Raw genomic sequence first — 71,608 nt, 5'->3', positions numbered from 1 at the left:
GGTGAATAGGAAAATGAGAGAACAATACCAAGTTACGTTGAGCTTGGTTAGGAAATGTACTAAGTATCATCAATGTTACAGTCCTTGCTTACTGATGTGGACGTCAATACCATTGTGACACCTACAGCCCCTGCTGCTATACATACTGGACCAATAATAGAGCTACGCACGCCAATTGAATTACCAGGTACTTTTGTTTCTTGGTGAAAATTCTAATCTTCATGAGAATATAATGCTGCCTAAATTGGATACATTTGTGTTGATTACTAATGAAGGGCCTAGCATGGACAAGAGGGATGAACACTGGAGCAGGATCAAGCATGGAGATAAATGGTTGAGCAATGGGATCCAGAATGGCGTTTCTAGTGCATATTTGAGCACATTGAAGCCTCTGTGATGACCTACAAGGACATGGAATGTACAAGAAGCCACTTCTTAAACGGAGTACGCGAAGTTGCAGCTATGGAAGGCATCGTTTAGACTTTGGGTTTTGTTTAGATTAAAAGTTTTCCATAGCTGCAACTTCGCGTACTCCGTTTGTGTTCAACGACAAGACCAAGGCGTCACGAAACCCCACTTGATCAATAAATATTTCCTCTTTAATTCGCAATTTCCAGATTGCAATTTCAGTTCTTGCTTGTTCTTCGTTTGCTTGCAGGAAATAGACCCTCGTTGTCGTGGCTTTGTCATGGCAGATGTCCTTGTGAAAGGACTTAGGTGTGGAGCCATCACAACGTAGGTTAACTCAAAGGGGTTGAGTGGGTCAAAGGACACAAGAGTTTACCCAGGTTCGGCCCCTCACAACAAGGTAAAAGCCTACATCCTGCTTCTAGTTGTATTGCTTGTGTTTCGATTACAATGGAGCGATTACGCTTGACCTAGCTATCGATCAATTGTTTCTTGGGTAAACCCGCCGCTGGGTCTCACCTTTATATACACAGTTTGAGGCCCCGGGGCTTACAAGAGTCCGAGCCGGATCAGACAACGTGACCAGCTTTGTTTCTAAGTCACTTCACCTTACCAGGCAAGTCATCATTGGGCGGCTCATACTTCCGGGTCTTGGGCCATCACCAAGCCTGCCTCTTAGGCCGTCGCCTTCCTACTTCGTCTTCTTGGGCCGTCTTGGGCCTTCTTCACATTACGTCACCAACGGTGTAACCCATCCCCTCCTAGGCGGGTCACAACCCAACATTAGTCCCGAGATTGATTTGAACTTGTTCATGTCAATCTTCAGTGCTTCCGTTGGCGAATTGTCTTCCAAAGCTTATCCTGGAATAAACCACCGTAACCCGCCATGACGTCAGGCAAACTGAGTCATTGTAACCCACCATGATATCATGTATATCAAATCTACGAAAACTTGTGAGATCACAACAGATCTTTTGTATTAATTGGTCGTTCCGAGAATCACGGCGCCCGCACTGTTGAGATAATCATGTTGCCTCCTCGATTTCTGCACATGCCATTTTACCGTTTCATTATAAATAGGGACGGGGGGTGTCCTTTTTCATTGTTTACCCCCGCCTCCTTCTCTTCTTCTTCTTCCTCGCGACGACCGCCGCCGCCAGAGCTCCGCCGTCCTGTCATCTTTCTTCAATAGCTTCATCCTAGCCACTGCATCGACCTGACCTTAACCAGAGATCATGATGCCTCTCCGCTCTCCATCAGCATCACCAAGTACCCCATCTCTCCTTACTTCCAATCCACATTAGGTTACCCTAGTTCGTCGATGTTCATCGTTGTTCACCGGTGTTCACTTGTAGTTCATCCACCATGTTGTTTAGTTCGATCCAAAAGTAATTCTGGAGTCATGCGGTGATAGCTTTGGCGTCTGTTTCCAATCGTAGATTCATTATTTCCTTTTGAGATTCAATCTCCAGCACTCTAGTTCTTCCACGACCATGTTTTAGGTTTAGCAATTACCTTCTGTTTTTCGAACTGCCATAGATCCAAAATTATAGCCACGATCTGTGAAACTTGTTTGCCCAAAACTTAGCTAAATTCTGGTAACCTATCAACGTGTTGTCGGCTTAACCATAAATTTGTTACTCATCATGTTCGAACCAGCTCATTGCCATAGAACCATCACCATAATTACTTAGGCAGCTCACCACCTTGATTGTAATCCACCTTATTTTTGCCTCCATGCCGTTGCCTTTTAAACCACCAACCATGACCAAGACTCCCACTTCTTGCGATTGGGCCGCTTCTCAAGTTTCTAAACAGTCTCTCCAAGACTATGTGGATATGGGAGTGTTGCCATCGAAGGATACCGTTCACTGGCGAGTTCCAGGTGCTGAAACTAGACCTCAACCTAAGGAAGGTGAAGTCATCGTATTTGGCGATCACCTCCTCCGCGACTTCTCATCGCTCGGGTCAAAATCCTTTCGGGATGTTCTCCACTTTTACAATCTTCACCCTCAAGACATTGGACTCAACTCTGTTTCAACATCTGCAACTTTCAAGTCTTCTGTGAAGTGTATCTTCAACAAGAGCCGGAAGTTGATCTATTTAGAGAGTATTTCTATCTGAACCGCCAAACTGAAATGTCCGATGGTCCTAGTCTCGAGCTCGGTGGGATCTCCATTTCAGAGGCGGCGAGATGTTATTTTTCCTGCAGTTGTACTACCCAGTCACCTGAAAGATTGGAACAGTACATGGTTCTACTGCCAAGACACCTCCCCAGACGGTGAAAATCCTCTGTCGGGTTATCGCCCCTTCTGGCTCAGCCCCACACACGTGGTCCTAGATCGCATCTTTGCTGCCGAACGAGCCAAGTATTCTACCATCTTTTCAAAGATAAAATCTCAGGTGGCCAATGGCTTATCTGGAGTAGACCTGGTCCGCTGTTGGGTTTCATGGAGAATCTTGCCATTAAGTCGGCGCGGCGGCTTAATGTGTGAGTACGCAGGTGATAAGGACCCCAACGCTATAACAAGACACCCTTAACTGATGAGGAAGCCACTGCTATGGTTAAATCATTACTTGGGGAAACTATGGAAAATTGCCAGAGAGTAGGGGTGAACCCTTTCTGCTTGCTCAATGCACCTCCACCTGTATCTTCCATAAACTTCTGTCGTATTATCTTTGATACTTATAACTTTCAGTTTGCTTCAATTTACTGCTACTCGTTTGAAATATAGGTCGACTCTCCAATCTGGCGAAAGAAGCTTCAAGCCCCCCCCCCTCGGTCAAAAAGCTTAAGACCAACTGTCACAGCCCTAGAACTTGCTTGTCTCTAGTTGCATTAAGGCATTCACGTCATCATGTTAAATTTTCTCAGAAAGTTGAAATGGGGATGTCGGAAACCCCAGCACCACTTAAACCAACTAGGGTCACTAAATACTTTCTCAATGAACCCGAAATGCCCTTCTAAAATGTTCATCATCTTTGCTCTGGACTAGAACCTCTGACAAAAATGGTGCACAATTTTCTAGGACACATAAGGTCACTGAATTAAATCATATGTTATTTGCAATTGGGCATTTAAATGCTATATATTATTTCAAGTGCTCAATTAATTCTGAACTTAAGTGAGGGTTGTTAGGAATAATCCAAACAGAGCCCACAGTTATTTTTAGGATTTTTGAAAACGTTTTGGTATTTTTAATAAAGCTCAGAAGTTGCAGAAAAATAGAAAAAACATAAACAAATAAACGAAGAGAGAGAGAGACCCACCTGACTAACCTGGCGCCCACCTGGGCCTCACCTGTGATGGCCCAGCCCACCTGGCCTGGTGCCAGTCATCCCTAACCTCTGCCAGTAGGCAGAGGCGGGACAGCGCACGCGCGCGCGAGGCGCCACGCCTCCTCCTGCTTGCCGCCGAGCCTCTGGACGCGTGGGTGAATGCCCCGGCGTCGTCCCGATCCGCCCGACCTCTCTCACTCTCCCCCTGCTCTCTCCCTCGCCTCCGCACCTCGGACCCGAACACGTTCGCCGCCGCCGACGAGAACCACCGTGGCCACCGCGCTCCCCTCGCCCCTCCTCTTGGTCCACGAGCTCCGTTACGACACGAAGCTCCTCCACGCCGAAGCACATGAGCCCGGAAGCACTGGATGCCGCCAGCTCCACCGTTCCCCTCCTCGGCCACCGAGGATCGCCGCCGTCGATTTGCCACCGTCTCCGCCTCCCCGAGCTCGCTGAGACCGTCTCCGACCCCGCTGTGAGCTCCGCCATCTTCTCCCCTGCTCCCCGCGCTCATACGCACCCTCTAGCCGCCTCCTCTACCGGAGCCGAGCCGCTCCGCCGCACGAGCTCGACGCCGGCGTCACTCCGGTGACCTCTTGGTCACCGCTGGTGCCTAACGCACTCCCCGCACTCCGCAGCGCCTCGCTAGTGCCTCCGTTCGCCGGCTAGCACGCCGCAGCAGCAAAACGACCGACGCCCGAGCTCCGGCCGCCGCCCAGCTCGTCGCCGCCGCCGTTGCTCGCCATCCCAGCACACACCACAGCCACCATTAGATGCGCCGCATCGCAGGCTTTCGAACGCGCCCAGCCTCGCGTCCAGACGACGCCGGAGTTGGCCGGACGGGCATCGCCGCCACGCTCCGGTTATCGCCGGAGTTAATCCGGTGATGTTGTAGATTAGTTAGTGCTAATGACGCCCTAACTATCCCCCCTAGCTCACTGACACCTGGGGCCCACGCCCTAATTAACCTAGGTTCTATTTCTGTTTAGATTAAACTAACACCACGGACCCCACGGGTCAGGTTTGACCCTGGCCAGCCCGTTGACTCGCTGACGCAGTGATGACGTCAGGCTGACGCAGTATTACATTTTCTGGATTTATTTTTAATCAGGAAATTCCAGAAAATAGTATAAACTTCTAAAAATCATATAAAATCAACCGTAGCTCAGAATGAAATAATTTATATATGAAAAATGATCAGAAAAATGCAATCTATCCATCTGTATCATTTCCATGCATGTCAAACTAAGTTATACCTGCTGTATAGGTGAAAACATGATAATGCACTATTTGAATTCATAGTTTGAATTTGAATTTGAACCTTGAGTTCAAATCAACCCAAACCTTTCTGTTGCTAGTTACATTAGGCCAAATCACGTCATATTGCCATGTCATGATCATGCATCATATTGTGCATTGCATTGATTGTGTTCTTCTTTGTTTGCCGGTGATTGTCCCCTCTCGATAGCCGTGATTCCGACGATGAGTTCGATGACACCGATGAAGAACTATAATATCTTCAGAAGTGCCAGGCAAGCAAACCCCCCTGTTCATTCCGATACAATCCCATTCTCTCGCTCCTGCTCTCTTCTACTGCATTAGGACAACATCGATTCAACTGTTACATGTTGCGGTAGTTGAACCCCTTTTCCTCTGCATGACCTGTCATTGCCACAGTAAATAGATGAAACCCACTAGCATGAGTAGGAGTTGTTTGAGCCCTGATGTGCCTACTCATTCATGCTTGTTTGTCATGCCTGCTACTGCTTAGAGTTGAGTCGGGTCTGATTCATCGGGGATGAATTGGAATGGTGATGAACATGTCCTACTGTGTGTGAGCTAAGTGTGTGAACACGATTTGGTAAAGGTAGCGGTGAGAGGCCATGTAGGAGTACATGGTGGGTTGTCTCATTGAAGCCGTCCTTAGGAACTGAGTTCTGTGTTTGTGATCCATGATATAGTTACTACCACGCATTGGGCCCGAAACCAATGGACCCTCTCGGCTTCTTAATCACCCTTGTCCTCTGTCCAGGAGTTGCAAGTAGTTTCTGGTGTTTGTAGTATGCTGGAGGCCGTGGACAGCGCTGACCGAGGGGTGGGCTGTGATGCGGTAGGCACGTGGCACGGTGTACCGGGCGCCCGTTTGGTGTCTCGGGAACCCTGCACACATCGTTCGGGGCCGTATGTGGAAACCTCGGCCGGACTCCCTGCGGATGGAACCTGAATAGGCGATAAACCTGGACTAGAGACTTGAGTGTTTAGGTAGGCTGTGGCCGACTCCCTCGCCAGGCTTCCGCTTGAAGGTTGCCGAGGTACACGACGTGTACATGGTGGTAAGTGGCGAGAGCGTGTGTGACGAAGTACACCCCTGCAGGGTTAATATGATCTATTCGAATAGCCGTGTCCGCGGAAATGGACTTCTGGGTTGCCTATAACAGTTCATAGACAAGTGAAAGTGGATACTCTAAAATGCGCAAGATAAGCGTGAGTGCTATGGATGGCGTTCTCGTAGGGAGACGGGAGCGGATCCATAGTGGAGTATTGATATGGTGAATATGTGGACTCGTGTGCGCCCCCTCAAAAGAGTTGCTTGCAGTCATAGTTCAGGATAGCCACCGAGTCAAAGCTGGCTTGCTGCAGTTAAACTCCACCACTCCCTTTGTTGATACCGATGCATATGTAGATAGTTCTGATGTAAGTCTTGCTGGGTACATTTGTACTCACGTTTGCTTATTTTATGTTTTGCAGAGAGACGTCAGTCTCGCTAGTAGTTCCGTGGGGACTTCGACGTTTAGCTTGATACCTCAGCTACGATCTTGTGCCCTCGGCAGGATCTAGTAAATAGTCAGGCTTCTCAGCCTTTTTCATTTGTAGATGTCTGTACTCAGACATGTTAAGCTTCCGCATGTGCTTGACTTGTATGCTCTGAATGTTGGGTCATGAGACCCATGTTTGTAATATCTGGCTCTTCGGAGCCTAATGAATAAATACTCTGAGTCGTAGAGTCTTGTTGTGATGCCATGTTGTATTTGCACATATCGAGCATATTGTGTGTATGATTGAACTGCTTGGTATGTGTGGGATTCGACAATCTAGTTGTTTATCCTTAGCAGCCTCTCTTATGGGGAAATGTAGTCTAGTGCCTCCTTGAGCCATAGTAGTCCGCTACAGCCCGGTTCACCGGAGTCCTGCTAGCCCAGCACTACTGCTCTGGACACTTGACTGGCCGGCATGTGTTTCATATCGTTCCTGTGTCTGTCCCCTCGGGGAAATGTCACGCGGTGACATCCGGAGTCCTGCCTAGCCTGCTACAGCCCGGGTTCCCGGAGTCCTGTTAGCCCAGTGCTACAGCCCGGATTCTCACGCTGCTGACCGACACGTTCCATGTTGATTCACGTATGCCTGTCCCCATACGTTAGTGCCGCTTTGGGTTCACGACTAGCCATGTCGGCCCGGGTTCTCTGTCATATGGATGCTAGCGACATTGTCATATACGCGAGCCAAAAGGCGCAAACGGTCCCGGGCCATGGTATGGCGACACCCGTGGGAGTACCGTGCGTGAGGCCGCAAAGTGATATGAGGTGTTACAGGCTAGATCGGTGTGACTTGGAATCGGGGTCCCGACAGCGTTGGTATCAGAGCCAGGCTGCCTGTAGGTTTACCAAGCCAAACTGGTCGAAGTTGAGTCTAGAAATGCTTTAGTTATATAAGGGAATTGATTGTGGAAGGGAACGTAAGGCTCTTTTTACTCCTTTACCTTATGCCCTTCTGATCTGAGTCACCCTCTTCTCTTCTACGGGGATTAAGGACTAGGCCTTCTCATCTTTCTATCAGGATCACGTGTTACTAATCCGTAGACTCGTAGGATTGATGGTCTCAAGCCCCAGTTCAGTTTCTACTACTTCCGTGTGTTCATAGTTGGTCTCGGAACTTTGATATTGTGCTTCTAAGTGGTTATGCCACCATTCTTGCAGGATGTCTCAAATCCTTTGAGCATTTACAGCCGTTATGCTGTCCGAGTCATCCCAGGTTTCTAAACAGTCTGATGCATTTGCAAATCCCTTCCTTCCGTACCTGATCCTTTTGGGCCGGATTAAGCACACTAATTGGTCTGTTGAGGTACTCCGTTACCTCGTCGTGTATGTTGGAGTTATTATTATGACCCTAGGTGTCTTAGAGGACCACTTAGTAATCTAGCAATGCTTGCATCCCCAGTGTGATGATTCTGGCCACTATTCTCGAAAGCATCCCGTGATGCCATTTAGTTAGTAGGTATTCTATTCCCGGGTTTCTAAACTCGAGATTCACTCCACTTACTTCCTGTTGATAGTGTTTGCTCGTTCCTTTAGGATATTAGTAACCTTTGTGATAGTCCTCGAGGTTCATGGTATATCCTTCTTCCAAATATCATGAACTGCTTATGGAAGAAGTTCCTCGCGGAACCGAAAGATCACAACTAGAGTGCTCTTGAGGAGTACTCCATTCATATTGTGACTCTGCCAGTCCTACCTTTCTGCATGGGTTATCTAGAAGAAACTTGTTGGACTTGGTTCGACATACTAATCTATGCATCCACAACTCAGAAAAACATATGTTCCTTTGAGTTGTCTCTCTTTAGTTATTTTCTGGCCCTCGTCTATCAATTGATAGTCAGGAGTAATTGTGCATTTGTGTTATCGATGCCTATTATTCTTGTGGTATGTCAAGCCATTCTAATCCGGAATGACTAGGAGAAACAAACTCCAGTACCTCGTCCATCTCTGGGATTGGGTCAAAGTAGTTGTATTCCGCAGATCAAATGCCCAACCAGCTTTTGTTCTGTTCTACCTACGAGTATTACCCTCTTTATGTCAGGAATGTCATGAGGATTGCACCAACCCTTATGAATTCTTGTTGCAGTGATACTTCCGGCCATCGTTATTCATTCCTCGGTCTCCGTGTTATTATAACCGGAATACCGACAAGCGAGCTGTGATGTGTGAAATCTATACTCCTAGCAACTCCGTTGCTTGGTAGTTAATGGCAATACTCTCATTCCTATCGTGCTGGTTATTGAATCATCATCCTAAGATTGATCGTGCTACCAGTCCTTATTTCCGGTGCACTCTTCGATCAATGAGTTAGGATAGTGTCAGTCCTTGCTTATTCGGTCATATCGTCTTGCTCTGAAAAGCAAGATTGTTCTCGATCTTAATAACATGTCGGTGGATCGTGATTTTCCAAATATCTTCTTGGAAGTACCACCAGGTTGTCCCTGACCGATATGTTGAGTTCGTGATCAAGTTGGTTTTCCAATAAGCCACTCTTTCTCCAAGAATCTGTGTTGGATACCCCTGAGCCAGTTGGTTAAGCCAAACAACAACTTGGAGAGTTGGAAGATAAAAGCTTGCCAGCTTAGTTCATTTCAAGGGATATATTTCCGTGTGTTGAAGATAGATGATATCTTCATCGATTGGTCCCTATGACCAGTTGTTGGACCTATTGTCGTATCAAGACTTTGATTTGAGTATGGGCTATCATCAAATCAAATCAGAACCAACGATGTTCATGATGTTGTCTTACTCGTGGTTGATCCCTCGAGCATACACCATTATATCCTTTGGGTCTGACCAATGCTATCACTTGTTCACATAATTATGGAATTCCATCTCCATGGAAACCTGGATGAATTGTTGTTGAGCCCATCAGCAACACTGCTACCTTCTCCATGACTCGTGTTGAACATCCAGCTAGTATTGGAAACTTTATAAGCATTATCTTCGTGTTCCGTTCATGAAGCATATGTTTGGATGAAAGTAGTGACTTCCTCTAATTCACGTGCATCTGATGCAAGTTGCCGTCGTGGATTTGAGAAAGTCAATGTTGCTTCTTTTGGAATCATCCCAAAATCGGTCATGCATACGTGCGTAGTATTCTGTGGTTCGGAGACTTGCAACCTTCGTTCTATATGTGTTCCTAGCACACCAAGCCACTGACTGATTTGTTCCAGGAGAAGGAGTTCCTTTTAAGAGCTAACCCGGGCTTAATTGAGAACTTCATTACCTGCGATGATGGTTCCCCTCCTGAACTCGGTAGTGTTTTATTATAAGACTACCATGTGATCATGCTTGTCTGGGACAACGTGCTCACATGTTGTAGCAGAACCAGCTCATGTTTTGGGGCTTGCTATCGTAGTTCATCCCCTGAGAATCTCGCAACGTCATCTCGTCGATTTGTGTTGCAGACCTTCATTTTTCTTCCTAGACTCGATGAGTCTGGAATATTCTGACACCAACCAGATCTAAATCTCAGGCAGACATGATGGTTGGAACATTCTCCAAGAATTATAATATTGCCCTCTCGATAACCGGTAAAGTGGATGTCGTGGCCAACACATCCAGCCGGAAGGCCTATTATTGTAGTATCTTGATTGATAAAGTTGGCCACCTCCCCATAAGGATTTCGTAGGACTTACCTCCGTAGTTATTCCTTATGGATTCTTGTGCTCCCGAAGTCCGACCTACTACTTGATGTTCAAGATTCCAAGCCACATCTAATGGGTTACGCTAGAACATCAAGGAGAACATTAGAAGCGGAGTGCTAAATGTCTCTCGGTCGATCATCCAGATTCTGCTCCCTTGGCTTCGCTAAGGTCAAATCTGAGAAAGTGTTGTCCTCCTTTGCACCTGCATCCTCCATCACCATTCATCATGGTAGTATGATGTGTTGCCAGGATCCTCGACACGGATGTTGGTAAAACCTTGATGAATATGGAAATGCTCAAGCTCCTGAGAGCACGCACAAGCACTAGGTGTTATCATCAGCACTAACTAGAATTGCTCCCAGTTTCTTTCGGTTATGCTAAACCTTTCAAACAGTAGATTCACTCTCTACTGTTGAGCTTCTCCCCAGTTACTAGAATCATTCCTAGCATTTGCATTTTTGTCCCAGCTTGCACCGTCATTGTGCCATCCTACCTTGGATTACCCTTCCCAGTAATTACTGATAAGGACCATCTTCAAAAGTGGTCCCACCAGGGGTTCCGACCTTTTCCGGTGATAAGCAAATCACCCCTTGTGTTGTCTTCAACAAGGTAGTCCACATCGTCCATCCTAGCCCGAGTGTGTCGTTCTCCCGAACTCCCTCGAGCGATCGTTTGTGATTGCCTTAGGCTGGCATAAAGAGTTTCAATGATATTTATATCAAAAGTAATTCCTTTTGCCACTTAAGGGAATATTTCTACAAGTCACCTTCCCTAAGGTGCCTCTATGGAATCATGGCAATTATCTCCTCGCTACTTTGAAACCATGCACCGTCTTATTCAGCGTGGAATTGTGCTTATCAACTTGAATCTTCGTTCTCTGTTTCACTTCATCCCTCTCTCGATGTATGTGTTGAGTCTCAGCTCAAGAGATACTCAACGTCGCATTCCGTGAGTTGATCGTGAGTTGCTCGATCTTTAAGGAGATCGATTTCTATAGAGTTTCCCTTATCGTCATCGTGTCGGATGAAGATCTCGAAAGCAAAGACGTCAACGTTAATTGAAGCAACGGATCAACATCTTCGTGAAGGGCAGTTGGACCGAGAAGACTGTGATAGTTTTGTGACCCCTCTGTCTTCTTACTTCCCTTCCTGAATCTCGGGACGAGATTCTTGTTTAGTGGGGGTGAGTTGTCACAGCCCTAGAACTTGCTTGTCTCTAGTTGCATTAAGGCATTCACGTCATCATGTTAAATTTTCTCAGAAAGTTGAAATGGGGATGTCGGAAACCCCAGCACCACTTAAACCAACTAGGGTCACTAAATACTTTCTCAATGAACCCGAAATGCCCTTCTAAAATGTTCATCATCTTTGCTCTGGACTAGAACCTCTGACAAAAATGGTGCACAATTTTCTAGGACACATAAGGTCACTGAATTAAATCATATGTTATTTGCAATTGGGCATTTAAATGCTATATATTATTTCAAGTGCTCAATTAATTCTGAACTTAAGTGAGGGTTGTTAGGAATAATCCAAACAGAGCCCACAGTTATTTTTAGGATTTTTGAAAACGTTTTGGTATTTTTAATAAAGCTCAGAAGTTGCAGAAAAATAGAAAAAACATAAACAAATAAACGAAGAGAGAGAGAGACCCACCTGACTAACCTGGCGCCCACCTGGGCCTCACCTGTGATGGCCCAGCCCACCTGGCCTGGTGCCAGTCATCCCTAACCTCTGCCAGTAGGCAGAGGCGGGACAGCGCACGCGCGCGCGAGGCGCCACGCCTCCTCCTGCTTGCCGCCGAGCCTCTGGACGCGTGGGTGAATGCCCCGGCGTCGTCCCGATCCGCCCGACCTCTCTCACTCTCCCCCTGCTCTCTCCCTCGCCTCCGCACCTCGGACCCGAACACGTTCGCCGCCGCCGACGAGAACCACCGTGGCCACCGCGCTCCCCTCGCCCCTCCTCTTGGTCCACGAGCTCCGTTACGACACGAAGCTCCTCCACGCCGAAGCACACGAGCCCGGAAGCACTGGATGCCGCCAGCTCCACCGTTCCCCTCCTCGGCCACCGAGGATCGCCGCCGTCGATTTGCCGCCGTCTCCGCCTCCCCGAGCTCGCTGAGACCGTCTCCGACCCCGCTGTGAGCTCCGCCATCTTCTCCCCTGCTCCCCGCGCTCATACGCACCCTCTAGCCGCCTCCTCTACCGGAGCCGAGCCGCTCCGCCGCACGAGCTCGACGCCGGCGTCACTCCGGTGACCTCTTGGTCACCGCTGGTGCCTAACGCACTCCCCGCACTCTGCAGCGCCTCGCTTGTGCCTCCGTTCGCCGGCTAGCACGCCGCAGCAGCAAAACGACCGACGCCCGAGCTCCGGCCGCCGCCCAGCTCGTCGCCGCCGCCGTTGCGCGCCATCCCAGCACACACCACAGCCACCATTAGATGCGCCACATCGCAGGCTTTCGAACGCGCCCAGCCTCGCGTCCAGACGACGCCGGAGTTGGCCGGACGGGCATCGCCGCCACGCTCCGGTTATCGCCGGAGTTAATCCGATGATGTTGTAGATTAGTTAGTGCTAATGACGCCCTAACTATCCCCCCTAGCTCACTGACACCTGGGGCCCACGCCCTAATTAACCTAGGTTCTATTTCTGTTTAGATTAAACTAACACCACGGACCCCACGGGTCAGGTTTGACCCTGGCCAGCCCGTTGACTCGCTGACGCAGTGATGACGTCAGGCTGACGCAGTATTACATTTTCTGGATTTATTTTTAATCAGGAAATTCCAGAAAATAGTATAAACTTCTAAAAATCATATAAAATCAACCGTAGCTCAGAATGAAATAATTTATATATGAAAAATGATCAGAAAAATGCAATCTATCCATCTGTATCATTTCCATGCATGTCAAACTAAGTTATACCTGCTGTATAGGTGAAAACATGATAATGCACTATTTGAATTCATAGTTTGAATTTGAATTTGAACCTTGAGTTCAAATCAACCCAAACCTTTCTGTTGCTAGTTACATTAGGCCAAATCACGTCATATTGCCATGTCATGATCATGCATCATATTGTGCATTGCATTGATTGTGTTCTTCTTTGTTTGCCGGTGATTGTCCCCTCTCGATAGCCGTGATTCCGACGATGAGTTCGATGACACCGATGAAGAACTATAATATCTTCAGAAGTGCCAGGCAAGCAAACCCCCCTGTTCATTCCGATACAATCCCATTCTCTCGCTCCTGCTCTCTTCTACTGCATTAGGACAACATCGATTCAACTGTTACATGTTGCGGTAGTTGAACCCCTTTTCCTCTGCATGACCTGTCATTGCCACAGTAAATAGATGAAACCCACTAGCATGAGTAGGAGTTGTTTGAGCCCTGATGTGCCTACTCATTCATGCTTGTTTGTCATGCCTGCTACTGCTTAGAGTTGAGTCGGGTCTGATTCATCGGGGATGAATTGGAATGGTGATGAACATGTCCTACTGTGTGTGAACACGATTTGGTAAAGGTAGCGGTGAGAGGCCATGTAGGAGTACATGGTGGGTTGTCTCATTGAAGCCGTCCTTAGGAACTGAGTTCTGTGTTTGTGATCCATGATATAGTTACTACCACGCATTGGGCCCGAAACCAATGGACCCTCTCGGCTTCTTAATCACCCTTGTCCTCTGTCCAGGAGTTGCAAGTAGTTTCTGGTGTTTGTAGTATGCTGGAGGCCGTGGACAGCGCTGACCGAGGGGTGGGCTGTGATGCGGTAGGCACGTGGCACGGTGTACCGGGCGCCCGTTTGGTGTCTCGGGAACCCTGCACACATCGTTCGGGGCCGTATGTGGAAACCTCGGCCGGACTCCCTGCGGATGGAACCTGAATAGGCGATAAACCTGGACTAGAGACTTGAGTGTTTAGGTAGGCTGTGGCCGACTCCCTCGCCAGGCTTCCGCTTGAAGGTTGCCGAGGTACACGACGTGTACATGGTGGTAAGTGGCGAGAGCGTGTGTGACGAAGTACACCCCTGCAGGGTTAATATGATCTATTCGAATAGCCGTGTCCGCGGAAATGGACTTCTGGGTTGCCTATAACAGTTCATAGACAAGTGAAAGTGGATACTCTAAAATGCGCAAGATAAGCGTGAGTGCTATGGATGGCGTTCTCGTAGGGAGACGGGAGCGGATCCATAGTGGAGTATTGATATGGTGAATATGTGGACTCGTGTGCGCCCCCTCAAAAGAGTTGCTTGCAGTCATAGTTCAGGATAGCCACCGAGTCAAAGCTGGCTTGCTGCAGTTAAACTCCACCACTCCCTTTGTTGATACCGATGCATATGTAGATAGTTCTGATGTAAGTCTTGCTGGGTACATTTGTACTCACGTTTGCTTATTTTATGTTTTGCAGAGAGACGTCAGTCTCGCTAGTAGTTTCGTGGGGACTTCGACGTTTAGCTTGATACCTCAGCTACGATCTTGTGCCCTCGGCAGGATCTAGTAAATAGTCAGGCTTCTCAGCCTTTTTCATTTGTAGATGTCTGTACTCAGACATGTTAAGCTTCCGCATGTGCTTGACTTGTATGCTCTGAATGTTGGGTCATGAGACCCATGTTTGTAATATCTGGCTCTTCGGAGCCTAATGAATAAATACTCTGAGTCGTAGAGTCTTGTTGTGATGCCATGTTGTATTTGCACATATCGAGCATATTGTGTGTATGATTGAACTGCTTGGTATGTGTGGGATTCGACAATCTAGTTGTTTATCCTTAGCAGCCTCTCTTATGGGGAAATGTAGTCTAGTGCCTCCTTGAGCCATAGTAGTCCGCTACAGCCCGGTTCACCGGAGTCCTGCTAGCCCAGCACTACTGCTCTGGACACTTGACTGGCCGGCATGTGTTTCATATCGTTCCTGTGTCTGTCCCCTCGGGGAAATGTCACGCGGTGACATCCGGAGTCCTGCCTAGCCTGCTACAGCCCGGGTTCCCGGAGTCCTGTTAGCCCAGTGCTACAGCCCGGATTCTCACGCTGCTGACCGACACGTTCCATGTTGATTCACGTATGCCTGTCCCCATACGTTAGTGCCGCTTTGGGTTCACGACTAGCCATGTCGGCCCGGGTTCTCTGTCATATGGATGCTAGCGACATTGTCATATACGCGAGCCAAAAGGCGCAAACGGTCCCGGGCCATGGTATGGCGACACCCGTGGGAGTACCGTGCGTGAGGCCGCAAAGTGATATGAGGTGTTACAGGCTAGATCGGTGTGACTTGGAATCGGGGTCCCGACACCAACGCCGATGGCTCGGGTCGCCCTAAGAAATAAGCAGCAGAGGGTCTTCTCAAGCTTGATGACTCGGAGGTAGAACTTGACTCTCTTGGTCGACTTTTTATGCAACTTATTGACATCGACTTTTCTCAGGATGACGCAGAGACCAGTCAAGCCGATGCCACAGAGGTAATCCTTGTTTCCTCCGACTCAAAACCTTTGCCAAGAAAGAGAACTCGGCGGGTTGTTCGGAAGGTGAAATTTTCTTAGGCCAAAACTCTCGGCGCATAGTTTCTTCATCTTGGTCCAACTCATGTCGAAGGTCTTCGAAGGTGTACGAAGCCACCATGTCGACGCGTAGTCGTGGAAGGTACTTGAGGCGCACTTCACTTGGTCTTCGGAAGGGACTTGAAGTACCTTGAGGTAGTCGTCCATCTTGCGTTCCTACTTGAGATACTCCTCGGGATCTTGAGCCCCATAGAAAGGAAGCTCGTGGTCGGTGTCGAGGTCGTAGTAGCTCATGGAAGTCGCGGAGTTGAGCTTGGGGAGCTTCTCTTGAGTGTAGTCTTGAGGTGCTTGTTGGCAAAGATGTCAAATGTCCAAAGGCGAAGATTCCTTGAAGGCGCTTGGTGAAGATGCCAAGGTAGATGGTTAAGTCGTTGAGTGGTTGTTATTGTTGAGCTCTTGGCCTTCGTGTTCTTGTTGGTGATGGTGTCGATACCGATGTGACCTTGTCGGAGATGGTAGCTTGGAAGGATGTGCACTAGAGCGTCTTCTCGAAGATGAGGAAGATCTCTTGTAGGACATGATGAGGACCTTGAGCTCCTCCATTTGAGCATCCATCTTGGCGTCCAAATTGTTCTTCATGGCATCGAACTCGTCGTTGTCGTGGAAGACCAGAGATGAAATGCCTTGCCTATCCATCACAAGACTCGAGCAAATGTGAGTGGAAGAAAGGAAAGAACTAGACCAAATGTACCTTTCCAATGTTGAAGATGGATCAATGATCATGCAATAATGTATCAAGGAAATAGCACAATTGGTACCGGATCTTGTCAATTCTCACACCTACATAAGTAAGGCTTATGGTGGAGCTTGGTGAGGATAGTGGCTCAAAAATTTTGATGCAAAATGTTAGCAAGAGTCAATAATGTTGGAAAAGATTCACAAATTCGCAAGTGAAACAAGTAGACCAATAGCAATGGGTGGCACACGGAAACACACACACGTATAGATAAATGGGATCGTGCAACCAAGGAATGAGCACAAAATGTGGAATCCACGGAAAACGCTCGTGTTGCACAACTCTAGAGAGACGCTAGCATGATTGCTCAATAGGCAGGTACGACACTTATGCACAACCTATAAGATGCAAAATGTAGCAACTTTCTGTCCCAAGTATGCTATATATGTATGATGTTCCGATGTTTCGCATATGGTGATCCAAGATGATCAATATGGTAGGATGGTATGCAATGTGGCGATGCAATGGCTCTTGCTTACAAGCTTCTTTGCTCTCTTCTTTTTTCTTAAAAGCTTATTCCTTTTTCTTTTTTTGGTATGGCCACTTATGCGAAATGCACAAACCAAGATAGCAATTGTGTATATGCGAGAACAATTTTGTGAGACAAGGGATGATATGATGATACCAAGATGATACCAATATGATATGGTATGTATGCAATGGAAGGTACGGATCACTAATGTGCACAAGTAACGGTGCCGTCAATACTCAAATGGGTAGTCTTGATAGGAAAGTGACGCAAAATGGGCTAAGGGGTTAACAATGAAATGGCAAGAATGAATATACAATGGGATACCACGATACCAAGATGATATAGAGGTTACCGTTCTTGCTTACGGTTAGGTTGTCAAATTGGTGAACGTGCTTGATGTCGAATCCTTGTCGAAGTTGAGCGGCGGTTTTTTTGATGTCGAACCATTCATAGTTAGCCGAAACACCCTAGGAAACGAAAAAAACAGCAAACTCAAAATCTCAAAGGAAAATGTCAAAATGGTGGTAGTGGAATGCGTAGGTGGTTTCGGAATTAGCAATGCGGAAGTGGTGGTGGTGGTTGATGACAAAGCAACCGTCCCTAAGTAGAAAAAACACCTTAGGAGACTCAAGTCACCCCTCAAGCAGCCACAAATGCTATATCGAACTAAATGGGTTAGGTTGCAGAAAGCTATGGTGGTTTTGCGGATGATATGGTGGATGGTCTAGGCAAAGATGCCAAAATGCCAAAATTTTGATGTAGTAAAATGGTGTTGGAAACCTATCTAGATGGATGGGGGAGGTCAATAGCTACCCAACGAGCCAAAGAATGTCAAAATCGGACTCCGGGAGTGAAAGTTATGGCTGAAACGGTTTTTGTTGGTGGGCTGATTCGGGGGGGTGTGGGTGCCCGGGGGTCGGAGGTGCGGGCACCCGGGTGGTCAGCGGGGTTGGGCGGAAGAAGTGGCCCAGAGATAAGAGGTGCGGGCACCCGGGGTGGTCAGCGAGGATGGGCGGGGGGTCCGGGTGCCCGGGGGTCACGGAATTGGGCGGAAATTTGTGGAAAATTTTAAGAAAATGGTGGATTTCGTGGAGGGAAAGGTGGAGATGGATCGGGGGAAGGCTAGATCCACTTGAAACCAAGCAAATACATGGATCAAATCCAACAAAAACTCATCAAACCAACAAATCACAAAAAAATTGGCGCTATTTTTGGTGGGGAATTTTCGAAATTGGGGAAGAACACAAGAAATTAGGCTAGAGAACAAGAAGGGGGCTCCAATTTCGTGAGAAACCATGGCTTATGATACCAAGATGTTGTAGGGTGGAACCCTAGATTGAGATCTTTCACGAATTGGAGGGCAAATCCCCAAGAACACGAAGAACACAAGAGGGGAAACACTCAAATTGACTACATCTAATCACACATATGCTAGATCAAAGAACACACAAGAGGTCACAATGAGTCAAGGACAACAAAGGAAAGATACAAGGTAACTAGTTCATCCCAATCCTATGAGGAATGAGGTCTTGATGATAGTCATCCCCAAGAGTAGGTCTTGAATCCCAAGGGGGTCGTCTCCTAGGAGGTCATGATCTCCTAGAGGAGTGGGTACAAGGATCAAAGCTCTCAAATGTCTATCAACTACTTTGCTATCCCCTCTAATGAGCTAGGGCAGGAGTTTATATAGCCTGGGGACGACATGAGAGTGAAACAAGGGTACATGGGTAATTTATCCCGAAAAACGCATAGCCACGGTTGAGGGTCCGGGCACCCTGGGTCAAGGGGACCGGTCACCCGGGGGTCACGCCTGGGAGGGAGCCGGGCACCCGGGGTCGCGCCAGGCGGGAGGCCTGGCACCTGGTGGTGAGGGGGCCGGACCACCCAGGGAGGCCTGGGCTGGAGGAGCCGGGCACCTACGGGTGCGCCCAGGTGGGTGGGGCACCCGGGGTGTCCAGAGGGTTTGCCCTCCCCACGGCCTTGTGCCCAGGCACCCGGGGTCCTCTTGTCCGGGCACCCGGGGTGTCCAGAGCGTCCGTCCCTTCGCGTCCTTTTTCCTTCTCTTCCTCCATGTGGACTTGGTGATCCCTCCATGCTTCGTCGCGATCATGTCCGAAGTACCTAAGAATACCATAGTTTGCTCATCACCTTCTTTGACATTGGCTCTTATCATGGCAATATCCATTTCTTGGTAGTATTCTTCTACCATCTTCGTGCCTAGCTTGAGGAGTTGTAACTTCTTGAAAAGATCACAGGTGTAGTGTGTAGGCACGAAGCAAGCTCTCATGACACCCTTCATTTGCATCTAAGTTGTGATGGGTGGTTCGCCTCTCACTTGTCGTTGTTCGATCACTTGTTGCCACCAAATGAGGACGTAGTCTTGAAACTCGAGGGAGGCCAAGGCGATCTTCTTTTCCTCATCGTAGTTGTGAAGACGGAATATCTTGTCCACCTTCAATGCCCATGAGAGATATTCTTCGGGATCATTGCTTCCGGAGAACTTGGGCATGGTGCACTTGAGCTTGCCGTAGCGGGGTTCTTCATCATAGTGGTGGTTTTGATGTCGCTCTTGGCATGGAGGGAGGTCCTCAAATGCTCGTTCCTCTTGATGTTGCTCTTGGCGTGGAGGGGGAGGGGGTCTTCAAGCAATTGTTCCACTTGGTCTCGCTCTTGTCGTGGAGGAGGACGAGGCATATGTGCTTAGTTTCACCTTTCTTGTTGCTCTTCACGTCGGGCGGCTTCTTCTTGTCTTGCTTGACGGAGTGCTTCTTCGTGTTAATGCACTTGGCAGTTGTGCTCGTCGACGGCTCTAGTGGCCTCGCAGAGTGCGTGTTGTGCTTCAAGTGCTTGTGATTCACGACGCTCTTGTGCTTGTCGGATTTCATCACCGTCTTGAGGTGCTTGACATTGCACTTGTGGAGGTTGCTCTTGGTCCTCGGTGTCTGGTGCTTGAGTCTCACCCTTTCGCGTGCTCGGACTCGGTCTTGCAAACCATTGCCTGGAATGGATTTTCTAGAGCTTGGCGATCTTGAGTCTAGTCGCGATGAGGAAATGGAGTTCGAGGGGGGCTCGCATCAGAAGAAGAGTATGCCGACGAGTGGTGACTTGAGTGGAGACACTGTCTTGGTGAAGAAGTTGAGGAAGATGCGCGGCTCACCATCATATTGTAGAATTATTCCATTTGTTTGGCGAGCTTGGTGTCTAGGTAGTCATGGTCCCTTACTTCCGATTGACGAAGGTCGGTGGCGAGTTGCTCAATGCGATCACCCAAAGCTTCAAATCTTGTTGGAGAGCTTGTCGGGCGTGGAAGAAGTGGTCCTTGGTGACGTAGTCACGTTCATCATCTTGACCCTCGAAGAGTGGGTTCGCCGAAGTAGTTGGCCTATCCATCATAACCAAGTGGAGGTGAATAGGAAAATGAGAGAACAATACCAAGTTACCTTTTCCAAAGATTGTGGATGTATCGAGTGTCGCTCAATGTAATGCTACAGTAGTAGAATTGGTACCGGGGTTCACAAAATTGCAAGTAAAGCAAATAGATCAAACCCAAGAATTTCACTAGGAACACACACAAGAAAGATAGATGGGATCCGCACAACCAAGGAGTGAGCTCAAGATGTGTGACCACGGGAAATGCTCTTGTTGTACGGATGCAAGAGAGACGCTAGCTCGATTGCTCAAATGGGCTAGATACGCTTGTGCACCAACCTATGAGTGAGACGTGTTGTCTTCAATCCCAAGTATGGTAAGTATGTAGTGACCAAGATGATGTAGCGATGAAAAATGGCTCGATGCTATTGCTTACAAGTGTCGGTGTCAAAACCGGCGGATCTCGGGTAGGGGGTCCCGAACTGTGCGTCTAAGGTCGATGGTAACAGGAGACAGGGGACACGATGTTTGCCCAGGTTCGGGCCCTCTCTATGGAGGTAATACCCTACTTCCTGCTTGATTGATCTTGATGAGTATGAGTATTATAAGAGTTGATCTACCATGAGAACGTAATGGCTAAAACCCTAGAAGTCTAGCCTGTATGATTATGATTGCATCTACGGACTAAATTCTCCGGTTTATATAGACACCGGAGGGGACTAGGGTTGTACTAAGTCGGTTACAGAGAAAGTAATCTTCTATCCGAACGCCAAGCTTGCCATCCACGCCAAGGAGAGTCCCATCCGGACACGGGTGAGAGTCTTCGGTCTTGTATCTTCATAGCCCATCAGCCCGGCCCATGTCCAACAGGCCGGATGCCCGAGGACCCCTTAATCCAGGACTCCCTTAGTAGCCCCTGAACGAGGCTTCAATGACAAGGTGTCCGGTGCGCAGATTGTCTTTGGCATTGCAAGGCGGGTTCCTTCTCCGAATACTCCAAAACAGCCTTCGAACACAAAGAACGGATCCGGCTTTGCAAAACAAGTACCACACACAACCGCAGAGAGTGTAATATTTCACGAGTCCAATCCACTAACAACTTTTGTAGTGTGAGGCCATGTCACCACTCGGTCATTATTTCGAACCGTTTTTCGGCCTGCCGCTCCATGTTTTGAGATGCGGTTTCATTGGCACGTCTTGTCAAAGCAGAGATCGTGTCCCCTTATTACGGGATTCTCATCAATACGGGCGTGGGTAATCCAACCGTGCCGTCTGCACGGCCCTTGTGAAATAGGCGAGTTTTAAGGCGAGTGGGGAGGCGCTTGATATTCGCTGCCTTTATAAGGAGATAAGGATTCACCCCCATTCACCCACGCCTTCTTTCTCTCTGCCCACCCATTCTCGAGCTCCAGCGCCCAAGTCCTCATCTCTTCCGCCTCAAGAAAGCACTCTGATCATGTCCGGATCCGGAGCGCAGGGCAAGTGGATGGTCTCCTCCGTCAAGGAGAAGGACACCACGAAGCTCCGGGAGGCCGTGTACTTGGCCAAGGAAATCACCCATAGGCTTCCGGCAAAGGGGCAAATCATCCCCACCCCAAAGCCCCATGAAAGGCTAGTGTTCATCCCTCACTTCGTCCGCGGATTAGGATTTCCTCTCCACCCATTCGTCCGCAGGCTTATGTTCTACTACAGGGTGGATTTCCATGATCTGGCCCCCAAATCCTTCCTCAACATCTCGGCATTTATTGTCGTGTGCGAGGCCTTCCTCCGCATCTCCCCCACTTCGGATTGTGGCTAAAGATCTTCAATATGAAGCCGAAGGTGGTGGACGGACAACACGCAGAGTGCGGAGGCGCCATGGTCAGCAAGATGCCCAATGTCATGCGGCCCAAAGGTACTTTCGTAGAGACCGTTAAAGGGTGGCAGAAGCAGTGGTTCTATATCACAGAGCCCTGCGACGCCACCTGGGCCGCGGCTCCCGAGTTCAGGTCCGGGGCCCCGATGCGGCTCACCTCCTGGCTAGAGAAGGGCCTAGACTGGGCCTCGTCGGACGAGCTGACAGCGCTGCAGATGCGCATCAAGAGCATGGTCGACAAGAACATCAAGCTTGTCAATGTGATCCAGGTGATGCTCTTTCGCCGGATCCTTCCATGCCAGACCCAGGCCTGCAATTTGTGGGAGTTCGATCTGGCCAAGCACCAAACCCTGCAACACTTCTTCGGCGTCACACACCAAGGTATTTGGAAGGTCCTCTTCAAGGCCAACGAGACGTGGCCAAAGGAGACCAAAGACCATGGGAACAACCTGACCCACCCCGCCAGTCCGGTATGTTTTTTCGTGTTTTCAAGGTGTATCCTTTACTTATATACTCAAGGAGAATTTCTGAGCTTCCCCATCTTGTTTTTTCAGGGCTGGACGAAGAAGCTGGAGCTGGTCAAGAGTCCGACACCACTGCCCGAAGATCTAGCAATTCCACTTCTGACGAAGATGCTGGTTCCGGCACCCTATCAGGCGCCCGAGAAGAAGGCCAAGGGGACCAGAGGTGGCCTCCTCCACAAGGGCACTTCGGATGTGACGTCTGAAGACGCCGAGACCCATTCCTCACCCGCCACCGACGACGAGGAGGAGGAGCAGGAAGAAAGAAACTCCCCCCCGGAGGGGGGAAGGAAGAAAAGGGGGGCCCCACACGTTTGGAGGCCAAAGCGTCCAAGAGAGGGAAAGCCTCCCTTGCGGACGACACCACGCCGGACACCAACAACAGCTTGGAGTGGCGCCCTAGGGATAAGCCCCCGGCCGCTTCATACGTATTCGAAGGCTCTGACGGACTTATATGTCCGACTCCTTTATCTCGTAATTCTAATGTGTTGAATCACGTGCTGCAGTCCGGCCCATGACAGCTCCCAGCGATCCTCATCGGGGGATTCGCTGGATTCAAAGGCGATGGACAGCGAGTCACCGCCGGGAGCTTCCTCTCCCAAAGCCAAGGGCGACGCCGAGGTGCTTTCCCGAAGGACCTTCCCAAGCCAGGGAGAGGTTCATGAGGCCGTCAGGGTGGTGCTAGAGGGTGACCCCTCGGCCGCCGGACACATGGGTGAGCAAGTCCCCTTGGAGACTGACGATGAGGGCTCTTCTTTGCCGTTTGCCACTTCTTTGCCGTTAGCTAGCGGACGGCAAAGAAAGGCTTTGCGATCAGCCACCAGAAAACTGACGGCAAAGAGGCAGCGAACGGCAAAGGATGGCTTTGCCATCAGCATATCTTTGTCGTCCGCTAGCTGACGGCAAAGAGGGTGGGTGGCAGGCGTACGGGGGCGACCTAACGGCCATCTTCTTTGCCGTCTGCTGGCTGACGGCAAAACATCTTTGCCGTCTGTCAGCAAACGGCAAAGAAGATGGCCGTTAGTTCGTCCGTTTCCCCCCGGCCCCACCCCACTAGGTACGCGCCCGATCTGTCCATTCCCTCTCTCTCCCTGCCCGAGCCGCCCATACCCCTCACCCGTGCCGCCGCCCAGCCGTGCCGCCGCCCGCCCCGCCCAGCCGAGCCGCCGCCGCCAGCCGGGCCGCCCGCCCGGCCACGCCTGAGGCGCCGCCGCCCCGCGCAACCCACGTCGTCGGCCGCCCCGCCCCGCGCCACCCACGTCGTCGGCCGCCTGGCCCCGCCCGTCCCGAGCCGTCGCCGCCCAGGAGAGCCGCCGCAACCGGCTGCTACGCCCCGCCCGCCCGCCCGCGCTGCCCCCGTCCCGAGTCGCCGGCCTCCCCGCACCGCCCCTCCCCCGTCCCGAGCCGCCACCGCCTGGCCGCACCGCACCACCCGGCCGCACCGCCCGGCCCTGCCCCGCCGTCGCCCCGCCCATCATTGTGGTGAGTTTTTTTCTATTTTTTAGATTCAGTTTATATTTGTTTAGTTTAGGTTAGTTTAGTTTAGGTTAATTTAGTTTATTTTAGGTTACATTTCGTTTATTGTTTTGTTTAGGGTTTTTTTCCTGTTTTTAAGAGTAATCAAGAAAGATGAAAAAAAGAAAAAGAAGAAGAGGAAGAAGAAGAAGAAGAAAAAAGAACAATAAGTAGTAGAAGAAGAATAAGATGAAAATAAGAAGTAGCAGTTGAAGATGAAAAAAAGAAGTAGGAAAAGAGGGCGCCCGGGGACGAGCGGGTTAGGGGGTTCCTCGGTGTCGATGGAACCCTAAATAGCAAGTATCGTCGGTGCGAGGTACATGTGGCCGTCGGTGTCGAATACTACATCCATGTCCCATGAGTGACGCCGACGTCCGGCGTCCCAAAGCAACTGTTCTCGGCGTCGATGGCGGTCGAACACCATTGCGAATTTGTCTGGCAGCCTCTGCGATGACGATTAAAATGCAAGTGTTGAAACTTGAAACACCCAAACTGACTCAAGTCGGTTTGGTTGTTTCAAATTTCAAAACTTGGGTTTAATCCTCATCACAGAGGCTGCCAGACAAATTCGCCAAGGTGTTCGATCGTCATCGGCCACCAGAACTATTGTTGCGGGACGCCGGGCGCCGGCTTCACTTGTGGGATGTGGATCTAGTGTTCAACGCCGACCGCCTCATGTAACTTGCACCGATGGTAGTTGCTATTTAGTTTACCCGGGGACGAGGGGGTTGGGGGTCGCTATGTTACTCCTCTTTGGATTTAAATGTGCAGTTATTTCGTCGCTACGAGGGTCTAGTGTTCGACGAGCTCCGCCCTTGCGTTTGTTGGTGTGCACAAATGACATCTCCCGATGAAACTTGCTAGCTATAGGTGTCAATCATCAGTATGCGTAACCCTCTTGTCGAGAAGTTAAATTTAGTTGAAAAAGAAAATGAGTATTTTAAGGAAAAAATTAAAAGAATTAAAGAAGAGAAGATGACATTGGAGTTGTATGTTGCCGATGCCATCGATGATCACAAGATGAAGATGAATGCAATGCGCTTGAAGATGGATGCAATGCGCTTGAAGCTTAAGAAGATTAGAAAATATGCCATTGATAATGAGGCTTGGTATCATTATGCCGTTGGATCAATTGTTACCTTAGTTGCCATCTTCATCACGTTTGTTGTGATGAGGGTAAGTTTTCTCTAGTGTTTTGCTTTACAAATGGATATTTAGCTTATTTTCCTCCTAAATGGCATAATTACCTAAGTTAGATAAAAAATAAGCTATACTTAGCTTATTCAGTTCATTTATGACATACTTAGCATACTTAGGTAAAAAATGGCATGATAATCTTTGTTAGCTCCAAAATGATATAGACTTAGCTCATTTTCGTCGAAAATGACATAATAACCTTACTAAGCTCCAAAATGACCTATTTACCTACCTTAGCTCTAAAATGACCTACACTTGGCATTTTTACCTAGCTTAGCAATAAAATGACATTTTTACCTACCTTAGTTAGAAGAAGAAGAAGATAAATAAGAGGAGAGGAGAAAAAGAAAGAGAAGAAAAAAAATCTTCTTCTTCTTCTTCTTCTTATTCTAACTACTACTCTTCTTCTTCTTCTAACTAGTCTTCTTCTTCTTCTAACTAGTCTTCTTCTTCTTCTTCTAACTTTCATATCTCCAATTTGCAGATTTGCTTTACATGAGGAAGCTTGGATTCATGGAGTGTACTATTCTGATTATGTTCAATATGTATGCATGGATATGTTGTTGGAAACTAGTTTCTGGTTATGCATGTATATATGGATATGTTGGACTTTGTTGAACTATGTTGGATTTGATGAAATATGATGTTGGATATATATGTTGTTGGATTTGATGAAATATGATGTTGGACTTGCTGTTATATGTTGTTGGATATGTTCCATATGTATGCATGTATATCTGTGTTTGAAACCCTGTCAAATTAAATGGATTAAAATAAAATTAGGGGATATGTAGCCTCTTTGCCGTCTGCTAGCGGACGGCAAAGAGGACACGTGGCAGTCACCTGTGCAAACTGGGAACACTGGCTGCTTATTTGGTCATTTTGCCGTCTGCTGGCAGACGGCCAAGTGACCAGCTATGTCGTCAGCCAGCAGACGACAAAGATTCATACCTCTTTGCCGTCTGCCGGCGGACGGCATAGCTGCACACGTGGCAGGTTCCCAGTTCTGCCTAGCTGCGCATGTCCGTTGGCAGACGGCAAAGAGCGCCGTTAAACCCCTAATGGCTCTCACGCCACCGCACTGCCGTCCGTAGTCTTTGCCGTCTGCTGGCCTCGGATGGCGGACGGTGTAATCCTTTGCCGTCCGTTTCTGGGAAGCAGACGGCAAAGAAGGCCTTTGCTGACATGCGTTCATCCAGACAGTTTGCCGTCCGCTAGCGGATGGCAAAGAGTTTTGCCGTCCGTGAACCATGCCTTTGCCGTCTGCCATGGCGGACGGCAAAGAAGCTGATTCTAGTAGTGGTACTTCTGTTTCTTGGTAAAAAATTCTAATCTTCATGAGAATATAATGCTGCCTAAATTGGATATGTTTGTGTTGATTACTAATGAAGGGCCTAGCATGGACAAGAGGGATGAACATTGGAGCAGGATCAAGCATGGAGATGAACGCTTGCGTGAAGGGATCCAGAATGGCGTTTCTAGTACATATTTGAGCACTTTGAAGCCTCTGTGATGACCTACAAGGACATGGAATGTACAAGATGCCACTTCATAAATTTTGTCCAGAGGCTATTATAGGTGCTGCATCACCTTATTATTGGGCCAGGCCCATGTAATTTCGAAATACATGAGTATATGCTATTTTTAGAGTCCGTATGTGTGGGGAAACAAGAGTTAGGGTTGGTTTCGGACCCCTCCTCCAAGGGCCACGAAATCCCCCCCCCCTCTTCCTCCATATATACAGCCCTTAGGGTATCGTTTAGACTTTGGGTTTTGTTTAGATTAAAAGTTTTCCATAGCTGCAACTTTGCGTACTTCGTTTGTGTTCAACAACAAGACGAAGGCGTCACAAAACCCCACTTGATCAATAAATCTTTCCTCTTTAATTCGCAATTTCCAGATTGCAATTTTAGTTCTTGCTTGTTCTTCGTTTGCTTGCAAGAAATAGACCCTCATTGTCGTGGTTTTGTCACGGTAGATGACCTTGTGAAAGGACTTAGGTGTGGAGCCATCACAACGTAGATTAGCTCAAAGGGGTTGAGCGGGTCAAAGGACACAAGAGTTTACCCAGGTTCGGCCCCTCACAACGAGGTAAAAGCCTACATCCTGCTTCTAGTTGTATTGCTTGTGTTTCGATTACAAGGGAGCGATTACGCTTGACCCAGCTATCGATCAATTGTTTCTTGGGTAAATCCGCTGCTGGGTCTCACCTTTATAAACACAATTTGAGGCCCCGGGACTTAAAAGAGACCGAGCCAGATCAGACAATGTGACCAGCTGGGTTTCTATGTCACTTTGCCTTACCAGGCAAGTAATCATTGGGCGGCTCATACTTCTGGGTCCTGGGCCATCACCAAGCCTGCCTCTTAAGCCGTCGCCTTCCTATTTTGTCTTCTTGGGCCTTCTTCACATTACGTCGCCAACGGTGTAACCCGTCCCCTCCTGGGCGGGTCTGTGGGGACCCCGCCTCATGAGTCGAGATCACCGAAAGCACGTGTACAGTGATCCCAAAGATCAATGCTCACTGAACACATAGATGCTGAATAACAAGAGTCTTACATCCAAACATACCGTCTTACACAAATTATGACCATTATGGTCAAGTCTTACATAGATAAGCCTCATGGCTGAACATCGAATAAACTCAAATACTGAAAGTCTTCATAGATTAGTAGAACCAATGCCATCTGCCTTAACCCTACAGGCATTCTAACTGGGACAGCGTCCTAGTTCGCATGTTTGTCTCCGAAGAACTCTTCCTCAAATTACTACTCTTCCATGCCTGGCCAATTAAATAACCAGTGGCAAGCCAATGAGTACTTTGAATGTACTCGCGAGCAACCCATGTTTTGGCTCAATATACAACATTGCATGACATAGGTAAATTTTTGCATAAAGCTAATTTTATCGTGCTATGACATGTTCAACAACTGGTAAATCATGCATCATATGAACTCAAGTAACTATAGGGACTGGTTACAGATATCAATATAAAGGGAGTGGGCTTCAACCCAGCTCAATCATGTCAAGTCCTTTGACTTGACCCAAGTAGTTCTTCCCACTTATCCAAACACACACTAGTTTGTAAACAAGTGGACGTAGCCCAAGAGTGGTTACCCAACTATCCTTGACCGTGGACATGGCTATTCGAATAGTTTTACACTCTGCAGAGGTTGCACCCTTTACCCACAAGATCCGGGGAACTTCCATGTCATCCACGACCCGCGATACCTCAATTACCCGGGGTAAGCACCCGATCGTTATCTCTCCCTAGACGACACTATCATAGAGTCCACTCGATTGGTAGCAACCCCCGTGCCCAATATTTCTCATCTTAAGATTTTGGAGCCACGCTCCCATATTCATCACATACCACAAGCACAGGGTACCAACAGTGTGTCCAGTGCCCTGTAAAAACAGTCATGGCCGCCCTACCTGGCACGACCCCGTCCCGAGAGTGACCTCATGTCACCCCCGTCACTAGTAATGTGGGCACCATGCTAGAATTGGCCTAGGTAATCAATAATGCCCTTTCCCATATAAGGGTAGAGGTTGCGCATGTAAGGCTGGAGTAACGGTCGCAACTTAAACCAATCTGTTTTGAAAACAACACACACAATTGCCTTGGTACACCACTTCATCATCAAGTGGTTACCCAAGTCATTATCTCCCTCGGGCATAAGTGGCACCCGATGGGGTTTTCGAAAAGTTTTTGAAAACAATCTAGCTTCCATCACCATGCATATACCCATCCCCTTTTGCGTAGCTCTACTTAGCATCCTAGCTAGTCCCACTCTCATAACCCTCATAGAAAGGTAGGGTCATGCATCATGCAAGTATCAATGAGAAAAAGCAACGGAGTAACCCACCAAAGTGGTACCCTCCCATCATGATTCCGGTGCAACAACAACAAGTGCTATATGACATGCATAAAAAGGTTTCACGGTATGGTCAAAGGGCTGCTTGCCTGGCTCAGCAAAGTCTTCCGGGTCTTCAAAGTCTTCAAGTCCAACTCCTTCGTCAGCAACACAATCTATCGTCGCAAAATAACAACGAGAAAATAAGGCAGTAGCAAAACCGAAAAACCAAAGTGCTCAGAAAAATGTCAACTAATTTTTCTTAAATACTAGACTGTATTCTAAGAATGAGAAAATTCCTAGTTTTGGATTTGGAGTCATGGAAACAGTGGTAGGAATTTTCAATGACATGCATAAATGCTCAAATTCAAATTTAAATTTGAACAGTGAAGAAAAGTTGGTTTGATAAGAGTTAAAATTGCACCATTAAATAGGTGGGATTATTACAAGAATTTAGTAGTTGGAATTATTGCATTTGGATTATTATTTAATCCTGTGGAATTTTTGCAAGTTTAACAAAAAAGAAAAAGGAGAAGGGGCATTGTGCCTGCTGGGCCAGATCAGCTGCAGCGCAGCAGGCCCAGCCAGAGAGGCTACCCAGCGCACTGGTGCACGCGCGCACCAGGTTTAAACCTGACGAGCGAGGCCCAGGCGTCAGCGAGAGAGAGAGGGGTGATGGAGAGGAGAGGCTGACAGGCGGGGCCCGCCTGTCATTCCTAACCCCGAGTCCAGACGGCCGGCGAGCTCACCGGCGATGATGCAGGGCATGGCGAGGTTAGGCGAGGGCACGGCTGGACTCAACATCGAGTCGCCGTTTTGGTGGTGGCGGTTGCGGTCGCCGGGGTGGCCTAGTTCGCCGGCGACGAGGAGGCACGGTTGGAGGAGCTTCGGGTGGCGGCGGTTCTGGCTGTTTCCGGCAGCTACAGAGAGGGGAAACTGGGGGAAATGATCAATGGAGTGCGGTGGTTCCAGATCGGGGCTTAGGAGCAGCGGGGAGAGCTTCTACCTGCGGACGACGGCGAGCGCCGCGGCGGAGCTCGAGCTCGAGAGCTTCTGGAGAGGAGCGGGTGGTGTAGTAGGGGGTGATTAGGGAGTGAGAGAGCGAGTGGTGAGGAGAGGAGGGCTCGGGGAGGCCCTTAAATAGGCGGGCGGCGGTCCACCAAGGACTCATTCGCCAGCGAGCTTGTTGCCATCGCTGCAGGCCAACGTGGCTCGTGTGGGCGTGTCTGTGGCATTCCTGTGGTTGGTCCAGAGCGAGTAGAGTGAAGAGAGAGAGAGCAGGGGAGGGCCAGAGGTGCCGCGCGTGTGAGGCTGCTCATTGGAGCTCTCGGGTGGCCCGCGCAAGTCCGAGCAGGGGCAGCAGGAGGGAGAAGGAGGGGGACAGGGGTTTAGAGTGTCGCTGACACCGAGGCACCTCGTCGGGCGTGCTGGGGACCCCCGAGGTGGCCGGAGGTGGTTAGCAGCGGCGGCTACAGTGCCTGGCCGCACTGTAGCGTGCTCTGGAGCATGCAAATGGCATGCCATGGCATTCTATATGCCTTGTGGGCATGGCCATTAATGTCTGGCTGCCCTATGGGGCAGTAAAGAAGAGAGGAGGGGCATTGGGTGCCCTGGAGAGCTAGTAGGAGAGGAGTGGGGTTGAGAGAGAGGGGGAAATGGGCTGTCCAGAGGGGTAAATGAGGTGGTTTCACGCCTCAATCATTGAGCTGAGATGCATCCATAGTTACTGGAGGTAGAAGAGGGTCAGGAGCAGCTGTGGTACAAAGTTGAGCCCATGGAGATTAGTGGAAGACGTCAAAAATGGAATTTTGGGAAAGTGGCAGAAAGTGTTTGTTGCTGGTTTGGGTAAGCAAATGAATTTCATTTGACATGAGACACCACAGGGTGAAATGGCACATATAATTAGGGCCTTCCACCAATTTTGAGCTCATTTGGGCAAAGTTGCAAACGCAACTTTTGTAAACCCTAGAAATTGACAAAAATGCCTTTACCAAGATCTAGTCATGCAAAACCATTCCCCTTGATGCACCACCTTGTGTAGTGTCCTCATTTGGGGTTTTGAGGATGTCCACAAGGTTTGGGGTAATTTGGAACAAGTTGGTAATGTATAGTTGGCCAAGTTTGGTCGTGGACAAAAAGGGTTTTGGGGCACTTTTGTGAACAAAAACAATTTTGATTGAGATGGAACTTTGCAATATCATCACATTATTCATATGTGACTTGCTAGAATTTTCCTAGATTTGTTGGAAAATATTTCTTGTAGAAATATTTCAAATACTTGAAATGGACAGAAATGGTTTTGGAGGGTCTTGCCTAATATTTTGAACATGACCATGTGTTGAAACTCTTATATATGGAAAATATATATCCACTAAGTTTCCCTTCTTTTTCTCAAATATTTTTGAAGCGTTAAAATAATTTTAACCTATTAAAGACCATTTATGGCCTTAAAAAAAGCCTTTAAATAAAATAGGAAAATAATTTCGAAAATTATATTTTTTTGGTTTATGGGAGTCCTATATCTAATAGGTTTCAAATATACTCTTTGAAATATTTTTCATGCCCCAAATCAAGTACATGTAGTGCAAACCTCAATTCAGGGGGTTTCTGGAAAACTAATTTTTGAAATTACTATTTGGCCAAATTATTTTTGTAAGAAAATACTATACTGTTCTATACACATGGCATGATCATTGGACAGAAGTTTGGGGCAAGGAGATGATGTATAGAACGTGAAGTTATGTTGACCTTAAAGAGCTCTTGAAAATCACAAAGAGAGAACCAACTCCAAATAAAAGCCAAATGATGCAAAAGTTTTTTTGTTGGTCCAAATTTTCATGCTTTATTAATGCAAATGACATGTTACAAAATGCAGGGTGTGACAGACCTACCCCCCTTACAAGAATCTCGTCCCCGAGTTTCTAAACTAGGCTTAAAAGAGATCTGGAAACTCGAATCTAAGGTAGTCTTCACGTTCCAAGGTTGCTTCTGCTTCGGTATGGTTGCTCCACTGGACCTTGAAGTACTTGATAGTGCGGCTTCGAGTGCGTCGTTCTGCTACGCCCAATATGCAGATGGGCCTCTCACGGTAGGTTAAATTAGGCTGAAGGTCAATGGCTTGGTGATCAACATCCTTGTAGAGATTGGACTTGTCTGGAACTTGGAGACACTTCCGGAGTTGTGACACGTGGAATACGTTGTGCACATCGGATAGTTCAGGTGGTAGTTCCAACTGGTATGCAACTTCTCCTCGTCGGTCAGTGATCTTGAAGGGGCCGATGTATCTTGGTGCGAGCTTTCCTTTGACATGGAAGCGTTGGGTCCCCTTGAGAGGTGTGACCCGGAGATAGACATGGTCTCCAACTCGGAAGGTTATGTCTCCATGACGTGAGTCAGAATAGCTCTTCTGTCATGACTTGGCAGTCTTCAAACGCTCTCTGACAAGTTGGACTTGCTCTTCTGCTTCACGGAGGATATCGGCCCCAAAGACTAGTCCTTCTCCGGTCTCGGACCAATTGAGGGGAGTGCGGCACTTCCGTCCATATAGCACCTCAAACGGTGCCATCTGAAGACTGGACTAGCTGTTGTTGTAGGAGAACTCGGTGAAGGGTAGGCGATCTTCCCACTTAGATCCATGCTAAGACACAGGCTCGGAGCATGTCTTCGAGTATCTGATTCACTCGTTCTTTTTGACCTCCGGTCTGTGGGTGGAAAGCAGTGCTGAAGGACAACTTGGTTCCCATGGCCTCTTGGAACTTCTTCCAGAACCTTGAGGTAAACTAGGTTCCTCGATCAGACACAATCTCCTTGGGAACACCATGAAGGCTTACGATTCGGTTGATGTAGAGGCTGGCTAACCGGTTCCCCTTGTAGGTCGTCTTGACAAGAATGAAGTGGGGAACTTTAGTCAAATGGTCAACAATGACCCATATGGAGTCATGCCCCTTGCTATACCTGGGTAATCCGGTGATGAAGTCCATCCCGACTTTGTCCCACTTCCATTCAGGCACCCTGAGAGGTTGTAACAATCCAGCGGGCCGCTAATGTTCAGCTTTGACTCTCTGGCATATGTCACACTTAGCGACGAAAGTTGTTGAGGATATAGACCTGGGAGTCACCCGCCAGGAGGGCCGGGTTACACTAAGGGTCATTGCCAGAAGCCCGGAGCTAAGTTTCAAGATAATGGGCCAGAGATGGGTTGAGACCCGGCGATGGCTTATTGCCCATAGTTATCATCATTGTTATAGTAGACTTGTAGTGTAAGGCAAGTATTGTTTAGAGTCTGAGCCGGACACTCTTATGAGCCGGCCGGGACTCTAAGGGCCGCTGGGTGCCAACCTCCCTATAGAAAGGGACGACCCGGCAGCGGTTTAGGGGCGACAACAATCTGATCGAGAGCCGGGCATAGCTGTTTAGCTCCCTGGTTATCGAAACCCTGATTAATACCACCTCAACTGGACGTAGGCTTTTACCTTCACCGTAAGGGGCCGAACCAGTATAAACCCTCGTGTTCCTTGTCCCACTTAACCCCTTCAAGCTTCCCAATTGCGATGGCTCCACGCCTAAGTCCTAACCCGAGGACATCTGCCGTGACAATTCCACGACAGTTGGCGCCCACCGTGGGGCTGGCGCACGGTGGATTTGAGTTCTTGAAGGGCAGCTTCGAAGGGCTCAAGGGATACGCTGTGGGCCGGATGACCAAGAGTCGTCGCGGCAAGCTCTACATCGACGATGCGGACTGGGGCCCCGACGCCGGCTCAGTGGAGTACGGGTACCGGGTCCCCTTTGGTGGAATTCATGTCTTCATCGGCAAGATTGGAGAGCCGGGCCCCGAGCCGGATCTCCGCGCCGGTCTCATCGAAACGGCTCAGCGCGCACGGCCCGCCCGGGCCCGGCCTGCCTTAAAGCGCGCTTTTGTGGGATGCATCCACGGAGGGCCCTCTGATCCATCTGGGTCTGGGGATGAGGCGGCCGCCGGCTCTGACGGCGAGTCGGCCGCTGATGAGTCAAACTCGTTGTACCAACTTCAAGATGGCAGGCTCATGAGTTATTCCGATGGCAGCAGTATTCCGGACCTTTTTGAGCCGCCAAGTCAGGTTGGAGTTTTTATGGCTGGTGCGCAGCCTGTTCAGAACCCTGCTTCCGGATCGGAAAACCCGGTGCCTTCCCCGGCTCAGGTGCTGATGGATCTCACGGATAAGATGACGGCCCTGTTAACCGCAACGGTCGACCCGGCGGATCAAGTTCAGCATGATGCGGCGGTGGCACAGCTAAAATTGGATCTGATAAAAGCTAAAGAGGACCTTGCAGCGGAAGGGATCAGACTGGCTGCGGAGCGGGCGGCTCTCGATGCCCGGACTCAGCTGATTCAGGCGCAGTCCTTCCAACTCACGATGGATCAGAACGCGGCCAATGAGGTCATGAGAAGGAGGCATCAAAAGGCTCAATCTCGACTCCCGCCGGTTTACGATCCGCGCAACCTCTTCAACACACCGGGTGCAGGGTCTAGTCACCCGCCGGGGGTCGTAGCACCCGGATCTGGACCCCTTATTCAACCACGAGTGATGGGGCCTCCCCAGGGCCCCCCGCCCCGCCTCAGTATGTGCCAATACCCCCGGGCCATTATAATAACCCGCTGGAGAACATGGTCGCTGCAGCGGCACGGCTGGCGGCTCTGCCCGTTCATGGCGACTCTCCGACGGCTATTGAGACCCGCCGGGTCAGAGAACTCCTCCAGACAGCGCTGGCGCAGCAAGAGGCGTACTCCTACAGCCGGGATAGGATCCATTCAACCCCTCGTCTAGGGCAGAGCCCGAGTTACAGCCGGCACATGGTCTCGGCGACCGGCTCAAGTAATGTCCGACGCCATGACCCGCCCCCTGGTCATGGCCCGGCTCATAATGGAGCCTTCTACGTAGCAGACCAAGCACGCCAGGAGGCGGAGCAGGCGCCTCAAGTGATGGCTTACCAAACCCCCCCGGCTTATCCGACGATGTCCGTTGATGCGGGTATCCCTACTAGAACCGGGGGTGTCCCGTGTTTGATGCCAGCTATCCGTAATGAACGTCTACCCAAGGACTTCAAAGGACCTAGGAAGGTGCCTAACTATACAGCAGACTTACAGCCGGCAGCCTGGATCGAGAGTTATGAGATGGCTATGGAATTGCTGGAAGTCAGCGAGGCGGCCATGGCCAAATATTTCACCATGATGTTAGATGGAACTGCCCGCACGTGGTTGAAAGGGTTACCGCCGAACTCCATCGGGTCTTGGGCTGAGCTGAAAGCCCGGTTCATTCAAAACTTCAAAGATACCTGCAGGCAATCTATGTCAATCGTGGATCTGACTAACTGTAAGCAGCAGGAGGGTGAATCCACGACCCATTGGGTTCGCCGGGTCAAGGAGATCATACATTCATCGGATAAGATGGATGCCGGCTCTGCAGTCTTAATGTTGGAACAAAACTGTCGCTTTGTGCCCCTAAAGATGAAACTCGGGCGGCTTAAGCGTGACTGTACTGATATGGGTACACTGATGGCAGCTCTTGTCAAGTACGCCGATTCCGATGGTACCAAGGATCCCCCTTCAGATGATGAAAGGGTAGGGAAGGCAAAGAAGAACGGCAACGGCAAGGGTCCTCAGTTTAGCCCGGGGAACCAAGGAGGAGGCAAGCGCAAGGCCGATGGCAGCCTAGAGTTTGTAGCCAACACCAACTCTCAAGGCAATAACCAGCGACGCAAGGGGAGGCCCCCTCCCCGAGGCGGCGGGTCAGGACCTTCTCTGGAACAGTTGTTGAATGAACCTTGTCCGAGACACGGTTCTAGAGAGAAGCCAGCGACTCATCTATGGAAGGATTGTGCTATCATGAAGGCCTTTAAAAACTACAATGGTCCGGGTGGCGGCTCAGGCGCCGGCGGCTTTCATGGCCCGGGCGGCGGGTCAAATTCCGGTCCTCAGAACGGTCAAGGGGGCTTTAATCAACAGTCTGGTCAGGGTCATCAACAGCAACAGGGGGGCTATCAGACCAACCCAAAGCAGCTTAGCGGTGGACAGTATCACGTGTTCACCACTAGTTTGTGCAAACGAGACGAGAAGCTTCACAAGAGGGCTGTTAATGCTGTTGAGCCGGCGGTTCCACGCTACTTACGGTGGTCGGAGCAGCCCATAGTGTGGAGTAGGGAGGATCACCCTCCCCGGGTGGATAACCCGGGCCACCTGGCCTTAGTGGTGGCTCCTCAAGTGGGATGCTATAAGTTCACAAAGGTACTCATGGATGGAGGCAGCAGCATCAACATCCTCTATTATGAGACTTTCCGTCGTATGGGGCTAGTTGATAAGAACCTCAGCCAGTCAAATACTATCTTCCATGGTGTGGTACCCGGTAAATCGGCTTATCCAGTCGGCAAGATCGAACTGGAAGTGGCCTTCGGTGATGAGAACAACTACAGGGTGGAGAAGTTGACCTTTGAGGTGGTCAAGATAAGAAGTCCTTACCACGCCATATTTGGACGGCCGGCTTACGCCAAGTTCATGGCACGGCCGTGTTATGTGTACTTACAACTCAAGATGCCGGGTCACAATGGGACCATTACGGTTCACGGCAGCCGGAAAGTGGCTCTGGAGTGTGAGGAAGGTGACGCGGCTTATGCAGAGTCTGTTTGTGCCACAGAAGAGTTGAAATTTTATAAAGACAATGTTGACCCAACAGATATGACCTCTCTGAAAAAGCCAACCACGGAGAATGAACCAGCAATGAAGTTTAAATCAGCTGATGAGACTAAACTTGTTGATTTTGTTCCAGGTGACTCGTCTCAGCAGTTCAGCATCAGTGCAAATCTGGACCCGAAATAGGAAGGCGCGCTCATCGAGTTCATCCTTGAGAATAGGGACATCTTCGCATGGAAACCTTCTGACATGCCAGGTGTACCTAGAGAACTCGCTGAGCACACTCTCAATGTTGATCCAAAATTTAAGCCGGTCAGACAGTTCCTTCGACGGTTTAACGAAGAGAGGCGGAAGGCTATTGGTGAAGAAGTGGCCCGGCTTTTGGCGGCCGGGTTCATTGTTGAGGTTTTTCACCCAGAGTGGTTGGCTAACCCGGTGCTTGTACTTAAGAAGAACGGCACCTGGCGGATGTGTGTGGACTACACGGACTTGAACAAGGCGTGTCCGGCTGATCTTTTTGCTCTCCCCCGTATTGATCAGATCATTGATGCTACGGCAGGTTGTGCACGCTTAAGTTTCTTGGATGCCTATTCCAGGTATCATTAGATTAAGATGGCAGTTAAGGACCAGGAGAAGACGGCGTTCATCACTCCCTTTGGAGCCTTCTGCTATGTCTCTATGCCCTTTGGGCTCAAGTGTGCGCAGGCGACTTACCAATGTTGTGTACAGAATTGTCTCCATAAACAGATCGGGCGCAATGTTCACGCTTACGTGGACGATATTGTGGTTAAGTCCATCAGGGAGGAAACCCTGATAGATGACTTAAGGGAAACCTTCGATAATCTCCGGGTCTACAAGATGATGCTTAACCCGGCCAAATGTGTTTTTGGTGTTCCTGCGGGCAAGCTATTGGGCTTCTTGGTTTCTGACAGAGGAATTGAAGCTAACCCGGAGAAGATCAAAGCTATCACTTCTCTAGCTAAGCCGGCATGTAGAAATGATGTTCAGCGTTTGGCAGGTCGCATCGCTGCTTTAAGCCGGTTCATAAGCCGCTTGGGTGAGAAGGCTATGCCCTTATATCAGTTGATGAAGAAAACGGATAACTTTGTCTGGAATGATGCAGCTAATACCGCCTTCGAGGATTTGAAAAAGCAACTGGCAGAGCCCCCCGTCCTTGCTGCTCCGGTTGATAAGGAGCCCTTGCTACTGTATGTGGCGGCAAACACACGAGCCGTCAGTGTGGCTATGGTGGTGGAGCGTAAGGAGACGGGTAAGGAGCATCCGGTTCAGCGGCCGGTTTATTATGTCAGTGAGGTGCTTATTGAGTCCAAGCAGCGATACCCGCACTGGCAGAAGCTTGTATATGGTGTGTTCATGGCGAGCCGGAAACTCAAGCATTATTTTCAGGGTCATCCCATCACTGTGGTCAGTTCTGCCCCTCTTGGGGATATTATCCAGAACCGAGAGGCTACAGGGAGAATTGCTAAGTGGGCTATTGAGCTTGGGCCTCATGGCCTCAAATATGTGCCACGCACTGCTGTTAAGTCTCAGGCTTTGGTGGATTTTATTAATGATTGGACAGAGTCGCAAGTGCCTGAGCAGAAGCCGGATAACACCTATTGGACTATTCACTTTGATGGGTCCAGGCAGCTGGAGGGCTCGGGGGCTGGTGTTGTATTAGCTTCCCCTAAGGGTGACAAGTTCCAGTATGTGCGACAATTGATGTTTCCTTGCACTAACAATGCGGCTGAATACGAGGCCTTACTCCACGGTCTTCGGGTGGCTAAGGAGATGAGCTTAAGCCGGGTACGGTGCTTTGGGGACTCAGATTTGGTGGTTCAACAAGTATCAGGCACTTGGGATTCTAAGGATCCCCTCATGGCGGCTTATCGCCGCGAGGTTGATGCCATTGCTGGGCACTTTCAGGGATATCAAGTGGAGCACATTGATCGCAGGAAGAACGAGGCGGCTGATGCTTTAAGCCGGCTCGGCTCTCAGCGAAAGCCGGTGCCGCCTAACACTTTCCTGGATGTCCTATATAACCCTTCGGTTAAGTTGCCTACAGAGGAGGACTTGGCTATCCCTGACCCGGAGGCACGACTGGTGGCGGCTCTTCATGTCATACCAGACTGGACAATGCCGTACTTGGTTTATATAACCCGGGGAGAGTTGCCTGAGGATGAAACTTTGGCCAGGCAAATAATCCGGCGGGCCAAGTCAATGATTGTTATCAACGGCGAGTTGCATCATCGCAGTGTTTCAGGGGTATTTCAGCGTTGTATTTCCCCTGAGGAAGGTCAAGAGATCTTGCGCGAGATCCATGAAGGGGATTGCGGCCATCATGCCGGCTCAAAATCCCTTGTGGCCAAGGCATTCCGTCATGGTTTTTATTGGTTGACGGCTCACGCTGATGCGGAGGACTTGGTCAGTAAGTGTGATGGTTGTCAGAGGTTCTCCCGACGGGCTCATGTGCCGGCTCAGGAATTGAGGATGATCCCGATCACTTGGCCCTTTGCAGTCTGGGGGCTTGATATGGTCGGGCCTTTTAAACGGTCCAAGGATAAGAAGACCCACCTCTTGGTGGCAGTGGACAAATTCACGAAGTGGGTGGAAGCTGAGCCAGTTAGCAAGTGTGATGCAGCCACGGCGGTTCAATTTATGAAAAAGGTGATCTTCCGCTTCGGCTTTCCGCACAGCATCATAACAGACAATGGCACTAATCTGTCCAAAGGCGCTATGGAGGAGTTTTGTCAACGAGAGCATATCCGGCTTGATGTTTCTTCAGTGGCTCATCCCCAGTCCAATGGTCAAGCTGAGAGAGCTAACCAGGAGATTCTGAAGGGCATCAAACCCCGGCTTTTGGTCCCTTTGCAACGGACGCCGGGTTGTTGGGTGGAGGAGTTTCCCTCCGTCTTATGGAGCATCAACACTACTCCTAACAGGTCTACTGGCTTCACGCCTTTCTTCATGGTTTATGGGGCAGAAGCGGTCCTCCCTAGCGACATCCGTCACGATTCACCTCGTGTGGCGGCTTATGTTGAGACGGACAATGAACAGGCGCGCCAAGTTGCTCTGGACTTGTTGGATGAACAGCGTGATGTGGCAGCAGCCCGTTCAGCGATTTACCAACAAGACCTGCGCCGTTATCATAGCCGCCGGGTCAAAACCCGGGTCTTCCAGGAAGGCGACCTTGTGCTCCGGCTCATCCAGGATCAAACAGATGCACACAAATTATCCCCACCTTGGGAAGGGCCCTTTGTGGTCAGTAAGAACTTGCACAACGGGTCATATTACCTCATTGATGTTCGGGAGCATAAAGATTCGCGTAAATCTGAGGAGGAGACCCGTCGGCCGTGGAATATCGCTCAGCTTCGGCCTTATTACACTTGAGCTACCGGCTCTTGTGGTGTACATATTTATCTCAGACATATATATATTATGATAAGCAATAAAGCAGGACCTCTGTCCTTTTTTCTCCTCCAAATATACGTGTCATACTAATTTGAAAGGAGGATCCGGCTTATGATCGCATTTGAGTCTAGCCGTAAGCAGTAAGATCACTTGGGGGCTTCCTGTTCAAACATGGGTCGTATTCGAACCAAAGAGAACATAGCTGTCGATACCCATTTGATTGGCAAAGTGCCGAGCTCATTGGGAGCTTGCCTTTGGTCATATTTGAATCATAGTGTAACCCCTCTGAGAACCGACGTGGATCGTATTCGAATCAGCGTCGTTAAACAATTTTCAGAATCACTTGGGGGCTTCCTGTTCAAACATGGGTCGTATTCGAACCCAAGAGAACATAGCTGTCGGTACCCTCTTGATTGGCATCGCCACACCCATTGGGGGCTATATGATCGTATCCGAATCTTGGCTTAAACCCCTTTCGGGCCGGGTCTCTGGTCGTATTCGAACTAGAAGCCCCTAAGTTCCGATTTATCGCAAAGTCTACTCTGATTATGACAACGTGTGCATGGCCGGGTTTCGCTTGACCGGCTTAATTTTGGAGTTATCTTGTTAATTGAACATCCTGGATGTCATCAAGACAAGTCCATTAGAGTTAAGATACCAACCATGCTACCCGGGTCATTTAATCCGGAGGGTGGTAAGCCGTCTTGAGACTTGTGATTTACCTTTCTATGCAGATGCTTGAAGGTACTTTTTTAAAGGTTGAGAAGCACGAAGGATAATTATGACCCGGAGGAGCATCAAAAGAATGACTTCAAAGGATTTCAGCATTCATTACGTGCACGATGGCACGGCAGAGATAAATTGTTGCACTTATTCTATTACAAAAATCTTTCAAAGTTTCAAGGGTGGAGCGTTGTTTGGTGAGCCGCTAGCCGGTTTATGACGCCTGCTGAGTCGAAGTCCCCGGCTCATCTTCTGCTCCGGCTGATCCCAAGGCTTCGAAGGTCGACGACTTCCAGTTGATGCCGCTGAGAGCTTCGAACTGAGCTTCTTCGTCAATTAACCCGGCCGGGTCAATCTCGGGGGCGTAGGTGTGTTGGCGAGCCGGAGGAATCAGACTAAGAGCTTCATAGCGAGGGGTTGGAATCCTCTGATTCTCCGCGTTGTACCCCGGCTGATACTTGGTTAAGTCGGTGTCGTTCCCGATGATGGTGGCCACCGGGCGTACAGCCTTCACGCATGCCGCGAAATCCTTCTGGTCGAGGGTGGAGCCGTCTTCCTTCAGGCTGGGGTAACCCAGGGCGATGTCTGCCGGGTCTAGCTCCGGCAGGAAGGCTTTGGCCCGGCTCAGCGCGGCAATTGCTCCGGATCTTGCGGAGGCTCGACGTAGCTCTTGGATTCGCTGTGCCAAAACTGCGAGCCGGCGCAAGACTTCAGCCAGATGGGTTGGCACCTCATTGGATAGGGCCACCACAGCTAAGGCGCGCTGTGACCCGGTGTAGAGTTGTTCCACCAGGGTGTACACGGCCTTTAGCTTGGTGACCACGCTCTGGTTGAGGTTGGCACTCCTGGGACCTATTTAATAAAGGTCAGGTAAGCCGGTGACAAGGGTGAATCGTAACATGTGCAGACTTGATGAAAGCCGGTGAGGCGACTTACCGAAGATAGCAGCCACCATTTGGGAAACCTGGTGCTTTAGACCGGAGAGCTCAGCGGTCTTCTCAGTGAGGGCCTTCTACGCCAGTTCTGCCCGGGTCACCAGTGCGGCTTTCTCCTCAGCCCAGGCCTTCCGCTCAGCGTCAAATTCAGTCTTCAATTTCTCCTGAGCGGCGATGCTGGAGACAAACTTGGCATTCGCCTTCCGGGTCTCCATCTCTTGAGTTTTTAACCGGCTCTTGAGACCCGCAAGGTCCGACTCAAATTTCTTGCCAGTAGCCTGCATATATTTCCGGGTTATTAAACAGTCATTGTATAAGTCCCAAGCACTTTCCAAGCAAAGACACTTGGCACTTGGGGGCTAATGCATATTGAACGTGTCTATCTACGTACTGCTGGTTCAATTAAGTAAGCCGGACTCTAAGTCTACAACCTATGCCAAGTATAAGTTATAGACTTGGGGGCTAGCATGACAAGGATCACTATGCGGAAAGTAAGAAGACAACAGAAGGTTACCTCAGACTTTTGTTGGATCTGATTGACCATGGCGATCTCCGCGTCCCGGCTCTTGTGAACCTGGCTGATGTAGCCAGAAACAAGCTCTCCAATGCTCAAATCGGGGTAGCCCGAGAGATCCAGATTCGCCGGTGGGGTCACAGCAGCTCCCCCTTCGCGGAGCATTGGGCCAGTGCGGTCGGCCTCCCCGGCTCAACACACTCCGTCCGGGTAATTACCACGTCCGGGTCGTTAGCCGGTGGGGTTGAGCCGGAGGCCTCCGGATTAGCTGACGCTTCGGTCGTTGTCTTGGTGGTCGGGGCAGGGGCTTCAGGCGCCGTGTCCATGGGAATGGTGGCCTCGGAGGCGGCTGGCGGATCTTGAGCCGTCGTCTCCGGCTCAGGCAAGTCCGGCACTCCGGCTGACCTGGTCTTCTTTGCTCTTTTGGTGAGCTTTGCCTGGGCACTGAAAAGACAGAAGTGTTAGGCATACAAAGAGTAAATACAGACAGGTAATGTAAGGTGATTGTTATTACCCGGGTGCAGTTTTGAAGGCCGGCAGACTTGACTGCATGGAGTCACCAGAAGAAGGGGAGGTCTCCTGGTAATTGGAGTCAGAAGAATTAAGCGGTTGACGGATAACACCCGCCAACGGATGAAAAGGGTACAAGTGAGAAAAGACCTCGGTGCGACGTTTCCTTGTCGCGTCAGGTAACCCGGCGGAGAGGTCGGTGTCCTTGCGGGCCCGGGTGAGACGCCGGCTTTCGTGAACCTGCTGCTTCAAAAGAAATTGAGGGTCTTAATGAGCTAATGGATGAGAAAAGCTTACTTTCCGGGTTACCCTTCGGACTTTCAGCTGTGGCAAAGGCTCCGAGTCGGAGGGGAGTAATGTTACCTCTTCAATCACCGGGTTACTGGCGCCGGTGTCATCCTGTCAATAAGCAAAATGATGGTAAAGTGGACAGCAGCAAACAATAAATACGGCAAGAGTTTAAAGGTTTAAGGGTTACCTCTGACTCGGAGCTATCGCTTAATTGCAGCAGCTCCGAAGCAGTGGGTCTGTTTCCCTTTTTGCGAGGGGTGGCTCTCTTGGCGGCTTTCTTCGCCTTCCTGGCCTTCTTGGCCGCCTCATGGTCATACTTGACCCGCCAGAATTTATCATCAGCCTGAGAAATACAGTAATGAGTTCTTAGTAAGATGACAGGTAAAAAAAATGGAAAGGTTAAAGTCAGTGGCTTACCGCTGGGGCTGGATTGGTCTTGCAGAACGGGGCTAGCCTGGTTTTTCCACAGTCTGCCAGGCTCTCGTTTAATAGAGCCTTGGTCTCTTCTTCGGCAACGTCTTCTGGAAGGTCGTTGCGACTATGCCTCTGCGGGTCATCCTTTCGCCCGGTGTACTCACACATTAAGCCGGGGCGGCGGCTCAATGGGATCACCCGCCATGAGATCCAGACCCGGACCAGGTCTATTCCGTTCAGACCGTTGCCTAGCAGGGCCTTGATCTTATTGATCGTTGGAAGCAGAGGCTGGCATTCCGCGGCAGTCAGCTTGTCGGATAGCGGATGAGTCGGCTCCAGGCGCGTTGGGCGAAAGCCGGGCAGCGGGCTCTCATCAGCCGGGGACGTGTCTTGGCAGTAGAACCAAGTCATGTTCCAGTCCTTGGGGTGACTTGGCGGTTCTGCGTAAGGAAATAGACAGTCCCTGCGCCGTTGGATGGAGATGCCGCCTAACTCTAGACTTGGACCGTTTGCGCACTCGGTTTGGCGGTTCAAATAAAACAGCTCTCTGAAGAGCAGCAGACTCGGCTCTTCTCCAAGATATACTTCACAAAAAACTTGGAAGTTGCAGATGTTGGATATGGAATTGGGTCCTATATCCTGAGGCCGAAGGTCAAAGAAGTTGAGCACGTCCCGGAAGAATTTTGAGCCGGGCGGTGCGAAGCCCCGGCTCATATGGTCTGCAAAGATCACTACCTCCCCGTCCCTCGGCTGAGGTCTTTCTTCGGACGGGTCAGGGGCACGGTAGGACATCACTTCCTTCTTGGGCAGATATCCGGACTTAACAAAGTTGGCCAGGGTCTCTTCGGTGACGTTGGATTTCATCCAGTTGCAAGTGATGGGAGCCTTGGGAGGCATGGTGACGGTTGGTGGTCTATGAGGAAGAGAAAAGTGTCCGGGTTAATTATAAGCCGGGGATTATCATTCAAACTACAGTGACGGCTTATGAATGGGACTAATGATATATATTGATATGGTGGGTTATCTAAGCTGTCGGGGCTTTCAGGTTAAGTTGGTCATCTACGGCTTACTGCAGTTAAGTCGGAGGATTTTACAGAGCATGGTTCTCTTTAAACCGGACATGTAAGCCGCCGAGATTCAATGGTTGCGTTTTTACTAAGTGTGGTAAACAGGTTTCACATACTACCGTAACTTTTTTGGATCAAAATAGTCGGAGCAGAGAAAATTTTCTAGACCTAAAAAACAGAGGCAGGAGAAGTTCTTGAGGTTGAACACAGTTCTTATGCAGTAAAAAGAGGATTTCTTGCAGATGAAATGAGTTCCGAACGTCTACCGCAGTGGTTTTACGCAAGGATAAAGATCAACCGACTAAAGTGGTGACGAGGACTGCTGAGTTTCTGGGCAAAGGTGACGAACACGAAGAACGGGAGGAACCCTACCACAGATCTGTTCTAGCAAGGCAGAGAAGACTCACCGGAGTTGAGGAAGAGCGAAGGTCGCCGCCGTTATCTGGTCCGGGTCAGGGTGATGCAGCAGCCGGGTCGATGAAGTTCAGGGGCGCGACGGCGGCGGCGGCGGCAGAAGCACGGGCAGAGGAACGACAGCGCGAGGAAGAAGAAGGAGAGTGTGAGAAGAGAGTGCCGGGCCGGCCTATTTATAAGGTAAGTCATAAGTGGGCGCGAGATTCAAGGAGACCACGGCGTGGTTATCTCCCCCTCACGGCGCCTCGATTTTCGCAAAGACAGTAAAAGCAGAGATCCGTTGTGGATCTGGCGGAGTAAAAAACGGACTTAATGGAGGATGACGTCACGGCGGATTATCCGGAGTCTGGAGAATGACGTCACTCCGGGTTATGGCCTTCACACGAACGGTAAGCCGGAGATTTTTCTGTCGGCAGAGTTGAAGATTGACACGAGCCGGCTCAAGTCAATCTGGGGCCTAATGTTGAGGATATAGACCTGGGAGTCACCCGCCAGGAGGGCCGGGTTACACTAAGGGTCATTGCCAGAAGCCCGGAGCTAAGTTTCAAGATAATGGGCCAGAGATGGGCTGAGACCCGACGATGGCTTATTGACCATAGTTATCATCATTGTTATAGTAGACTTGTAGTGTAAGGCAAGTATTGTTTAGAGTCTGAGCCGGACACTCTTATGAGCCGGCCGGGACTCTAAGGGCCGCTGGGTGCCAACCTCCCTATAGAAAGGGACGACCCGGCAGCGGTTTAGGGGCGACAACAATCTGATCGAGAGCCGGGCATAGCTGTTTAGCTCCCTGGTTATCGAAACCCTGATTAATACCACCTCAACTGGACGTAGGCTTTTACCTTCACCGTAAGGGGCCGAACCAGTATAAACCCTCGTGTTCCTTGTCCCACTTAACCCCTTCAAGCTCCCCAATTGCGATGGCTCCACGCCTAAGTCCTAACCCGAGGACATCTGCCGTGACAATTCCACGACAAAAGTGGCTATCTCTCTCTTCATGCCATGCCACCAAAATCTTTCCTTTAGGTCTTGATACATCTTGGTTCCTCCGGGGTGGATGGAATATGGGGTGTCATGAGCCTCTTGCAAGATCAAGTTTTTGAGCTCAGACTTGTTGGGTACGAAAATGTGATTCCCAAACCACACAATCCCTTGCTCATCCTCTGAGAATCCTGGGGCCTTGCCTTCCTTGACCTTCCTCTTGATGCCTTCAATACTCCCGTGCCCCTTCTGAGCTTCCTTAACATCATCCACCAGGGTAGGCTTGACTTCGAGGTTGGCCAAGAATCCTGGTTGAACCAGTTCCAATCCGAAGCTTTCAAGTTCCTCATACAATGCGGGTAGCCTTTCCTTAATCATAGCGTTGAAGGAACACGCATTTCTGCTTAATGCATCTGATACCACATTAGCCTTTCCGCGATGGTATTGAACACTGAGGCCATAATCCATGATCAATTCTAGCCATCTTCTCTGCCTCATGTTAAATTCCTTTTGAGTGAAAATATACTTGAGACTTTTGTGATCCGTGTATATCTCACACCGCTTCCCTAGGAGGTAATGTCGCCATGTCTTCAAGGCATGAACCACTACTGCTAACTCAAGATCATGAGTAGCATAGTTCTCATCATGAGGACGTAGTTGTCTTGAAAGGTAAGCTACGACTCTGCCCTCTTGCATCAGAACACTTCCCAGTCCGGTTCGTGAGGCATCACAATATATCACAAATTCCTTGTGAATATCAGGTGTGGCCAGAACTGGGGCGGTGGTTAATTTCTTCTTTAGCTCCTGGAATCTTTCTTTGCACTTCGGCGTCCACTCAAACTTCTTGTCCTTCTTCAAGAGCTGGGTCATGGGTCGGGCAATGCTGGAGAATCCTTCAACGAACTTGCGGTAATATCCCGCGAGTCCGAGGAAGCTTCTGACTTCCTTCACATTGCTCGGGGTTTGCCATTCAGTCACGGCTTGAATCTTGACGGGATCTACTGACAATCCTTCAGCAGTCAATTTATGACCCAAGAATCCAACTTCATGCAGCCAAAATTCGCACTTGCTGAACTTGCAGTACAGTTGGTGCTCTCGAAGCTTGTCTAGGACCAACCTCAAGTGTTGTTCGTGCTCTTCTTCCGTCTTCGAGAAGACAAGAATGTCATCAATGAAGACGACAACAAACTTGTCCAAATATTCCATGAAGACCTTATTCATGAGATACATGAAGTAAGCTGGGGCAATTGTCAATCCAAAGGACATGACTGTGCACTCATACAGGCCATATCTGGTTACAAATGCCGTCTTTGGAATATCTTGGGGTCTAATTTTTAGCTGGTAGTACCCAGATCTGAGGTCAATCTTGGAGAACACCTTGTCCCCACTGAGTTGATCAAACAGATCTTCAATCTTGGGAAGTGGATACTTGTTCTTGATTGTAACTTCATTGAGGGAGCGATAGTCAATGCACAAGCGGATGGTACCGTCCTTCTTTGCCACAAACAGAATAGGTGATCCCCAAGGGGAGGCACTAGGGCGGATAAATCCCTTCCTCAACTGCTCTTCTAGTTGCTTCTTTAATTCTGCTAACTCCTCCGATCCCATTCTATAAGCCTTCTTATAGATGGGTCTTGCTCCGGGCGTGAGCTCGATGATGAACTCAATGTCTCGGTCAGGAGGCATTCCCGGTAGCTCATCAGGAAAGACATCGGGGTATTCGCATACTACCGGCACTTGCTCCAACCCAACTTCAGTCAGACAGTTGACTTGGGCGTCTTGAGCAAGCAAACTTAACTTCAACTCCTTGGTCATTGGTCACAGTGACAGTCGGGTTGGCACAATCTAACAAGCCTTGGTGCTTGATGAGCCAATTCATTCCTAAGATCACATACAAGGCTTGTGATCTTAAGACGATAAGGTCTGCTAGGAAGTCTACCCCGTTAATGACAATTCCGACTCCCTTACAGCCTACCTTGGCTTTCATCTCTGCTCTGGGGATTTGTACCACCATAGGGTTATTCAGGGGTGTAGGGGTCATGCCACTTTTTAATGCAAACTTTTGGGTGACAAATGAATGCGTGGCTCCAGAATCAAACAAGACAGTTGCAGGTGCTGAGTTGACAAGGAACGTACCCAACACGACATCTGGGTCTTCCTGGGCTTCTTCTGCAGTGACATGGTTCACACGACCCTTGCCATTGTTGGGCGGGTTGCGAGGAGCTTGGTTCCTTGGTGGCATTCCACGGCCTTGTCCTGGGTTATGCGCATTGGGGCGCGGGGCATCGGGCTTCTTATTGGGGCAATACTTGGAGTAGTGTCCTGGCTGACCACATCCAAAACAAGTGACTTGATTGGAGTTGTTGCTCTTGTTGGCATTGTTATTGGGGTTGTTGTAAGCTGGCCTGGGTTGGCGTACTGCTGAGGCTGATAGTCTGTGCGGGGTGTAGGGGCTCTTGGCTGCTGATAGGTTGGCTTGACCGGGGCTGGCTCCCACGGGCGAGGCTTCTGGTTGCTGGAGCTACCCTTGCTGGTCATCTTGCGCTTACGAGTATCATCCAGAGCGCGTCGCTTGTCCTCAAGCATGAGTGCCTTCTTCACCAAATCAGGAAAGGTTGGGCAGTCACACACAACAAGCGAGTACTGCAGAGTCTGGTTAAGGTCTTCCATGAAGCGCTCTCTTTTGGCAGCATCAGGGCTGACATCTTCAGGAGCATACCTAGATAGAATACTGAACTTCTGCATGTACTCCTTGATTGTGCCACTTCCTTGCTTCAGGGCTTGGAATTCATGCTTCTTGATGGCCATGATTCCGGAAGGAATGTGGGCCTTCCGGAATTCTGCCTTGAAGTCATTCCAAGTGATGTTTTTCCCAACATCCATGACCTTGAATCCATCCCACCAAGCTCTGGCAGTTCCCCCGAGACAGTGAGCAGCATATGCCACCTGCTCACGGTCCTCAGTGTAGCCGACTAGTTCCAACAGATCCTCAATGGTGCAGACCCAGTCGTCAGCATCGAGGGGTTCAGCAGTCTCGATGAAGGTGGGTGGTGCATGCTTCTTGAACTCTGCCAACGTGGAACGTCCATTGCCGTTCCCCGCCGGCTGGCGGTTGACAGCCTGAGCAATCACCTGGAGGGATGCAATGTTGGCTTGGCGTTCCTCTCGGAAGGCTTGGAGAAGCTGAGCCATGTCCATGTTTGGAGGTGGTGGCGGTGGTGGAGCTTGTCCTTGGGTTTGGTTCTGACTGGCTCCTGCTCCGGCAGAACCTCCGGCTTCTTGCTGCTGGGTGGAGGTACCAGTTCGTGTTACAACAGGCATCCTGTTGGAGCGGTCAAGGTCTCATGATTGGGAAAGATGAGGGAAAGCAATATAGACGGGATGCCTAGTAAGGGGGTCGTTATAATACTAATTGTTTTCATGCAAGGGCCAAAAAGGCCAACACATTCATTAAAATCCAAATGGATGATGTAGTCGCTTACAAGTTCCCGAAGGAAAGCACGACGTCCATCAAACACATCAAAAGCAAACACAACACTGCATGGTTTCATATGAACCATTACAAGGACTCGACTTCGCCTAGGGGGTACACGACCTATCCTACCGTAGGGGTTACGAACTGGCATATCCGGGTTCGGATGATGCCTAAGTGGTGGAATGCTCGGTCGCGTAGTCTGCCTCTTCTGGGTCTTCCTCCTCATCATCAGCATCCTGACTTTCCTCTTCACTTGAAGGGGTGGGGGAGTGGAGGAGCTCAACACGGCGTTGCTTTGCCGGTGGTGCAAAGAGCTTGCAGTACTCCCTTGCACTCATGCGGTGTTGCTGTGGGGATCCTCCATCCTTTGGGGGTCTTCTGCCTCGATATGCGATGGTGGGCTATCCAGGGGGAGCACCTTCTTTCTTGATCCTATCCGTCTTCCCTTGTGCTTGGCGAAGAAGTGCCTTGGTCTCATGAAGTTCCTTTCAGAGCTCCATTGATTCCGAGGCCAAGTGTTGTGCCAAGCTATCGGCACAAAGGCTGAAGTAGGTCTGGAATCGGAGTGGAAGTCCTTCCTCCAATGGTCGAGCTGGTGCGCTGCTCTCATCCTCACCCTCTTTCTAATAAGGCAAGAAGCGGGTTGCCAACTCGTCTTCCATCTCGGAAAGAAGGTCTCGGAGGCGGTTGAGTGCCTTGAGGGTCGCCGTCTCGACGACAAGAACCAGTGTTGCCATCTGGGGTCCCTCGAAGAACTAGCTTGTTGGAGAGTCATTAGCCTTCATGATCACTTCCACATGATACTCCATCTCAGTGTCATTGATCCAATTCTCATGGTATGTAAAAATGGGGGCTCGGTGAAACTAGCACTTCTTGAGACTATCTTCGAGAAGCACGGGAAATCCGGTGGTCAGGAAGTCTTCGGGTACGACAGCCATCTACAAGGTTGAATGGGAGAGGTCAATATGGAAGTATATCTTGGGTTTGGTAAGCTTAGAAAAGAAGAGGAGTATAGAGGGTTTTGCAAAACGGGTTTTATCCTAACTAATGCCCATGCTAACTAAGGCTTCCTACAGCCAGGATGGCTCTGATACCAGTTCTGTGGGGACCCCGACTCATGAGCCGAGATCACCAAATGCACGTGTACAGTGATCCCAAAGATCAATGCTCACTGAAGACACAGATGCTGAATAACAAGAGTCTTACATCCAAACGTACCGTCTTACACAAATTATGACCATTATGGTCAAGTCTTACATAGATAAGCCTCACGGCTAAACATCGAATAAACACAAATAGCGGAAGTCTTCATAGATAAGTAGAACCCATGCAATCTGCTTTAACCCTACAGGCATTCTGACTGGGACATCGTCCTCGTTCGCATGTTCGGCTCAGAACAACTCTTCCTCAAATTCCTGCTCTTCCATGCCTGGCCAATTAAATAACCAGTGGCAAGCCAATGAGTACTTTGAATGTCCTCACAAGCAACCCATGTTTTGGCTCAAGATACAACAATGCATGACATAGGTAAATTTTTGCAGAAAGCTAATTTTATTGTGCTATGACAGGTTCAACAACTGGTAAATCATGCATCATATGAATTCAAGTAACTATAGGGATTGGTTACAGATATCAATATAAAGGGAGCGGGCTTCAGCCCAACTCAATCATGTCAAGTCCTTTGACTTGACCCAAGTAGTTGTTCGCACTTATCCAAACACACATAGACTGGTTTGTAAACAAGTGGACGTAGCCCAAGAGCGGTTACCCAACTGTCCTTGACCGTGGACACGGCTATTCGAATAGTTTTACACTCTGCAGAGGTTGCACACTTTACCCACAAGATCCGGGGAACTTCCATGTCATCCATGACCCGCAGCACCTCAAGTACCCGGGGTAAGCACCATATCATTATCTCTCCCTAGACGACACTGTCATAGAGTCCACTCGATTGGTAGCAACCCCCGTGCCCAACATTTCTCATCTTAAGATTTTGGAGCCACGCTCCCATATTCATCACATACCACAAGCACGGGGTACCAACGGTGTGTCCGGTGCCCTGTAAAAACATTCATGGCCGCCCTACCTGGTACGACCCCGTCCCGAGAGTGACCTCATGTCTCCCCCGTCACTAGTAATGTGGGCGCCATGCTAGTATCGGCCTAGGTAATCAATAATGCCCTTCCCATATAAGGGTATAGTGGTTGCGAATGTAAGGTTGGAGTAACGGTCGCAACTTAAACCAATCCGTTTTGAAAACAACACACACACTTGCCTCCGTACACCACTTCGTCATCAAGTGGTTACCCAACTCATTATCTCCCTTAGGCATAAGTGGCACCAGATGGAGTTTTCGAAAAGTTTTTGAAAACAATCTTGCTTCCATCACCATGCATATACCCATCCCTTTTTGCGTAGCTCTACTTAGCATCCTAGCTACCCCCACTCGCATAACCCTCATAGAAAGGTAGGGTCATGCATCATGCAAGTATCAACGAGAAAAAGCAACGGAGTAACTCACCAAAGTGGTACCCTCCCATCATGATTCCGGTGCAACAACAACAAGTGCTATATGACATGCATAAAAAGGTTTCACGGTATGGTCAAAGGGCTGCTTGCCTGGCTCAGCAAAGTCTTCTGGGTCTTCAAAGTCTTCTAGTCCAACTCCTTCGTCAGCAACACAATCTATCGTCGCAAAATAACAATGAGAAAATAAGGCAATAGAAAAACAGAAAAACCAAAGTGCTCAGAAAAATGTCAACTATTTTTTGTTAAATACTAGACTGTATTCTAAGAATGAGAAATTCCTAGTTTTGGATTTGGAGTCATGGAACCAGTGCTAGGAATTTTCAATGACACGCATAAATGCTCAAATTCAAATTTATATTTGAACATTGAAGAAAAGCTGGTTTGATAAGAGTTAAAATTGCACCATTAAATTGGTGGGATTATTACAAGAATTTAGGAGTTGGAATTATTGCATTTGGATTATTACTTAATCATGTGGAATTTTTGCAAGTTTAACAGAAAAGAAAAAGGAGAAGGGGCACTATGCCTGGAGGGCCAGATCAGCCGCAGCGCAGCAGGCCCAGCCAGAGAGGTGGCCCAGCGCACCGGTGCACGCGCGTGTGCCAGGTTTAAACCTGACGGGCGAGGCCCAGGCGTCAGCGAGAGAGAGTGGGGTGATGGAGAGGAGAGGCTGACAGGCAGGGCCCGCCTGTCATCCCTAACCCTGAGTCCAAACGGCCGGCAACGACTTCAGGCGAGGGCACGGCTGGACTCAGCGTCGAGTCGCCGTACTGGTGGTGGCGGTTGCGGTCGTCGGGGTGGCCTGGTTCGCCGGCGACGAGGAAGCACGGTCGGAGGAGCTTCGGGTGGCGGCGGTTCTGGCCGTTTCCAGCAGCTACAGAGAGGGGAAACAGGGGGAAAGGATCAGTGGAGTGCGGGGGTTCCAGATCGGGGCTTAGGAGCAGTGGGGAGAGCTTCTACCGTGCGGACGATGGTGAGCCGCCGCGGCGGAGCTCGGGGTCGAGAGCTTTTAGAGAGGAGAGGGTGGTGTAGGGGGGTGATTACGGAGTTAGAGAGCGAGTGGTGAGGAGAGGAGGGCTCGGGGAGGCCCTTAAATAGGGGGGCGGCGGTCCATCGAGGACTCGTGCGCCAGGGAGCTTTTTGCCGTCACTGCAGGCCAACGTGGCTCGTGTGGGCGTGTTTCTGGCGTTCCTGTGGTTGGTCCAGAGCGAGTGGAGTGAAGAGTGAGAGCGGGGGAGGGCCAGAGGTGCTGCGCGCGTGAGGCCCCTCATTGGAGCTCTCGGGCGGCCGGCGCTCGTGCGAGCAGGGGCAGCGGGAGGGAGAAGGAGGAGGGGGACAGGGGTTAGCGTGTCACAGATGCCGAGGCACCTCGTCGGGCGCGCTGGGTTCGCCCGAGGTGGCCGGAGGTGGTTAGCAGGGGGTGGCTACAGTGCCTGGCCGCACTGTACCGCGCTCTGGAGCATGCAAATGGCATGCCATGGCATTTTATATGCCTTGTGGGCATGACACCTGATGTCTGGCTGCCCTATGCGGCAGTAAAGAAGAGGGGAGTTGCATTGGGTGCCTTGGAGAGCCAGTAGGAGAGGAGTGGGGTTGAAAGAGAGAGAGGGGGAAATGGATTGTCCAGAGGGGTAAATGAGGTGGTTGCACACCTCAATCATTGAGCTGAGATGCAGCCATAGTTACTAGTGGTAGAAGAGGGTCAGGAGCAGCTGTGGTACAAAGTTGAGCCCATGGAGATTAGTGGAAGAGGTCAAAAATGAAATTTTGGTAAAGTGGCCGAAAGTGTTTGTTGCTGGTTTGGGTATGCAAATGAATTTCATTTGACATGAGACTCCACAGGGTGAAATGGCACATATAATTAGGGCCTTCCACCAATTTTGAGCTCATTTGGGCAAAGTTGCCAATGCAACTGTTGTAAACCCTAGAAATCAACAGAAATGCATTTACCAAGATCTAGTCATGCAAAACCGAAATGCATTTACCAAGATCTAGTCATGCAAAACCATTCCCCTAGATGCACCACTTGGTGTAGTGTCCTCATTTGGGGTTGTGAGCATGTCCACAAGGTTTGAGGTAATTTGGAAGAAGTTGGTAATGTAAAGTTGGCCAAGTTTGGTTGTGGACAGAAAGGGTTTTGGGGCACTTTTGTGAACCAAAACAATTTTGATTGAAATAGAACTTTGCAATATCATCACATTATGCAGATGTGACTTGCTAGAATTTTCCTGGATTTATTGGAAAATATTTCTTGTAGAAATATTTCAAATACTTGAAATGGACAGAAATGGTTTTGGAGGGTTTTGCCTAATATTTTGAACATGGCCATGTGTTGAAACTCTTATATATGGAAAATATATGTCCACTGAGTTTCCCTGATTTTTCTCAAATATTTTTGAAGCTTTAAAATAATTTTAGGACGCCGATAACGGCCGAACGTTCGGTCTGGGTAGGCACCGGACCGACGTTTCGTTCGGCAGGGGAGTAGCGATCGGCCGAACCATTTTGTTCGATACAAACAGCCTCTTAGCACGAACGCCTGACCAGACAGGCCCAATACTGCTTCCTGGCCCAAACAAGAATCCCTTTGCACCAAAAAATATAGAGAAAAATGTAGACATATGTAAAACTAGTAGAGAAAAAACGGTACAATACAGAAAATTCAAAACATGACACTGCATTAGGATTTATAATGAGTGATTAATTGCCAACTGAGACACCACAAAATGGCTACGTTCAGTATGTTAAAGCATGCATGATTAAAAAAAGAAAATTTAGTGAACAAATTGTGATGACGAGTATGAACGAAGGAAAAAATGCTACACATGGCAAGTTTTACAAATTTTATTCTCTAAATAAAGACAAGGCAAGTGGGGGATGGGGGATGGGAATTAAAAAAAAGTACTTGTAAAATTCCCACTGTACATGGCAAAAAAATTGTGTATTAAAAAAATAAATGAAAAAACCTACATAATGTTTCCATGATCTTATGACAGAAATGCATAGGCTATAATCTCATGGCATGATCCATGTACTAAAATGTAGACTACAAAATGGCATGATCCATACACTAAAATTTCGAAGATGCATAGACTATTTGCCATGGTCCCGTGCAAAAGAAATTTGCCATGTTGCAAAAAGGAAGAAAAATGGTCATGGTGCATATAGTTAAAATTGCCATGATCATAACCAAAATCATATTAAAATTTGCATATATTTGACATGGCAAAAAAAAGTAATAACATCAATGTTAATAAAGGTCAAATAAATAGTAAAATCTTGCCATGGCAATAGAAGTTAGAAATTGCCATGTTAATAAAGGTAAATTAGCCATGGCAAATAAAAAGTAAAACTTGCCATGACAATAAAAGTTAAAAATTACCATGGAACTTTAGGTAAATTTGCCATGGCAAATTCACTAAAAAAATTGCCATGGTAAGAAAAGTTGGACATTGTCTTGAAAAGCGAAAGTTGCCATGGCAATAAAAGTTTGACATCGGCTTGAAAAAAGAAACTTGCCATGGGCATGTTAGTGAATTTGTCGTGGGACATCTAGTGAAGTTTCACATCGTCTTGAAAAAAGAAAGTTGCCATGGAAAAAAAAGTTTGACATCAGCTTGAAAAAAGAAACTTGCCATGGGCATGTTAGTGAATTTGCCGTGGGACATCTAGTGAATTTGACATGGAAAATTCACTAAAAAAATTGCCATGGTAAGAAAAGCTTGACATCGTCTTGAAAAAAGAAAGTTGCATGGAAAGAAAAGTTTGACATCGGCTTGAAAAAGAAACTTGCCATGGGCATGTTAGTGAATTTGTCGTGGGACGTCTAGTGAATTTGCCAAAAATTGCCATGGTAAGAAAAGTTTGACATCGTCATACAAAACGAAAGTAAATTTGCCATGGTGTACATATTAAAACTTGCTATAAAGTAACTTTGACATAGGCTTGAAAAAAGAAACTTGCTATAAAGTAAATTTGCCATGAGGTACATATTAAAACTTGCCATTGGGTATGTCCTAATAAATGTGTCATGGCAGAAAAGGTGAGTCAACAAAAAAATCTGAATTTTGCCACTGTTAGTTGTCAATAAAAATGACATGTGACTTTGTAAGAAAATGCCATGTGACAAAAAATTCAGTTTTATCTAAAAATGCCATTTTTCATAAACTTGTGAATTTCTGAAAATTTCCATATGATTTTTCTAATAATTGTCATATCATTTTAGTAAAAAATGTCATGTTCTTGTAGCATTTATCTCTTATGTCGTGGAACAAAAAAACTAACAATTGCAGAAATTTTAGAAGTTTGCACGATGTATATATAACAAAAAAGCAGAGATGCACACGGCACAAACACAACTAGTTTGGTCAGTTTTGCTTGCTGCTAAAAGGAGCAACATACTCTGATTGCAAATTATGACAAAATGGCAACTAGTTTGAGACAAAAAACGTACGTACTAGTATCAAGGCGATTAGGGAGTACTGATGCGTCACAGAAAACATTAAGAAGGAAAAAAAAGAAGCTAGAGGGTGAGTATCAGGGGGTACTGATGAATCGTCTCTTGCTGGCTCCCATGACGCTGCTCAAAATCAGTGGCGAGCCCAGCGGTCTCCATGGCGTGCACCACCCCGCAGCCCCCGCCTAGAAAGCAAGCTCGCGGCCATGTCAAGCTCGACGCGCAGCGAGTGGGAGTGGGAGGGGCATCCCGTCCCCGACGTGGCCGACAGCGCGCTCGCCGCCTCCGCCCGCATCTGCTCTTGATGGACAAGCGACAACGTCGCCTCCCGCGCGCGCGTCTCCTGAATCGAGGTGCGCCTCCGCGCCCTGCCGTCGATGCCGACGCCTCCTCAGTGCGGTGCACTTTGCCCCGGACACGGCGCAGCCCTGGCCACCACCACCGCTCCTGGTGCTCGCAAATGGCCGCGCCCCATCCACCACCTCCCCGCCGGTACGGATGCGTCACCACCTCCCAATCAAAGTTGACTAGGCGGAGTCCCAGCTACGAGGGCGCCGATGTCGTCGCGCGGCAGCAAATGCGCGTGGCGGCGAGGATAGGATAGGGCAGCGCCGGTGAGCTGGGGACGGCGGTGGGGAGGTGGGGGCGTGGAGCGGACGGGAGACGGTGGCATGGGGAATGGAGAGCGGCTAGAGAGAGAAGTGGATGAGTGGTGCGAGTGTCTCGTTCGTTCGGGACGACTTCTGTTTTCACCGAACATTATTGCTCGCTGACGTGGCTCTGGTCCACGGCTTTAAGATTTGTAATCAAATCCACCGGTGGAAAGGACGCTCGGATCCAAATTCTAAAATACTGGTCGTTCGGCACTTATTGATTCCGTAATTTGAACCTATTAAAGACCATTTCTGGCCTTAAGAAAAAGCATTTAAATAAAATAGGAAAATAACATTTAAAATTATATTTTTGTGGTTTATGGGAGTCCTATATCTAATAGGTTTCAAATATACTCTTTGAAATATTTTTCATACCCCAAATCAAGTACTTGTAGTGCAAACCTCAATTCAGGGGGTTTCTTGAAAACTAATTTTTGAAAATACTATTTGGCCAAATTATTTTTGTAAGAAAATACTATACTGTTCTATACACATGGCATGATCATTGGAAAGAAGTTTGGGGCAAGGAGATGATGTATAGAAGGTGAAGTTATGTTGACATTAAAGAGCACTTGAAAATCATTGAGAGAGAACCAACTCCAAATAAAAGCCAAATGGTGCAAAAAAAATTGTTGGTCCAAATTTTCATGATTTATTAATGCAAATGACATGTTACAAAATGCAGGGTGTGACAGGGTCACACCCCAACATTAGTCCCGAGATTGATTTGAACTTGTTCATGTAAATCTTCAGTGCTTCCGTTGGCGAATTGTCTTCCAAAGCTTATCCTGGAATAAACCACTGTAACCCGCCATGATGTCATGTAAACTGAGTCATTGTAACCCGCCATGATATCATGTATATCAAATCTACGAAAACTTGGGACATCACAACGGATCTTTTGTATTAATTGGTCGTTCCGAGAATCACGGCGGCCACACTGTTGAGATAATCATGTTGCTTCCTCGATTTCTGCACATGCCATTTTACCGTTTCCTTATAAATAGGGACAGGGGGTGTCCTTTTTCATTTTTTACCCCCGCCTCCTTCTCTTCTTCTTCTTCCTCGCGACGACCGCCACCGCCGGAGCTCCGCCGCCCTTGTCACCTTTCTTCAATAGCTTCATCCTAGCCGCTGGATTGACCTGACCTTAACCAGAGATCACGACGCCTCTCCGCTGTCCATCAGCATCACCAAGTACCCCATCTTTCCTTACTTCCATTCCACATTAGGTTACCCTAGTTCGTCGGTGTTCATCGTTGTTCACCGGTGTTCACTTGTAGTTCATCCACCATGTTGCTTAGCTCGATCCAAAAGTAATACTGGAGTCATGCGATGATAGCTTTGGCGTCTGTTTCCAATCATAGATTCATTCTTTCCTTTTGAGATTCAATCTCCAGCACTCTAGTTCTTCCACGACCATGTTTTAGGTTTAGCAATTACCTTCTGTTTTTCGAACTGCCATCGATCCAAAATTATAGGCACGATCTATGAAACTTGTTTGCCCAGCACTTAGCTAAATTCTGGTAACCTGTCAACCTGTTGTCGGCTTAACCATAAATTTGTTACTTATCATGTTCGAACCAGCTCATTGCCACAGAACCATCACCATAATTACTTAGGCAGCTCACCACCTTGATTTTAATCCGCCATATTTTTGCCACCATGTCGTTGCCTTTTAAACCGCCAACCATGACCAAGACTCCCACTTCTTGCGATTGGGTCGCTTCTCAAGTTTCTGAACAGACTCTCCAAGACTATGTGGATATGGGAGTCTTGCCATCGAAGGATACCGTTCACTTGCGAGTTAGAGGTGCTGAAACTAGAGCTCAACCTAAGGAAGGTGAAGTCATCATCTTTGCCGATCATCTCCTCCGCGGCTTCTCATCACCCGGGTCAAAATCCATCCGGGATGTTCTCCACTTTTACAATCTTCACCCTCAACACATTGGACTCAACTCTGTTTCCAACATCTGCAACTTTCAAGTCTTCTGTGAAGTGTATCTTCAACAAGACCCGGAAGTTGATCTACTTAGAGAGTATTTCTATCTGAACCGCCAAACTGAAATGTCCGATGGTCCTAGTCTTGAGCTCGGTGGGATCTCCATTTCATAGGCGGTGAGATATTATTTTTCCTGCAGCTGTACTACCTAGTCACCCGAATTATTGGAATTGTACATGGTTCTACTGCCAGGACACCTCCCTAGACGGTGAAAATCCTCTGTCGGGTGATCGCCCCTTCTGGCTCAGCTGTAACACCCCGGATGTAACTTTCCATTTTTGTAACTCCGAATCTTGCAATTTTCGGCTATGTGTTATGATATTCCCTCCGTGGTCGGGTTTTGTTTTTCGTTTTGCATTTTGTTCATGACATGCATCTCATATCATGTCATCATGTGCATTGTGTTTTGCATACGTGTTCGTCTCATGCATCCGAGCATTTTCCCCATTGTCCGTTTTGCAATCCGGCACTCCCACCTCCTCCGGCGCACCCCTCTTGTTTCTTTTTGTGAGCGGGTGTTAAATGTTCTCGGAATGGACCGAGTCTTGTCAAGTGGCCTTGGTATGCCACCGGTAGACCACCTGTCAAGTTTCGTGCCATTTGGAGGTCGTCTGACGCTCCAACGGTTAACCGGGTAACCGCAAAGGCCTCTTTTGTGTTGCAGCCCAACACCCCTCCAAAACAGCCCAAAACCCATCTAAGTCACCTCCATGCTCTAGGTCGTTCGATCACGATCGTGTGGGCAAAAACCGCACTCCATTTGGAGTCTCCTAGCTCCCTCTACCTATAAAAATACCTCCCCCTCCAAAATCTCGGGCAAAAACCACCCTAACCCTAGGTAAAATCGCCCTCCGGCGCCGCCGGACACGTCCGCCGCCACCGGACGAAAGCCGCCGCCGCCCCACGCCAATCAGGCGCTGCCATGTCACCCGACCCACAGCCCGTACGCCCGCGCCGCCCGCGGCCCGGCGAGCCCACGCGCGGCCCCCGCGACCCGCATCGCCGCCGGCCGGCTCCGCCCGCGCGCCCCGCCGCCTCTTCGTCTTCGCCTCCGCCTGCCGCTACCTCAGGCCTCGCCGCCGATGCCGCTGCCGCCTCCGCCGTTCGCCGGCGAGCCCCGCCACCGACGCCGGCGTGCTGCCCGCGCCCGAGCGCCGCCGTCTCCTGCTCGGGTCGCCGCGCCCGCGCGCCCCTCCGCCGGAGCCCGCGCCGCCCCTCTCCTCCGGCCGGCCTCCTCCCCCGATGGCCTCGAAGCCACGCCGACCGCCGCCTCCTCCCTCACCCGCAAGCTCCGGCGAGCTCGAGCTCGAGCCCGAGCCGGATCCCGATCCGATCTGCTAGGGTTGACTTTCTTCCCCCCTCTCGAATTCTCTAAGTCCCGTAATATTTGCATCATATGCTCCTGTTCATCGCATCATAACTCTTTGCATATAGCTCTGTTTCGTGCGTGTAATATATCAAAATGTTCGTCTCGAGATGTTCTTCATTTTGTTCCATTATGCCATGTTCATTTGAGTCTATCTTGATGCCCAAATCTCTGGTGCAAGAGTGCTATATGCTGTTACCTGCTGTTACTTATCAGAACATGAGGATTTGTTATTTTTTGTTGCAATTGATGTGTGCACCTTATGGGCATGAGCTCTACATGTGTTTTGATGTATGTCGTGCCATCTTTACAGAGGTGTATGCCATGTATTTTTGTGATCTCTGTGGTGACTAGCACAAGCATGCAAACTAGGCTTCGTGATGTTTCTGATTTCAGGGACTTCGTAATTTTGCCAAGTCTGTGACTGCTGTTATTTTGTTGCCATGTATCCATGTGTCTACAGAGAGATCCATGATTATTTTGGTGATGTTCAGTAAGGATGTTTTGTAGACATAGTTGTTCTCTATCCATCCATGCCCCTGTTTGCAATTATGGAGTGCCATAGCATGAAACAATCTTGCTCTACTTTTGCTATAAAATATTTCTGAAAGATTGTTTACGTGTTATTCAATTTTGCCAAGCTAGTTGTAGTTAATCCTTTCATACTATGTAATTGTTCTTGCCATGGATAGCTTCATACACATTCCATCTTGCTGTAGGTATGCTTGTTTTGTCATGCATTGCCTTGTGATGAGTGAATCAAGCTCACCAAGATGCCCTCATAATGTCTGTTTCTGCCATGCTCTGTTTTCTGCTATGTCTGAAACCTGTTAACGAAACTTGCTATGTTTACATGGTTGCCATCATATCTTCTGATCCTTTTTGGCTCATGGTCAGTAAGGGACTTTTGTTCTATGCATTTAGTAGATTCATGTAGCATGTTAAGTTCCTGTAGCATGTTCGTTGCTTGCTCTGAACATTGCTACCTGATGCTGTTTCTGCCATGTCCAGTAATTTCACCAAGTCTGTGAACCTGTTATCTTTTGCACTTTTGTCATGCTTGTTTGAACCTGTTATGTTGTGATCTAGCCGTAGCTCAGTGTTCATCGTTTGTCATGCATCTTCTGTAGATTACTGCCATATGCTTTGTTGCTATGTTGGAGTGCTGTAGCATAGTTTCTTGATGTATTCTAAGTGGTATCATGCTGTTAATCACAGATTCGTGTCATTCTTGTTTTGCTTGCCATTTGCAAACCGTGCATCCGTTTCCGGTGATCTTTATATCGATTTCGACCGAAATCATCTCATCTTTCCAGTGGCATACTTGGTTTGCCAAGTTACTACCTTGTTCATTATTTTTCTTCTGGAGCACGCATATGCATCGCATATCATATCCCGCATATCATACATGTTTTGCATCATGTTGCTTGTGCATTTCTCGTGTTTGATTGTGGTTCCGTTGCTGGTGCTCTTGTTTTGGGTAGAGCCGGGAGACGAGTTCGTGAACGAGGAACCTGCTGAGTTCGCTTATGAGGATCAAGCTTTCGACAACTCTGAGAACCTTGCAGGCAAGATGACCATACCCTCGAAATCACTTCTATCTTTGCTTTGCTAGTTGTTCGTTCTATTGCCATGCTGCGCTACCTACCACTTGCTATATTATGCCTCTCATATTGCCATGTCAAGCCTCTAACCATCCTTTCCTAGCAAACCGTTGTTTGTCTAAGTTACCGCTTTTGCTCAGCCCTTCTTATAGCGTTGCTAGTTGCAGGTGAAGTTGAAATTGGTTCCATGTTGGAACATGGATATTTTGGAATATCACAATATCTCTTATTTAATTAATGCATCTATATATTTGGTAAAGGGTGGAAGGCTCGGCCTTATGCCTGGTGTTTTGTTCCACTCTTGCCGCCCTAGTTTCCGTCATACCGGTATTATGTTCCTTGAGTTTGCGTTCCTTACGCGGTTGGGTGATTTATGGGACCCCCTTGACAGTTCGCCTTGAATAAAACTCCTCCAGCAAGGCCCAACCTTGGTTTTACCATTTGCCACCTAACCTTTTTCCCTTGGGTTTTCGCGAGCCCGAGGGTCATCTTTATTTAAACCCCCGGGCCAGTGTTCCTCTGAGTGCTGGTCCAAACTAGAGCACCGTGCGGGACCGTCCCTTGGCAACTTGGGGTACGTTGGTACCTGTACGCTTAGCTTATCCGGTGTGCCCTGAGAACGAGATATGTGCAGCTCCTATCGGGATTTGTCGGCATAACGGGTGGTCTTGCTGGTCTTGTTTTACCATTGTCGAAATGTCTTGTAAACCAGGATTCCGAGACTGATCGGGTCTTTCCGGGAGAAGGTTTATCCTTCGCTGACCGTGAGAGCTTATGATGGGCTAAGTCGGGACACCCCTGCAGGGTATTATCTTTCGAAAGCCGTGCCCGCGGTTATGAGGCAGATGGGAATTTGTTAATGTCCGGTTGTAGAGAACTTGTCACATGACCCAATTAAAATACATCAACCGTGTGTGTAGCCGTGATGGTCTCTTCTCGGCGGAGTCTGGGAAGTGAACACGGTTTGTGTTATGCATGAAGGCAAGTAGTTTCAGGATCACTTCTTGATCATTTCTAGCTTCGCGACCGTTGCGTTGCTTCTCTTCTCGCTCTCATTTGCGTATGTTAGCCACCATATATATGCTTAGTGCCTGCTGCAGCTCCACCTCATTACACCATCCTTTCCTATAAGCTTAAATAGTCTTGATCTCGCGGGTGTGAGATTGCTGAGTCCTTGTGACTCACAGATTCTACCAAAACAGTTGCAGGTGCCGACGATGCCAGTGCAGATGACGCAACCGAGCTCAAGTGGGAGTTCGATGAGGAACGTGGTCGTTACTATGTTTCTTTTCCTGATGATCAGTAGTGGAGCCCAGTTGGGACGATCGGGGATCTAGCATTTTGGGTTATCTTATTTTCATTTGGATTTGACCGTAGTCGGTCTATGTGTGGATTTTGGATGATGTATGAATTATATTTATGTATTGTGTGAAGTGGCGATTGTAAGCCAACTCTCGTTATCCCATTCTTGTTCATTACATGGGATTGTGTGAAGATGACCCTTCTTGCGACAAAACCACAATGCGGTTATGCCTCTAAGTCGTGCCTCGACACGTGGGAGATATAGCCGCATCGTGGGCGTTACATCAGCCCCAGTCACGTGGTCCCAGATCGCATCTTTGCTGCCGGACGAGCCAAGTATTCTACCATCTTTTCAAATATTAGATCTTTGGTGGCCAATGGCTTATCTGGAGTAGACCTGGTCCGTTGCTGGGTTTCATGGAGAATCTTGCCATTAAGTCGGCGTGGCGGCTTAATGTGTGAGTACGTAGGTGATACCAAGGACCCCAACGCTATAACAAGACACCCTTAACAGATGAGGAAGCCACTCCTATGGTTAAATCATTACTTAGGGGGACTATGGAAAATTGCCAGAAAGTAGTGGTGAACCCTTTCTGCGTGCTCAATGCACCTCCACCTGTATCTTCCATAAACTCCTGTCGTATTATCATCAATACTTATAACTTTCATTTTGCTTCAATTTACTGCTACTCATTTGAAATATAGGCCGACTCTCCAATCCGGCGAAAGAAGCTTCAAGCTCACCCACCCCGGTCAAAAAGCTTAAGACCAACGCCCATGGGTCGGGTCACCCTAAGAAATCAGTAGCAGAGGGTGTTCTCAAGCTAGATGACTCGGAGGTAGAACTTGACTCTCTTGGTCGTCTTTTGTATGCAACTTATTGACACCGACTTTTCTCAGGATGACGCAGAGACCAGTCGAGCCGACGCCATAGAGGTAATCCCTGTTTCCTCCGACTCAAAACCTTTGCCAAGAAAGAAAACTCGGCGGGTCGTTCGGAAGGTGAAACTTTCTTGGGCCAAAACTCTCGCAGCATAGTTTCTTCATCTTGTGCCAACTCATGTCGAAGGTCTTCGAAGGTGTATGAAGCCACCATGTCGACGCGAAGTCGTGGAAGGTACTTGAGGCGCACCTCACTTGGTCTTCCGAAGGGACTTGAAGTACCTTGAGGTAGCCGTCCATCTTGCGTTCCGACTCGAGATACTCCTCGCGGTCTTGAGTCCCATAGAAAGGAAGCTCGTGGTCGTTGTCGAGGTCGTAGTAGCTCATGGAAGTCGCGGACTTGAGCTTGGGGAGCTTCTCTTGAACGTAGTCTTGAGGTGCTTGTAGGCAAAGATGCCGAATGTCCAAAGGCGAAGATGCCTTGAAGGCGCTTGGCAAAGTTGCCAAGGTAGATGGTTAAGTCGTTGAGCTGTTGTTGGTGTTGAGCTCTTGACCTTCGTGTTCTTGTTCGTGATGGTGTCGATGATGATGTGACCTTGTCGAAGATGGTAGCTTGGAAGGATGTGCACTAGAGCATCTTCTCGAAGATGAGGAAGATCTCTTGTAGGACTTGATGAGGACCTTGAGCTCCTCCATTTGAGCATCAATCTTGGCGTCCAAATTGTTCTTCATGGCATCGAACTCGTCGTTGTCGTGGAAGACCGGAGATGAAATGCCTTGCCGATCCATCACAAGACTCGAGCAAATGTGAGTGGAAGAAAGGAAAGAACTAGACCAAATGTACCTTTACAATGTTGAAGATGGATCAATGATCATGCAATAATGTATCAAGGAAATAGCACACTTGGTACCGGATCTTGTCAATTCTCACACCTACATAAGTAAGGCTTATGGTGGAGCTTGGTGAGGACAGTAGCTCAAAACATTTGATGCAAAGTGTTCGCAAGAGTCAATAATGTTGGAAAAGATTCACAAATTCGCAAGTGAAACAAGTAGACCAATAGCAATGGGTGGCACACGGAAACACACACACGTATAGATAAATGGGATCGTGCAACCAAGGAATGAGCACAAAATGTGGAATCCACAGAAATGCTCGTGTTGCACAACTCTAGAGAGACGCTAGCACGATTGCTCAATAGGCGGGTACGACACTTATGCACAACCTATAAGACGCAAAATGTAGCAACATTCTATCCCAAGTATGCTATATATGTATGATGTTCCGGTGTTTCGCATATGATGATCCTAGATGATCAATATGGTAGGATGGTATGCAATGTGGCGATGCTATGGCTCTTGCTTACATGCTTCTTTGCTCTCTTCTTTTTTCTTAAAAGCTTATTCTTTTTTCTTGTTTTTGGTATGGCCACTTGTGCGTGCACAAACCAAGATAGTAATTGTGTATATGCGGGAACAATCTTGTGACACAAGGGATGATATGATGATACCAATATGATATGGTATGTATGCATTGGAAGGTACGAATCACTAATGTGCACAAGTAACGTTGCCGGTAACACTCAAATGGCTAGTCTCGATAGGAAAGTGACGCAAAATGGGCTATGGGGTTAACAATGCAATGGCAAGAATGGATGTACAATGGGATACCAAGATGATATAGGGGTTACAGTTCTTGCTTACGGTTAGGGTGTGAAATTAGTGAAGGTCGTCGATGTCGAATCCTTGTCGAAGTTGAGCGGCGGTGTTTTCGATGTCGAACCACTCCTAGTTAGCCGAAACAGCCTAGGAAACGAAAAAAAACAGCAAACTCAAAATCTCAAAGGAAAATGTCAAAATGGTGGTAGTGGAATGCGTAGGTGGTTCCGGAGTTAGCAATGCGGAAGTGGTGGTGGTGGTTGATGAAGAAGCAACCGTCCCTAAGTAGCCGAAACACCTTAGGAGACTCAAGTCACCCCTCAAGCAGCCACAAATGCTATATGGAACTAAATGGGTTAGGTTGCGGAAAGCTATGGTGGTTTTGCGGATGATATGGTGGATGTCCTAGGCAAAGATGCGAAAATGCCAAAATTTTGATGGAGCCAAATTGTGCTGGAACCTATCTGGATGGATGGGGGATGTCAATAGCTACTCAACGAGCTAAAGAATGTCAAAATCGGACTCCAGGAGTGAAAGTTATGGCTAAAACGATTTTTTTGGTGGGCTGATTCGGGGGGGGGGGGGGTGCGGGTGCCCGGGGGTCGGAGGTGCGGGCACCCGGGGTGGTCAGCGGGGTTGGGCGGAAGAAGTGGCCCAGGGGTAAGAGGTGTGTGCACCCGGGGTGGTCAGCGGGGATGGGCGGGGGGTCTGGGTGCCCGGGGTTTGAGGTCCGGGTGCCCGAGGGTCACGGAATTGGGCGGAAATTTGTGGAAAATTAAGACTATGGTGGATTTCGTGGAGGGAAAGGTGGAGCTGGATGGGGGGAAGGCTAGATCCAGTTGAAACCAAGCAAATTCATGGTTCAAATCCAACAAAAACTCATCAAACCAACAAATCACAAAAAAAATTGGAGCTATTTTTGGTGGGGAATTTTCTAAATTGGGGAAGAACACAACAAAATTAGGCTAGAGAACAAGAAAGGGGGCTCCAATTTTGTGAGAAACCATGGCTTATGATACCAAGATGTTGTAGGGTGGAACCCTAGATGGAGATCTTTCATGAATTGGAGGGGAAATCCCCAAGAACACGATGAACACAAGATAGGGGTAACACTCAAATTTACTAGATCCAATCACACATATGCTAGATCCAAGAACACACAAGAGGTCACAATGAGTCAAGGACAACAAAGGAAAGATACAAGGTAACTAGTTCATCCCAATCCTATGAGGAATGAGGTCTTGATGATAGTCATCCCCAAGAGTAGGTCTTGAATCCCAAGGGGGTCTTCTCCTAGGAGGTCATGATCTCCTAGATGCGTGGGTACAAGGAGCAAAGCTCTCAAATGTCTATCAACTACTTTGCTATCCCCTATAATGAGCTAGGGAACGAGTTTATATAGCCTAGGGACGACATGAGAGTGAAACAAGGGTTCATGGGTAATTTATCCTGAAAAACGCGTAGCCACGGTTGAGGGTCTGGGCACCCTGGGGCAAGGGGACCAGTCAGCTGGGGGTCACGCCTGTGAGGGGGCCGGGCACCAGGGGTCGCGCCAGGCAGGAGGCCTGGCATCCGGTTTTGAGGGGGGCGGACCACCCAGGCAGGCCGCAGCGGGAGGGGCCGGGCACCCAGGGCCAAGTGGCCGGGCACCCGGGGGTGCGCCCAGGTGGGGGGGCACCCGGGGTGTCCAGGGGGTTTGCCCTCCCCACGGCCTTGTGCCCGGGCACCCGGGGTCTTCTTGTCCGGGCACCCGGGGTCTCCAGAGGGTCCGTCCCTTCGCGTCCTTGTTCCTTCTCTTCCTCCGTGTGGACTTGGTGATCCCTCCATGCTTCGCCGCGATCATCTCCGAAGTAACTAAGAGTGCATAACGTTTCTCTTTGAGGTAGAACCCAATTTATATGTGAATCCGAATGAAACTCGAAGAGGAATGATTTAACCTTGGTACCGACGGCACGTGCGCATGCTCTTATCATTGGTACTCCTCGTGCTTGTGGTGGTGATGGGACGTCCATGGGGATGAGCGAGGGATGCTCCGCATCATACGTCAACCTCTTACTCCTTCCAACTCAGATTATCAAAAGACGCCTCCATCATCTGGCAACTCAAATGCTAGTCTTCAAAATCACCCAAGGGTAAGTATTTCAATTATTTATCAGCAACTTATGATGATATACTCATACACTTTGTATTGTATTGCAGAGTTATGGCAAAGGCCGGTAAGAAGAAGAAGCTTGGCGGGTCCTCGAAAGATCCTAAATTTTATGAGCCGGAGAAACATCATACCGACATCTCTGAGGCCCACACTCAAGACCAAGAAGAACCCATGGATGACCCACCACCAACAGTCGATGCCATCCTCCGTGAGAAAATGGATGCGGAGCTTAACCCGGCGGCCAGCCATGACCCGCCGAGCCCTAAGCCGCCGCCAACTCCTCAGAAGCCATCTGAAGAGATCCCTCTTGACAAGGACTCTCGAGATGTGACCATCATTGGGACAGCTTACACTACGCCAGGGGCTTCCACTGTGTTGGCCAAACATGGCACCAAAGAAGAATCTAATTCTTTGGATAAAGGCAAGACCAAGCTGGATTTGGAAAGCTATGCTTCCTTCAGCGCAAGCGACATCCATGTAGGGTATCTGAGCCGCCTTCACACTAGCCATGATTTAGAAGCTGGCTTAGTGAATCTCATGAAGGAGCGCTATGAGGTATGATACTAATCCCATTCCATATGCACTTACGTAGCCGCCAAGTCTTAAGTATAAAGAAAATATTGACTATGCTTGAGACTTGATGAAAATTTCCAAACCATAGCCTCTTAGGGCCGGCTTATCTTATAAAGATGAGCCGGGTCTTCAAATATTAAGCTTGAAAAATCCTTCTACAGCTTCAATAATTTCATAGCAACAAAATGATGCATACTCACAATTATTTCTATGATCCAAGTATGTAGCCCCCCAAGGGCCGGCTTAAACTGACAAGTTGAGTAGGGACTTATAGTCACTTAAAAACCCAAACATGTAGCCCCCAAGGGCCGGCTTAATCTGACAAGATACGACGGGTCTCAATAAAAAGTGAATTGACCCACATTAGCCCCCAAGTGCCAAGTAGAGTACTTGTAGTGTGCTTGGGACTTTAACAAAATAACAGTACCAATAGTTAATCCTTGCTTTGTAATCATCACTTCATCATTGTATTGCAGGCACAATTGAGTATGAAGGAATCGCAAGTGGGCGATTTGAGGAAGAATATAAAGTTGCAACAAGCAGAGACTTCCAAGGCGAAGCTTGAACTGAAAACATCTTTGGAGGAAACTGAGAAGCTGAAGGCAAGTTTTCGTGCTGAAAGAGCCGCCTGGGAGTCTGACAAGACCGTACTAGTAAAGAGAGCCAAAGAAGCAGAAGCACAACTTAAGCCGTTTGCTGATGAGCTCGTCGGCTTAAAATAACATATCACCCATATGACAGAGGCCATCTTTGGTAAGACCCATATGCACTTCAACATTTGTTTTGACATTACCACAAACTGCCAGGCGGTTCTCAGTTCCTACTGTCTTAGCTCGCTTGGCAACCTATGAACAAGCACCAGAAGCGCCAGCCTTGGTGAAAATATGCTGACGAAGCTCAAGGAAGTATATTCGTTGACTAAGCAACTATACACTGGAACATTATGAAGTCTTGTGGCCTTATCAGGCGGGAAGAAACCTCTGAAGCAGATCAAGACCGTTTTGGATCAACTCTCAACAGCACCGGCTCAAGTTGAAGAATATAAGTTGTCTGCTGCCCGTGCTGGAGCAATTGTTTTTTGAAGTTAAAGACAGTAGGGAAGGCTCCTACTGCATATATATTAAAGGAACTATAGAACTATTACATGGTGGTAATTACAAAGGGGGGGTGGGTGGTCAGAGCTAGCAATGTACAACTACGGAGAGTCCTATTGTAAATTTTGCAAGATAGAAGAGACCACATGTCTCTTATGTTCAGGCAATCTATATTGGATGTTACTAAAGTCAGACTTGAACCGATCCCACCACGAGGCCACCAAAGGCGCAATATGTCTAAAGTGGTTATTGTTGCGCTCCATCCATAGGCTCCAAGCAGCAACAAGGAAGATTTCCATGACCATTTTGCGAGGATGTCGTGCCTTCAGCTGCCCCACAAGATCCAGCCTGTTCCCAACCTCAGCTCAGTGGATGTCCAAGCGCCGCCAGCACTCCTTGCTAAAGGTGTAGTGAAAGAACAGATGTTCCACCGTTTCTTCTACGTGTAGACCACAGAGCAAGCAGTTGAGGTTGGAACCAATGTTATAATGCCTCCTTTTTAGCATGTTTCGTGTATTGAGGCGATCCGATAACAAGAAGCAACCAAAGACCTTGATTCTTGGGGTGCACTTGGTGCGCCAAAGCGATCGGAAGGCCATATGAGCGACCACTTCCCGAAAGAAGAATTGATAGTATGTGGCAGTTTTGAACACGGTCGCACCCCAGCAGTATGACCAAACATCTTCATGCTCCTCAAAAGTCACAGCCGTGACATCCAGTTGCAGCAGTTTGAGCTCCTCATGGGCTTGCACGAAGAGCGGAAGTTGAAAGGTTTCATGCAGTGTGGTGGCAGTCAAAAAGCCACGGACCGACAAATCTTCATTGGTGGCGTACGAGAAAGCTCTCGGGTATTTATCAGCGTAAATAGCATTATTCCAGTTATCCTTCTAAAAGAGCGCAGATGTACCCTGCTTTATTTGGACCTGAGTGATCCCGCGGTATATTGGCATTAAAAGAACAAGATCGCGCCACCAGAAGGAGCCGCATATATCAGTAGCATGGGGGATCGAATCAACATAGTATGTATCCCAAACCAACTGCACCCAAGGGATGTCCATTCTGTTGTAAAACTTATGAAGGAACTTCTGAAGCAAACCTTCATTTTGAACTTTGAAATCAAGAATCCCGAGGCCACCACTAGATTTAGGTCGACACACCATGGGCCAGGCAGCTAGTGAGTTATGTTTGACGCCATCCGCCGTTTTTTTTGTTCCAGAGGCAATGTCTTCGGATTTTGTCCAGTTGCGCAATGATTTTTTGCGGCAGTCGCATGGTGCCCATCGGATAGATAGCGAGCGATGTAATGAGCGAGTTGAGCAAGGCCAACCTTCCAGCATGCGACATGAGGGACATGGCCGCAGTGATTTTTCTTTCAGCTTTGCGCACAAAAGGTGTCACTATCAAGAACCGAAGGGCGAGTGGTCCCTAAGGGCAAACCCAGGTAAGTAAACAGCATGGTGGCTTGAACGCAACCAAAAAGAGTGGCCAGATCATTGCATGTGCCCGCCGGTGTGTTAATAAGCACGAGAGTGGATTTATGGAAGTTAATCTTAAGTCCAATGGAGGTGGCGTAGTCCTCAAGAATTTGTTTCATCTTAGCCGCTTGGAGAAGACACGCAGGCAAGACAATGATAGTATCGTCCGCATATTGGATCACCGGGTATTTGGCATTGCCCTTGGGAGGGATGGGGTGGCTGAGTAGACCCTCATCCAGCGCATCATT

General features: G+C 48.8%; 1 protein-coding gene and 1 long non-coding RNA gene across 2 annotated transcripts; both read right to left on the bottom strand.

Moving 5' to 3' along the window:
* Positions 1-41,065: 41,065 nt before the first annotated feature.
* LOC141026571 (uncharacterized) lies at positions 41,066-46,022 on the bottom strand. Its single transcript, XM_073503327.1, has 8 exons — positions 43,680-46,022; positions 43,450-43,605; positions 43,335-43,370; positions 43,122-43,214; positions 42,976-43,040; positions 42,462-42,905; positions 41,949-42,225; positions 41,066-41,864 (listed from the first exon to the last, which is right to left on the bottom strand). The coding sequence occupies exons 1-6, from the start codon at positions 44,571-44,573 to the stop codon at positions 42,599-42,601; spliced, it is 1,551 nt and encodes a 516-aa protein (XP_073359428.1). The 5' UTR covers positions 44,574-46,022; the 3' UTR covers positions 41,066-41,864; positions 41,949-42,225; positions 42,462-42,598.
* Positions 46,023-50,778: 4,756 nt separating this feature from the next.
* Positions 50,779-57,335, bottom strand: LOC109747882 (uncharacterized). Its single transcript, XR_012188858.1, has 3 exons — positions 56,690-57,335; positions 52,233-52,298; positions 50,779-51,042 (listed from the first exon to the last, which is right to left on the bottom strand). It is a non-coding gene; the product is annotated as an uncharacterized lncRNA (long non-coding RNA).
* Between the last annotated feature and the right edge of the window lie 14,273 nt (positions 57,336-71,608).

This window comes from Aegilops tauschii, chromosome 7, assembly GCF_002575655.3.
Source record: "Aegilops tauschii subsp. strangulata cultivar AL8/78 chromosome 7, Aet v6.0, whole genome shotgun sequence".
In the NCBI taxonomy this organism is placed as follows: Eukaryota; Viridiplantae; Streptophyta; class Magnoliopsida; order Poales; family Poaceae; genus Aegilops; species Aegilops tauschii.
The sequence above is the reverse complement of the archived record's forward strand: the minus strand, read 5'-3'. Positions and strand labels throughout refer to the sequence as shown.

What these genes read in the sequence shown, in the direction of transcription:
- LOC141026571 (XM_073503327.1), bottom strand. Translation starts at nt 44,573, where the DNA reads ATGCCTCCCAAGGCTCCCATCACTTGCAACTGGATGAAATCCAACGTC. An exon ending in AGACCAATCCAGCCCCAGCG is followed by an intron (nt 43,606 to 43,679) that starts GTAAGCCACTGA and finishes TGTATTTCTCAG; the next exon opens with GCTGATGATAAATTCTGGCG. An exon ending in GCGATAGCTCCGAGTCAGAG is followed by an intron (nt 43,371 to 43,449) that starts GTAACCCTTAAA and finishes GCTTATTGACAG; the next exon opens with GATGACACCGGCGCCAGTAA.